At 44.7% G+C, this 71,548-nt stretch overlaps 4 protein-coding genes across 6 annotated transcripts in view; 3 read left to right on the top strand and 1 right to left on the bottom strand.

The window, feature by feature from the left end:
* LOC142582815 (uncharacterized) overlaps nt 1–5,803 on the top strand; it is a 17,155-nt gene extending 11,352 nt beyond the window's left edge. Inside the window, exon 4 of the mRNA XM_075692873.1 lies at nt 3,684–5,803. Within this exon, the coding sequence (XP_075548988.1) occupies nt 3,684–5,270 (1,587 nt within the window). The 3' untranslated portion in view covers nt 5,271–5,803. The remainder of the gene's footprint in view (nt 1–3,683) is intronic.
* Nucleotides 5,804–15,283: 9,480 nt separating this feature from the next.
* LOC142582817 (uncharacterized) lies at nt 15,284–45,073 on the bottom strand. Of its 3 annotated transcripts, XM_075692876.1 has the most exons (8): nt 34,933–35,090; nt 34,417–34,609; nt 31,190–31,303; nt 24,845–24,965; nt 21,443–21,662; nt 19,974–20,241; nt 17,955–18,307; nt 15,284–16,669 (listed from the first exon to the last, which is right to left on the bottom strand). In XM_075692876.1, exons 1-8 carry the CDS (start codon nt 35,001–35,003, stop codon nt 16,327–16,329), a joined length of 1,683 nt encoding a protein of 560 aa, XP_075548991.1. In that variant the 5' UTR covers nt 35,004–35,090; the 3' UTR covers nt 15,284–16,326. The 3 variants fall into 3 exon arrangements, with proteins under 3 accessions (XP_075548991.1, XP_075548992.1, XP_075548990.1); XM_075692877.1 differs by lacking the exons at nt 31,190–31,303; nt 34,417–34,609; nt 34,933–35,090 and adding exons at nt 40,366–40,624; nt 44,903–45,073; XM_075692875.1 differs by lacking the exons at nt 31,190–31,303; nt 34,417–34,609; nt 34,933–35,090 and adding exons at nt 40,366–40,624; nt 44,463–44,644.
* A 182-nt stretch (nt 45,074–45,255) lies between these two features.
* On the top strand, nt 45,256–58,643 carry Ciao1 (cytosolic iron-sulfur assembly component 1). Its single transcript, XM_075692878.1, has 5 exons — nt 45,256–45,493; nt 51,963–52,229; nt 53,965–54,053; nt 56,564–56,832; nt 58,354–58,643. Exons 1-5 carry the CDS (start codon nt 45,352–45,354, stop codon nt 58,601–58,603), a joined length of 1,017 nt encoding a protein of 338 aa, XP_075548993.1. The 5' UTR covers nt 45,256–45,351; the 3' UTR covers nt 58,604–58,643.
* A 4,803-nt stretch (nt 58,644–63,446) lies between these two features.
* LOC142582820 (calsequestrin-2-like) overlaps nt 63,447–71,548 on the top strand; it is a 21,407-nt gene continuing 13,305 nt past the window's right edge. The window contains exons 1-4 of the mRNA XM_075692879.1: nt 63,447–63,927; nt 68,388–68,475; nt 69,528–69,616; nt 69,702–69,807. Coding sequence (XP_075548994.1) covers nt 63,670–63,927; nt 68,388–68,475; nt 69,528–69,616; nt 69,702–69,807 — 541 coding nt within the window. The 5' untranslated portion in view covers nt 63,447–63,669. The remainder of the gene's footprint in view (nt 63,928–68,387; nt 68,476–69,527; nt 69,617–69,701; nt 69,808–71,548) is intronic.

Consider the following 71,548-nt stretch of genomic DNA (forward strand, 5'->3'; position numbering starts at 1 on the left):
AGCTCAATGCACTCACACTGGCTACATAAATTTGTGTCATGAAAGTTGCAAAGTGCAGCAAAATTTCGTATACTACAGTCCCCATTGTGACAGATGACGGACAGAGAGAAGATACATGTTGTTGGGAGCACGAGCTTTTTGAAGGATTGTATGCAGATGCGTACATCTCAACAGGAACAAATGGAAGAGGTACCGTTCTAGTGGTTCAAACATCCCCACAGCACCAATTTTCCTAACAGCTGCCCCATTTTGGAACAGAAGGCATTAGAGGTTGCAGGTAGTATAATGGACATTAATTAATGATGAATGAGCAATGAGATCTGTATCAGAATACAATAGCATCGGTTTGTTCACCGCAGTAAGATAAAAAAACTCAATGCTTTTCACAAAATGATAGTTCTTGATTTTTGTGTCATTCGTTTAAACGAACCTTGGTATAAATGAAACACTTTCTTCTGTCCCTTCGAGTTCTGTTTAAGCGGCGTCTGCTGTAGTTGCTTTATGCTTATTCCTATTCATCAGCATAGCACTCGAGCAGGTTATAACCATCTGGCAACAGTGCTGCCACATTAGTGATTTTGTAGCTAGATTTGGCGACTTGGTCTGTTAAAAGGACCCTGAAACGATTTTGACGATTTTCTGCAAACGTACTGAGTCGTTAGAGTAGGCCCTTCTGATCATTAATTGACATATCTAAGTGCTCTGCATAAAGCATGTAATCTATTATAAGGTTTTAAAAATGCACATTGCTGCCGATCACAGCACACTGCTCGGCGGAATTTTAAGCCGCCCCTAACCCATATGACGGAAATTACCCATATGACGTCAGTGGGGCGAGCTATCCGATTGGCTGACCAGGGCGTGTTATCAATAATTTTTCCAATTACGGTAAACAAATGATGTTTGTAATAGTTGGAATGTTAACTTGTTTTTATAAAAAGAAAGTAACATAAAGAGAATGCACAAGAACAATTTTTCAGTACACTTAAGCACTTCTAGCACACAGCAAGTGTCGTCTGCCTGTGTTACAACGTGCTCCGTCTTTGACGAGAGCTCCGCCATCAGTGTCGGTTTGTCTTTTCGCGAGCGCTATGATTCGACTTTGTTGTGTTGTGGCGACACTGTGTCCCTCTGCAAGCCACTAGACGAGCAGACTGGCTGCAGCGCATTGGACTGCCGCTATCCGATGGGTGCCAAGATTTGTGCTATTGCGGCCGTCACTTTACACCGGAAGATTACTAACGCAATAGCGTTTCACGAGTCCGGTATTAGGGTAAACGCAAGCGCAAGGGGACAGGGCCTGGCCGTTTCCCCTTGCGTGTCGTTTCAGGGAATTAATGAAGCGCAATTTTGAATGGTCTGCACGGTGCAGCCACCTGGTGGCATAGAGCTCAATTAGACACAGTAGAAGTAGCAAAATGTATTCTTCTTTGCTGCTGGTGTAAATTTTTCGCAGGAGTGTAATCATTAAAACATTGTTTTTGTAAATGTTTAAAATGTTTTACACTTGGTTAGAGCAATACTAGCTCTTTCTTTGGCTGGTTAAGCTCTGCGCCAATGGGTGGCTGGACCGTGGAGACCGATCAGGCAGCTCACGTACATCTACGCTGAAGTTCTTGCATCATCTTGAGTTTATACCTTCACCGTTCCGTCTAAACGTTCTGCTAGTGTGTGATTGCCGGAATACCAGACATGTTTGGCGCTACGACAGAATGCTCGCAACGCACGCTGCTTCGATATCTCTCGCTTGGGGTCGATGGCCAAGCAGTTAGCAGAGAGGTTTCGCATGGGCAGGGGTGGGCTCCAAAACAACCGGAAGTGGACGATGTGGCGTCGCATCGTGACGCAGAACCAATGAAGGCAGAGCTTAGCCCCGATTGCTCGGTGAACGAGGGAAGGAGGAAAAGCATGGCTAGGGAAGAGGGTAACTTGTAATCGCTTGTAGCTCCATTAATACGCAACGCTTCACTTAAATTGTGGTGCGAATGTTCTACTTAAACTGTACCCTACGCGTCTACAAAATTTGTCGGGACCATTTCAGGGGCCCTTTAAGTGACAACTTTTTCCATTTAGCAACCAGCGACAGAAAAATCTGGCACCATATTAGCAACTTGAATGTTAAGAAAGTTGCTTCAAAAACTGTTTTATAGAACGTACTTCGCCTCATAGTGCATTCTAGAAAGGCAGCACATGTACTCTGTGATCCTGATGAAGCAACTGCGCTCTGCACTGATGAAAGCTGTAAATTGTGGTTAGCTGAACCACTTTCACATAGTACTTACAAAATGCTTGTTTCCCTATTCTTTACAAAACCTGTTACAATGGGTGTTGACACTACAGTTGCTGCAGTTTCACTAATTACCTTCGATTGGTAAACATTAGCAGGCACAGCAGTAAATTAAATTACCATTTGTAGTTAACTTTCTGGTCGCATCTAGGACACAGCAGGTGAATAATATGACATGTCAGCTGTAGAAAATAGTACATGTTGTGTAGTGGCTGGGATCATTCATGTAATGTGCACGTAAATATTCATGCACCACTTTTGTTTCTCACGGCTCTCAGATAAATGAATTCTACACACAGCTTTCAATTGAAACAAGAGGTGGCAATGCAGTATTCAACCTGTGTAGGGTCACGTAATTGATATTGCTGTGATAACAACCTGAACAAGCAGGTGCCCCAGAATTCAGTTCTCTCACGGGTGCCTCAAGATATTTAGGCATAACCTCTACAAGACACATTTTCGTGCTGAGAAAATGCAATTACCCATATTCTCTTGAATGGTGCTGGATTTGTAACCATAGAGTCTGAAGCTAAACGCAAAATTTTCTTTATCATCCCTAGTTTTGTATATTAGTAAAGCTAGAGCTTTGCGCAGCATGCTGGTAAATTGACTGTTCATGCATCACATGCATGAACATTGGAAGAACGTAAAATGTTTCAGTAGATGTGCTACATCATGTTAGTGTCTTTTATATTGTTCAACAGGCTACATTATTTAACCTCTTCAGTGTTACTGACATGCTGGTACATTTTCGCATTTCTCTCCCACCATGTTACTGACCTGATAGAATTGCGAGGACCATACCAAAAGAGCCGTCTGTGTAATTCTTTCTCATCTGCATAACGAAAAATAAATTATTTTGTTTGTTTTATAATATGTGAGAGAAAATGCCCGACACTGGAGGTGCGTCACCTTTCAAAAAACCGTATCACTGAAAGGGTTAAAGTCACTCAACAATTTTAGTGACATTGCAGTAGAATTCAGTGATAATTTGGGGACTCCTTCGCATTGGTTTAGCAACAGGCTAAAAAAAAAAGTTGGCAACACTCTTGGAAAAGCAGGCATAGAAACAGTCTGTTCAGATGTTTCTGGAAAATAAAAGTTGATTGATTGATTGATTGATTGATTGATTGATTGATATTATATTTTTATGTGGTGTGGAAGCCCATAACTTTGTGTCAGTATATCCAGAGTGCTTCATATGGAGAACAAAAACCATGCACATCAGCCAGCACTCGTTAGCTCTTTTCAAGCAGGAATTTCTTATCAGAAAGATGTGTTGTTAATGCTACTGATGATTTGTTATGGTTGATTGTGTACATGTTCACATGTGTTTGTGTGAGGAATGTCTTTCTTTTCCCTTCTGAAACCAGAACTGTCTCTTTTTTTAATGTAGGAAGGAGTGGCCAGTGGTGATGCACGCTGCCTTTTCCTAGAGGAGCAGCTCCGTTGTCTGGGCCAGACCAAGCACCGGTGGCGAGAGGAGACACTGCAGTGCTGCCTCCTGTGGCACACGCTGTCCCCACGCGGCTACCGCCTCATATCTCAATCTGGGCTGCTCTTGCTGCCGAGTTGTTCCACTTTGAAGCGCCACGTTGATGCGATTGGTGATGGTGTTGCTTCGTTAAGGGAACCACCTTCTCCCACCGGAGACACGTTGCCCAGCGTCGAGGACATAGACGACATTCGCCAGCTCCCAGACATTGTAGACTTCCATTTAACGGAGCCAGGAACGGATGCAGTATCAGATAGTGCAGGGGAGGTAGGTCCGTGTATCGATGCTGATAACACTGCTAAAGTGAATTTGTCTGCTGAGACTGCAGCGCAGGATAGTAGTGTCAGTTGTGCGAGTCCTGACCTGCAAGCAGAAGGAACAGTATCTTCCACGGAAGATGCATCCTTGGTTGCGTGCTCAGGAAGTGCCCAGGCTTCTCCAAGTGGGAAAGACTCCTTGGCTCACCATGGCATCATGAACAGATTCAAGCTGCTTGGAGAAAATCCTTCAGCACAGGAGGGTGAGCAGGTGGTACAGGTGATTTACTCGAAACCATCAGACATCTTGGATGATGTTCACGTAGTTGACAGCGTTACACAAGGTGCTAGAGATACCGCAGCTCCCACCGAATCACACCTACTTTCCTTGGCAAACAGGCTTGCTGTTCCAGAGTCTGCAGATGAACTTGTGGAAAAAAACAGTTGCGGAGACTCTAATAATGCTGAGCAAATAGATGGCTTTGAACCCACCACAGTGTTTACTGTGCCATCAAAATGGCTGACCTTTGCAGCAGACAAGCCTTCTGATTGTGCACAAATTGTGACAATGCAAACAAAGAAAAAGGAAGCCGTGTTATCAACTAGCATAAAAAACAAATGTCGGCAACCAGTGGCAAAGCCAAATGTACTGTGCCGCAGGCCTTCTAGGATGAAGCTAGTTTCCTCCAAGGTTAGGAAAAACGTTTCAGTAGCTGAATGTTCTGCTAACTTACACCAGTCATCAAAATCTTCTTCTTGTACAGAGTCTGCAAGTGTAGCAGAGGAAACAGCAGACTTTCTGTCAGAGGACAATCGGCTGGAAGAGCTGGCTTCCCCTCCCAAAGATCTAGCTGAGCTTTTGAACATTGTGGGTGCTGACACTAATTCTGAAAGGATGGCATCTGCAATTAATGCATGGAGTTCTGCTCAAGGCATTGTTATGAACAGTGGAGCACAGCAACTTCCATCACTGGACACAAACTCTCAAGATCAAGCGGTGGAGCTGCCTGCACAGAGCTCGCCCATTATCAGCATCGAGGGAGTAATTCCTGGCAATGACGCACAAGTTCTGAAAATGATCTACGTAGAGCCATCTGCTCTCGACGGTGGTCTCTACGAAACTTTACATGAGGTGGTGCCAAAAGCCACGGCAGAGTCTTCGGGTGAGGGAAATCAGGTTTTTCAAATACTCTATGTTTGCACTCCAGCAAGTGCGGAAGCAGGTCAGTGATGCATGTTCAGCAACTTAACATATGTTGCAGACGTTGTGTGCAAGCACTATGTACATAACTCTCTCTTATGTACATAAGAGAGAGAGAGAGATTAGAGCAAGGAAAGGCAAGAAAGTCAACTAGATGCACATTCAGCTTGCTACCCTGTAGAAGGGGGAGGGAAGAAAGAAAGGAGAGAAAACACTCAGGGTATGCTATGTAAGCTAGTCAGTCAGTCGCTGAGGTCTGTTGACTTCAGGAACTGCTGCACTGCACAAGTCGCTTTCTGAGCTTGCTATGCATCTGGCCAGGGTCTAAGGACCTCTGTCACCAAGAATGATCGTGAGTCCAAGTGATATAACGCGGCATAGAGATGAAGCCGCTAGTCATCATAGCGGGGACAGTTACAGACAAGATTTTTTATAGACTTGTCACACTTGCTATCATCGCATGAAGGTGTTCCACCCATCCCAACCTTTCAAGGTTGTCTTAGCCTTTCCGGAACAGCGGCACGCGGTTGTTTTCTATTGTCATTAAACAAGTGCTGACGTGATCTTTTGACTTGTCATATTTTCACGTTCAGTGAATTTCAGAACACTCAACTCTATAAAGGAATACTCCCAAGCATTAGAGCAGCCTAAAGAATTTGCTATAATACTTGTTTCTCAGAACCAGTTTTGGTATCGGTGCCCAGGTGGTGGATGGGTCTTGGTCATGATGTCATGACAGACTGTCTTGTCCCATTCCTGCATTCGCGGTGGCTGCTGCACATCAGCGCCGCTAGAAAAAGCATGTGGAGCACTTTTGTTTATTTTCTTTTGTGAGCAACCTTGCACAACGAGCAAATTGCACAACATGTCAGCAAATTTTTCTCTGCATCGTGATAGCATCGATGATGCCAGGTCCACCATTTTGAGAGCAACTTTGGTATCAAATTAGAATGTCTAATTGTTTCACAACCTTCGAAGTTGCGAAGTGTAAGTGCAAGGAGCATGTAGAAGGGTCTGTAAAATTTTGAAAATATGTGTCCGTAATCTTTCAACATGGGCGCAAACATACAGTGAAGCCAAGTATAGCAAGCCTGATAATGATAACAGGATTTGTTTATAGTGGTTCAGTGTCTGCAGCAAGCAAACTTCTCAAAAAAGGGTGGAAGTGGAATCTTTGCTTGCATCGATACCCTGGCTTAGGAATGACAGAAATGCCTAGGATTATACAGTCGAACCTGGATATATTGCACCCACATGTAATGAATTATTGTATATATTGAGCAGCTGTAAAATCCCTTTAAAAATCATTGTATAAAATTTTTATCTTATCCATCGAATTACAGTTAAACCTCGATATAACAAAGTTAGTAAAATCGGCAACTTGCTTCGTTATATCGAGATTTCGTTCTATTGAAATTCTACCCTTTATGCAAATAAGTACAGTCGCCATTCGATTTTTCTTATGCAGAAAGGGGCCGCAAAATTTTCCAAATTATTGGGTGATAGAAAAAATCTAATTTTAAGAAGGAAAAAGTTCATTTTGATAAATTTGGGAGTCGGCGACAAATGATACGATTTTGTGCGACATACGTCGACAATATTTTCTCGGCGCTATGAATTAAGCGAAGCCAGCCACGCTTTCATGTGCACTCCGCTCCCACGGCTGATAGCATCGGCCGCACTGGGACGCACCGTCATAGAGGAGCGAATGCTTCATCTGCTTCTCGCTCTAACGGGTCACCGAAACTCGAGATTATGTAACCTCCAACGCACGGTAAGACAGCTTACATGGTGCAACGTCGTCTCGGCACACCCACTCTTTGCATATGCGGCAGATTACCTCTAAAGCAAGATGCACGGCTGCGAATGCTTACAGCCATGCTTACAGCCATGCCTAGCCAGGGAGAGGTGCACCAACATACCCCCCGACCCCTGACGCACGCCTGATCACATTACCAGGAGCTCGCTCTCCTCCCCCTCTTTCCGTTTGCTCACGTGGGAAGGTGGCACTCGTGACGCCACTATCTTGTCTTACCCTTGCACACTTTCGCTCGCATTTAAAGCCCACGGTGTGGGGGGGTGCGATAGGATCTTTTCGCACTTGGACTTTATACAGCACACAATGCAGCTCCATTTGGGCCGCCGCTCTTGTAGCGCAGCCCGCAATTTTAGAGGTGCGTTTGCAAGCAGCGGTTTGTAATTCAATTATCTGATAATCTGCATTGGCGTAAGTTTCCACTTATTAGAGAATTTTAGAATAGGGGCCCCAATGAGCTTTGCAGGTGTTAGCTTTGGGGCACGCAGGACTGAAGAATTTTAGAATGGGGCTTTACATTTTCGCATAGCGTCTTGCGCTTGCAGCGCCACTATGGCGTCAAAGAATAGCTGTTATAAATATAAAACTAAAATATACCATTTTTTAATAAGGCTAAATTCAACTTTTATGTTCTCACGTTTCATTACAATTTAGAGGTTATTCTATTAGCCACAATAAATTTGTTGCATTTAGTTTTTAAGTAACCAACTTTACGTGCCTTCACCATCCAAGTTTAGCCGTGTTAGGCCTGCGAGTCATGAAATTGACAATCGAATTCGGTATTAACGGCGTCTAATGAATCAGTCTTCATTACACAGGTTATTCGAGAGAAAGCGATAACCGCGATCACTTCTCCTAGCTTACAAACTTCATGTGTTACCTTAATCGAGCCCTGTTAGGTGCTAGCTTAGAGCTGTCGCTTTGATGGGTGCCGCCATGTTTGGCGACGCAAAGCTTTTGGTGCAGCTTTAGGGGCTCCCGCTAATCAGTGAAACAGCGTGCTGGACCCAAAACCCAAACACAGCTTGTATATCTCGCACACGCAGTGGCTTCAACCCAATTTCACTGGGGCCCCTATCCTAAAACTTTATTGTCTTGGCTTTCCTTTGCGGCAGCAGTGAAATTTTGTTATACTGAAATTACATACAAACATACTTCGCTATATTGAGGTTCTTCATACATGGTGCTATATGGACAAGAGGTTATGAAAAGTTAAATACTTTGTAATATTAAGAATTTTGTTGTTTGAATTAAGTTCGTTATGTTGAGGTGTAACTCTACCTATATATTGAACTCTATTGTGATACCCTTCAGGCTCGATGTATTCGGGTTCGACTGTACAAGTCTGAGCTAGAAGAGGCAGCTTCAGCTTGGGAGCGGCCACCTAGATAAGTGGAAATGAAGAAATCATTTTGCTTGGCATCTACTGTGCTGAATTTGATGGTCTGTTGCATATAAAAGGAAAAGGTATAATCTAGGTATTGACTGTAGCAGTAGGTTTTCGAATAAGGCCATAGATTCATTTTTAAAGAAAATTGTTTAAAATTGCATAATGAAGAAAAATTGAAGCATCAAGTTTACAGCTCTGTAACTCGGCAACAAGAAATGATATCACAAATCTGTAAAGTACACCTACTGAGACATCTAAAGGGAATAAAAATGATGTATCAAGTCACACTGCTCTGAAATGTGCAACTGATTTGTGAGTAAAGCTTTACAAAAGTTTTTTTAAATGTAACAATTTCACGTAGGCTGTAAACTCGTATAGCAAATTTGTCCACATTAGATCTCTAACTGATGCAGTTTACATAACTGTGATATCTGTTTCTGGTGCAGAGTTATGGATTTGCAACCTTTGCACTTACGTTTTTTTTAAGCTTACCAATTTATGCGATTTGTGCATAAACTTATGAACCTCTAAATTAAAGTTCTTTTTCATACATTTTGTAGAATTTAGCTTTCTCCCTTAAATATGAGAACGTCAAAAATTAATGGATTGCCGTTCGGCAGTGACAGACCACAACATAGAATGACTGGAGTGTTCATGAACCAATGTACATATTCTGAACATGTCAACTATGTATCATGACAGGGTGCATTGCTCCAGATTCCGGGAACACCAACTTCCATCATTTTGTCCAACTTCTTAGTTACGGATTCAAGCGAGTCTGTCGATGATACGCTCAAAATCATGCATACCTGGTGAGGCAGAAGAACTTTGGCCTAGTTGGTATTTACTGCATATCATATTGACCGCAAATAAAGACGGGGACAGAGGGAGAGAACACATAAACAGCACGGGCGGTAACTTTCAACTGTTTTATTCACAGCAGCCCGTGGGCATATATAGGCAAATAGAATTGGTTGCCACGCTAAGCTGATGTGTATTCTTGTTTGCTGGGATCTGCACATGTTCTATTTGCCTATATATGCCCACGGGCTGCTGTGAATAAAACAGTTGAAAGTTACCGCCCGTGCTGTTTATGTGTTCTCTCCCTTTGTCCCCGTCTTTATTTGCAGTCAATATGATATCCTGGTGAGGCAGCTGCTGAAGAAAGAGCACTTGGGAAATACTCTATGACATAGCTGACTCTGTTGTCGGCTGATGCTGAGTCATTGCCAAGGAGGTGCAGCTGAGTTGGTTTTTGATCACAAAGTTCTGTGGTCAGCAGAAGCTGTATCCGCGACTGCTCAGATTTCGTTTTGTGGCAAATAAGTGCTGTCTTTAGGACATCATATGGATCGTCAGGCAGAAGCAGAAGGAGGTCGCAAATGATTAAAAGGTGCTCGAAGGGGTTAGGACACTGATAATGCCGTCGAACTCCTGGGAGGCGACACAATTGGCCTAAAAAAAATCACTTGATAGCGGTAAACCAAAGAGCAGGGTTCGCTGGCCAGATATCCGTGAGCTTTACAGTGGCGACATCTCGAGGTGGTGGTGGTATCATGCGGTTGTGACGTGACTTGGCTGTAGCAATGGGCAATTGCAGTTGAATCAAGGTGGGCATAATAGAGGTGTGGAATGTTGCAGTTTCGGAAGAGTTCGTGGCCGCCACTTGTAGGAAGTGGAGTGGTGTGCTCAGTCACGATGCGTAGTTTATTTATTTACTTACTTACTTACTGTTACCCGCTGCACCATTCTTGGCATTAATGCGGGGGGTCACTAAGCATCATAACATGAATCAACAGTTTTGCGGCCCACCACATTTGCTGGCAACTTATTCCACTAGTATATGGCTCTCGGAAAAAGTGAATACGTAAGATGTGTCTTGGAGGCACGAGGCCGGAGGTTAAGTTTGTGGTCTATATGTGAAGACGGGTAATGCACAGGCTGGAGATAATTGGAATCATTAATTCTGGTTTATTTGTTGTTCTAAATTGAATAAAACAGCTCAAGTTGAAGTTATTGCCTTCTTTCACTCAGCGAGTGCCATTTAAGGACTCGTTTCACCTCACTGGTACTTGCAAATCACACGTGTTCCCAGAACAAATTTTGCTGTAAGAGACTGAATACGCTCAAGGGCATCAATATGTACCATGTGATGCCCTTCACCATATATTCAGAATATGTACATTGGTTCACGAAAACTCAGGTCGTAAATCGTGGACTGCCACTGCCAAACATGCTGGTCGAGAGAACAACACACACGGAGCTGCCCACTGTCTCTGTCACTAAAGCCAACATGCCTAAAGATAGAAGCCCACTACACTGCTCTTGAAAGCACCTTTCTTGATGAATGCTGACAGGAAGCTCCAACAAAGCAAGCTTTTCTGTGTCTTTTTTCAAAGTGGAGGTACCGGAAAGACTGTGATTGGGGCATAGAATTGATCAAAATTTTTAACCTGATAAGTCAAAGTGATTGAACATATTTGGATGTAGTAATTTGCACACACAAATAAATAAAAATATACTGCCCCTTTTACTCGAGATAGTTGCTACCGTGAGGTCATCAAATTCACAGGAGAAGCAGTGAAACCTCGTTAAACCGTAGTTAGTCGGCGCTTGGAAAAAGTATGTATAAACGGTAGTATTGCTTAACCGAAATAGCATGAGATCACTCACCTACTTGTCAAATACGGAAATCAAAGAGAGTGCGATGAGAGGGCAAAAACCTGCAGTATTTATTCACTTTGCGCAACAAAAGTGTGCTATTGTCATTTTCATTTGATGACCCGCCGTGGTTGCTCGGTGGCTATGGTGTTTGGCTGCTGAGCACGAGGTCGCGGGATCGAATCCCGGCCACGGCGGCCGCATTTCGATGGGGGCGAAATGCGAAAACACCCGTGTGCTTAGATTTAGGTGCACGTTAAAGAACCCCAGGTGGTCAAAATTTCCGGAGTCCTCCACTACGGCGTGCCTCATAATCAGAAAGTGGTTTTGGCACGTAAAACCCCAAATATTGTTATTTTCATTTGATGCCGTGGCGGCCTAGCAGCGACGACAGTGGCCTCCAACTTGTTGAAGCTGCGAGCAACCTTTTCAGCCAGCCCCTCTTCTCGGCAAACACTCGCATGGCAGATTCCGTGTTGGCATTGCATACTCTCCATGCACGGGCACGGCAGCACTGCAGAAGTCGCGGGATGCCTTTTTCCTCAGCTGCAGGAGGTGCAGCTGAGTTGGTTTTTGATCACAAAGTTCTGTGGTCAGCAGAAGCTGCATCCGCGACTGCTCAGATTTCGTTTTGTGGCAAATAAGTGCTGTCTTTAGGACATCATATGGATCGTCAGGCAGAAGCAGAAGGAGGTCGCAAATGATTAAAAGGTGCTCGAAGGGGTTAGGACACTGATAATGCCGTCGAACTCCTGGGAGGCGACACAATTGGCCTAAAAAAAATCACTTGATAGCGGTAAACCAAAGAGCAGGGTTCGCTGGCCAGATATCCGGGAGCTTTACAGTGGCGACATCTCGAGGTGGTGGTGGTATCATGCGGTTGTGACATGACTTGGCTGTAGCAATGGGCAATTGCAGTTGAATCAAGGTGGGCATAATAGAGGTGTGGAATGTTGCAGTTTCGGAAGAGTTCGTGGCCGCCACTTGTCGGAAGTGGACTGGTATGCTCAGTCACGATGCGTAGCTTATTTATTTACTTACTTACTGTTGCCCGCTGCACCATTCTTGGCATTATTGCGGGGGGTCACTAAGCATCATAACATGAATCAACAGTTTTGCGGCCCACCACATTTGCTGGCAACTTATTCCACTAGTATATGGCTCTCGGAAAAAGTGAATACCTAAGATGTGTCTTGGAGGCACGAGGCCGGACGTTAAGTTCGTGGTCTATATGTGAAGATGGGTAGTGCGCAGGCTGGAGATAATTGGAATCATTAATTCTGGTTCCTTTGTTCTAAATTGAATAAAACAGCTCAAGTTGAAGTTATTGCCTTCTTTCACTCAGCGAGTTCCATTTAAGGACTCGCTTCATCTCTCTGGTACTTCAGCTCTCACTGCAGAAGTCGCGGGATGCCTTTTTCATTGCAGGGTGCTGTTCTCATTGAGACGATTGCATTCATGACACTGACGTAATGTGCAGCTTCGGCTACTGTCGGGCTTGCATCGCTTGTGCTGTCGCTTTCCGTGCCGTTGCCATCACTGTCGTTAGGCGACACTTTGGCAACAATGGCAAAAAGCCGAACCTTGTAGCCGACATCTTTTCGCGGTCGCAGCAGCGCTGCCGAGCAACATCTTCGCATTCCAAATGCCACACACCGTAGTCATCAGTAGGTGCCCGTCATGTGCCAGCGCCGACTTCTTTCTGCCACATTCGATAGCACGAACCACGATAGCACGATAGCATGTCCAATTTTTCTTCTATGCTAAGCACCTGGTGCCTCTTTTCCGAGTTTCGGCATGACGCGAGTCCTTGCTTACATGATGCCGAAATGATGTTGCTGTGGCTTCATGCACAAACAGGGTGCTTGGAGGCCGTTCTGATTTCCGAGGCTTGTTGTTCTGACGGGCCGCCCGATGGGCACACCGCGCCACCGTGATTGCGCGATGAAAAGTGGAAGCACTAAGCATTAACCGATACGTACGCAATAAGCTGGTATGGTTTACGCGGATACAAGACGCATTATGTCCAATGGCTGCTGAGTCAGGGATTTCACCTTACTACTTTTAAAATGAAACTACTGTGTAAGCGGGTACGGTTTAACGAGGTTTTACTGTACTAAACAACCATCTTCATATCTTTAAGAGCACTTGTGATTTTTTCTTAGCATGATGTTGTTGAATGAGTAATTGATATCTCATTCCAGTAGAAGACTTGTTACCTGGTTGTGGAAACTATCTCTAGAAAAGCACATGCAGTATATTAAAGGGGCCCTGAACCACCCCTCGGGCTTGGTGAAATAACATAGTCCGCGGGTAGCATACACTGTTGTGAACATCTCAGCCAAGTTCTGCTGTCGTACGCAGTCTGTGGAGCTCGCAAGCGGAGCGCAAAGTCACCTTTTTCTCAAACGCTCCCGTTTCGAAAACTCCATGATCCTCGCTCTCTTCTGTGTGCTTTATTTTGTCATAAAGCACACTTCAATATGCGGCTGCTATTGGTCGCTGCGCTCGGCTACCCCGTGGCCGCCGCAAAGTGCCGCCCTGAGTCCAGTGGCTAAGTGCACTGCGGCTCTCTGAGGGCAGCCACGTTTGGCTTACGTTTAGCACGGCATAGGCACCAAATTGGAAATTTGAACTGCGCGCCACGGTGACATCTCCGCCGTAGCCTTCGCAGTGCAAGGCATTGGAGGAGGAAGGGGAGCACAGCTGAGGCCGTGTTTGATTGCCAATAACTGTGCTTCTGCTGAACGCATTGAAGTACTTTTTGCGGCAAAGTGGTTCCGAAATAGCCTATCTTCACTTCAAATGTCTTTCTTCACTTCGATAAAAAGTGATTCAGGGCTCGTTTAAATGGGTAAACTGAGCTTAGCTCCATCCCAATTCGCTCCAACAATAGGCCACTTCTAAATGACATTGCTATCAAAGAATGAAATGACAGGTTAAGTAATTAATGGTCAAGCCAGTGTGATCATTATTTTCCCACTTCTGTCTAGCGGTCCATCGCGTCGCAGTCCTACACTGTGCTCAATGGTTGCCCTTGACTGTATCGTGTACATAGCAGTTTGTCCCGACTTTTGAGTATTGCATGGATGTTAAGCATGCAGTGCATTACCTCTATGCTTTTGAAAGCTAACCTGCCAGGCCAGCCATAGAAGGGTAGCAGATGGTTCATCTAGTCTGGGAGTTTAAACATTGTAGTCGTGGAGGATTCTTCAGAGTACCAGGTAACTGCTAACCGTTCTAGGGCAAGTGAATAGGATGATTTGGCAGCTCCTTGAAAGCCTGTTGTGTCCATAGTGATGGCTGTTATGGCTTAAATGATGGTTGGATGATTGCACAATAACCTTCCTGGCCATTTGAACAACACAATAGAATCATGCAAGCCTTGCAGAACATGGTAAAAAAAAGTGTTACATCACTCCACTAACCGTTAAAACTAACCTGCTGATGATGACAAGGCCGCCTTTGACGAAGATAGGTCCTCCTATCGAAACGTTGGCTAGTCTTTCTGAGGCACTTTATCCCTGTTTATAGCCTTTATACATACCACATGTTTGGACTAGTGTTTGTTGGCCAGTAAATAGAACAGTTCACAGTTCAAGATGGCCTGGAGCGGTAACTTAAGTGAAACTATGAAGTGCAGCACTAAGGAATGTATGATGGCAATTATGCTCTCAGGATGGTAGAATGTGAGAGACTGCACCACCTGTGCAATAGTTGATGATGCATGATAGACCGAAACAAAATCAAGGGATGACACAAGTGCTATCAAATGCGGCAGAAAGCAGTTATGTGATGATAATGCAGCTCTGTCATGCTGAAGGAGTCCCCACGAATAATGTTTGCAGATAGAGTGCGGGAAGGTGTTCGGGCTATCAGTGACTGTGCTTGAGGGAACAGGTAGCAGTTGTGGGGAAAAAAAAATACTAAGGTTAATTCGTTTGTCAAAAGCATCAGCCGCAACACAAACATGAAACATGCATATTGTGAAACAGTGACCCACTAGCTGCTCATTCAAAAATGTTAATCTATGGCTGCAGCTTTGCGTAGCTTTGTAAATGCCAACTTGCGCAACCTCCCACTTCCGCCCCTTTCCTCAGAGGCTTTTGTCAAACTATTTCTTCAGGAATTGGCAAAGGACCAAAGCATTTGCAGCAGTTACACAGTACTACACTCTGTTAGCATATTTCTTTTAGCCCACACACATAAATACAAAGCATCAAGAGCAACTAAATGTTTCTGTACAGATGTTTACAGTGTACTTTTCTGACAATTCCTTGTCTTACTTTCCTATCCCGTACTCTACCAACCCTCACCGGAGAATTTAGGCTGAAGAACCATATTCTTCAATATAAAAAATTTATCTTGCTGGCACAGCTTAATAGAGGCGCAACACAGTAGAAACAATAGTAAAGGTAACGCGCGAAGCAAAAATGCATATTCTGACTGGAATGTACTACCACAGAAGACTGATGACTTTACATAGTGGTGCCAATAGTTGATGCCTTCAGCTTTACCTTCATGTGATGAAAGGGAAAATTTTCATCCACCCAGCTGGAGTGCAAAGGTACAAAGGAAACCTAAAATGCATTTCTCAAAAAAAGAAAGCTGAGTGAACTAATTCGCAGCTTAGCTAAGCTAATCAACTACACAAAGTTCAGGGACACTAAGAATGTCAAATAAGTTCTGCAGAAGCCTGCAAGGGCTGCAAGAAGGGCATCCGCAGAACTGATTTGCCATATTCAGTGTCCGTGTGCTTTGAGTTGATTATTAATGTGGTCTCGCTCAGAAATCTGCTAACCTTCTGGTTAGCTCAGATGTTAGAGCAACCGAATCAGAACACCATTGGTCCTGGGTTCGATCCTCGGATCAGGACGAATATACCTTCAGCTGCAAACCTTTCTTTTCTGAGAAACTCTTATTGTTTCCTATGTAGCATTGTGCTACAGTCGAGTGGATGAAAATTTTCCCTTCCATGAACCTTCCTCCACCCTTGTGGGCTTGTGCAAAACTGATTTGCCCCCTTTGTGTGTCGCAGGTGTAAGCCATTCAAAGTCACACTTTAATTCGTGTGTATATTGAAGCTGTCAGTTCTACAATGCAAGTGCTGTGGGAAGAAATAAGGCAGTCAGTGTCCATGTTGTGGGAAGATCGGTGGTTGTTTCTATCATGCTGGCACATGTTTCTGATTGTGGTTCTATTTATAGCTGGGTCTCCATTTATTGCGTCTCCATTTCTTGCTGCATCTCCATATGTAGCCCTGTCTCCATGCCAACCTGTGTCTCTGTTTCCGGCAGTGTAGTCCTTTCTGATTTTGCAGCTTCCTTTGCAGATGTTGCGATTTCAGGTAGTACAGCTGCTTCATGGGGCGTCGCCATTACTGGTGGTGTTGCATTGTTTATGACAAAGACAGCAGGTGCACTGTGGCTGGCCTGCATCACTGGAGCGCTTTCTAATTTCACTGTAGATTGCACTGGAGGGAACGTTGAAGCACTTGGCTTTGTGACTGCTGAAGGAAACCCAGCTGTCAGCTTTCGGATGCGAGGCACAGAGCTCGCAAACCTGCAACCAGTAGAGAGCAAACTGTGGTTTAAATGCACGAGCATGAAAGCGACACTAAAGGCAGACACTAAATAAATATAGACTAGCAAGTTAACCTTTTAGAAACCAAATACCTCCACAACCGTCCTTTTTTGTCGGCAACTGAAAATTTTTTTAACTAAGAAAAAGTTCTCAATTTTTTAGCTAGTGTAAGCTTCCTACATTCAGTTTCATATTTCCATTTATCTCAGCCTTGTCTCGTTCCCAAGGAAATGGCTGAGCTTTCATGTCAGGTGCTCCGCACTCCTTGCCCCGACGAGGACTGCTGCTGAGGCTGCATGACTTTGTAAAAGCCATACACTTTGCCCACAACCATTACATATAATTATTGCTCTTAATTAATTTTGGGCCCTCTACAGCACTGTTGTTTCTTTCACCTTGAGTAATGCTTACTAACCCGAGTCAACCACCAACCCTGTGTTTGGCACTCTTTGGCCCCAGTTTCCCTTCCGCCAAAAAATTTGCTACTAACTAATTTAACCTTTTAGAAACATTGTAACATGTTTTATGTGGTGAGATGACTTTGTTGCAGAGGAAATCATTGACTGACTGGACTGCATTCTTTATAAACTGAGATCGCCCATGACAAGTGGAGTGTTATATGTACATAGCGCATGATCCGTTATACACTATTGTTGGTGAATCAATGGTGCCAAGAAACACAGCATAACGACAATTAGAAAAAAAGGCAGCTAAGCCTCTAAAACTGCATACATGTCGGAGAACATTTATCTTTAAGACGAATCCTACACTATGCTAGTGATCTTGGAGGTCATGCTTTGCTCTATGCTACCACCTGTTTCAATTGAATGGACCTGGGGTTTTACTGTAATGTACCAATGTGGCTCAAGTTGATGCGTTTCTTGAGTCCACATTTAATATTGCTTATCTCAGCTGCGCTATAAGGCAAGGTGCAAACATGCTGCTTCAATATACACAGCAAGTTGGAATGTCTTTCTTTTATGATGTGCCATGGTGAAGTGAAGGTCCAAGCCAGAGGACAAAAGCTTTGGTTCGATAATGCCCACATTTTATGCATATGTACTGTCCTAATACTTGGTGGTGTCAAAAGTACACAATGCTAAGTCAGTCGGTAATGCACAGACTACATACACCCTTGCTACTCCCATCTCCTCATCGCCTGTGTGAATGAAGGTGCTGTGAAGGGAGATTTCAGAGTGTTTGTTGCTGCTGATGTCACATTTCTATGCGGAGGCATACCCCTTGCAAACACTGCTTTAATTACCTGCTTGCTGGCACAGTGGTGGTTTGAGGCCCTACTGGAGTTGTCTCGCCTTTCTTGTGGGGTGTTGTGGTTGCATTGCCAACGCCACTTTCCTGGCTGCTGTCGGCAGAAGAAGACATGGCGGCGTGGCGGCGCACCAGGTACAGCGTGGGCATGGGCAGCCAGCAGGCCACATGTTCATAGGCCGTGCGTGAGCAGGCATGCAGGTCGGCAGCGAAGCGCAGCGTTGTGGGGCTGTAGCGTCGTGCATGAGGCACGCGTCCGGCATTTTCGTGCCAATCGCGTAGCAGCTCCTGGGGCAGCCGCTCACTCACTGAAAACTGCTGCTGCGTTGACCGCTGGGCCAGCGACAGCTGCATGCAGAATGACATGATTCAGTCAGGGTACAAGATTGCACGGCACTCATTACATTTTATTTGTTTATCTCACTATACAATCTAATTATAGTCGTCATTATAGTCATTATTTCAGCATAGGCTAGCTCGTGCGGTTTCAAGACAACACAATGTCGGACTGAACAGAGGAAGTCGCTTGATACATATAATAAATGCTGAATCAAGTTAAGGGGACACTAAAGCAAAACACTAAATCAGTTTAGATGGATAAAGCATCTGTTGTTAATTTCTGAATGATAGCTTGATTATTCAAAGAGAAAATAACGGTCAAAGTTTCAGTTTTTGAATTTCGTGCCGAAACCCCAATGCCAGTACGTCGCTGTGACATCACGGATTCCAAAGTAGTATTTTTTCATATTTAGGGTGCATTGGCTCTGCAAAAGTTCCTGAAACTCATGCTCAATCTTTGGCTCCTTTAGAATACAATGTAGCTTATCTTCACGGCTAAAGAGTTAACCAGGCCTAGAAGATGCTGTCAAAATCCAAGAAGTCACAGCAAGATTGTGCGGGAACTTCAAGGAGGCCTCTTCACCCATCTTTTGTTATTGCACTTTTCTGGCTTACCAAACATCTTATCGTGGTAAGAATGGTGTTTTTGATTTTGTAGAAGGGTAATTTACTGATGCAGAAGAAATCATCTTTCTCTTTAGTGTCCCTTTTAATGGTCAATGTTTGTGAATGTTTTCCTGTCAGAGCAACTTTGTGATTCTCAATATATTACTTTTACGAGGCTTGCAAATGTCTTACATTATGTTAGTTTTATGCAAGAAGGTTTCAAATGGTCTGAAGGTAAGGTATGTATACTAATGATGTAAAAATGCCAGTAGCCAGGTACTTTTATGTGATGCTATTACATTCGTATATGCTAAAGCTGGAAGCACCAGATTAGCGTGGGACGTCTTAGAAAATGTTTTTTAATGTTCTCTTCTTAAGCTGTTACTAAGATGGTTTACCAACTAGCCCAGACACCTCAGGCATGCCTCTCTGCGGTCAACACATTTCCATCTGTTGTCTTGGGCAACCTGCCAAATGCCATTTTCTGGGTGGCTAAGCCAGATCTTGGCAAAGAACGAGTGCCAAGAGTTTTCTCTCTTTCTAGAGCTTTATTAACTATGTTGAGAAAAAACTGAAGTAGGGCTTCAGTGCCCTTTCAGGGCTAACTGCAATGAAATGTCACTTTGGCTAAGCTTGTTACAAATTAGTGTATATATACTATTGCACCAGTCATGACATAGCTGCAGGACCGGTGCAATTATTATTATGAACATTTATCACTTAAGCTGACAACGTCAGCACATGGTACACATCAGATATGGCACAGTTCACAGAACATGGCCTCGAAGATAGAGTTGCAGCATGCCCTGGTCATCGGCAGGTATCAGGTCATGCCTATATGCTGTGTTGGTTCTTAAAAGTTAGGAGTTCTGCATTATTTCCAGCAAGCAGTAATGGTGGATTTCTTTTTTTCTTTTTACTTCCTCTTTGGTGCTTTCTATCAGTTGCTACCTGAAGCTAGGTGTTTTATATGGTTCAAAATTTTGTTGTAGTTGGCCTATAACTTTAAAGTCTCTAGCATTCAACTGCCAGATGCAAGCAAATGGCATGCAATGGCAGGAATACAAACCTGGAATTTGAGCTCCTTGTTGGCAGCCAGTAGTTCATTGAATGCCTTCAACTTGCGGTTCATCTTCTGGTCGGCCAGAGCGAGGCGTCGCTTAGCAATCTGAAGCAACTTCTTGAGCTGCACCACCTCATCTGGCTCGGCTCTCTCACCGCAGTATGTGTGCAGAAATAATGCTCCCGTGGCCGTTGTTTCAGGTCCTGGCTCGCCAGACTCGAGGTCCCGATTCACAATTCGGTCAGTGGCATGATGTTCCTCTGGCTCACCGGAGCTGTTATTTCAGAAAGATAGTTAAAACTGTGAACCAGAGAGGGTTTTTATAATGACAATACATTCAAATGTCAATACGCATTAATGAATCTCCGGTTGACAAACTCTACCACACCTTCCTACTATGACTTCCCCACTGCCCTGTTCTAGCATAGCAAAATTTTATTGCATGCAAGAAGTCTATAATATGTTTATAATAATATATAAATATAATATATAATATATAAATATAAGAACATAGCACAATATCTACATTTCTGTGTAGTTAGGAGGCACCAACGAGTCTTCCACTTTCAACGACACCTTCATTTTTCATGCAACGTCATGCCCAGCACAATGACTCAGTGTGAGGACAGAATGCTTTGCAACATCCTGCCGGATACCTTATGAAAACTTTCAAGGAGTAGGTGACACAGAAATAGCACTGTTTGTAACTGCCAATAATTATATTCACCAGAAACATCACATATCGCATCTCATTCTGCCAGTTCAGCCAAAGCAATATTGCTTACTATGATAACTCGAGGAAACCGCTGACTGTTTTCTGAGATTAAGTTCTGAGTAACCTGAGCAGCTTGGAGCAAGTGAGGTGGTGATCGTAAATGAGCTGTTAAAGACATTTGATACTGTCCTGCTGGAACTGTTAATTGAGTCAATTGCAAGAATTCTGGGAAAGAAAAAAAAAGGTGAAACAGCTGAACTCTTGTGCAATTTATAAAGTTACAGTAACTGTTGAACGACCTCACATGGAGAAGGTGCATGCTACACCCTGTATAGCATGCCACTGGTTACTTGGTAGACTTGTGGTATAAATATTAGTGATGCAAAATTCCTGATAGTACTATAGACAGTTGAATCACTTTTGAGCTACTGATGATACAAACACTACCGACAGTAGAATCGATAGTATAAAGTCATCAGACATCCATAACTGCAAGCTGTAATGTGGAGCTAATGGTTTGCAAGTACCTCAGGCTGCAACCACAGGCGAAACACTGTGACCACTTAAATTTAGGGACATCAAGCCACAGCTGCATTTAAATGGGGGCAGTATGCAAAAATGCATGTATTGAGAAACTGTGAAGTCCGCGAGATGCATTGCAGAGCCCCTTTAAGCAGTGTAAGGCAGTAAACTGCCCAACAATTGTTTTGTACTTTGGAATCCTTGTTACCTTTATCTCAAAGCCTGCGAGCCCACTCACCAGTTCGACATGTTGTCCGACTCTAGGTCCTTGCTTTTAGAACCGTTGACAACGACCGGTTTCTCAACATTTACTGGTGCTGGCTGATTGGTGCCAGCATCTTCACTGCCCTTGGCTTGACCTTTAGATTGACCTTTGGCGTCGTGTTGCAACTGGAACAACCGTTTTTTAGGCAGTGGTTGGCCCTTCGAGGTTGAAGCTCTAGCCGCAGTTGGCATGTCTGTTGTGGGAACAGGGACAATTTTTTTTTATAAGCCATACCATCCAATCGAATCTTAACTAGCAGTTGCAAGCAGCATTGAGAAAGTGCCTGCTTGTGGTATTTATCCAATGCAGTGAAATGTTGACAGCAACATAAGTACTTGATGACGAAAATTAGCGCATCAAAAAGACAATGCACACAGGAAGAAAAGACAGACAAGTGCTTTTTTCCTGTGCGCATTGTCTTTTTGTTGTGATAGTTTCATCGGCAATGCAAAACCAACTAGCTCAACTAATTATTTTAACAATAGTACTTGACACAACAAAGCTCTGCTGCATGGCTACAAATGTACCCTATTATTGCTCAGCCTGGGTGCATTGCATGCCTAGCCTCAACAGATATTTGCAAAGTGGTATCCTTCAAGATCTACGATAGGACGGTGCTCTTTGCTTTGACAGTGCCAGCTTTTAATGGCTCATTCCAGGTCTCAAAGGACTGTGTTGCATGTATCCAGCATGGCCAAAGTCTCCAACAGCTTCAAGGAGTCCAAGGACCTATTAGCATAAGCCATTGCAAGATACCAAGGTGGAAAACTCAGTAGTTTAATGTGTGTGAGAGAGAGGCTGTTCAATGAAAAGTGGAGAGACTTGTCTGGCAGCTATCTATGCTAGGACAGTGCTCTTTGCTTTTACAGTGCCAGCTTTTAATGGCTCATTCCAGGTCTCAAATGACTGCGTTGCATGTATCCAGCATGGCCAAAGTCTCCAACAACAGGAAAATTCAGAAGTTTAATGTGAGAGAGAGAGAGGCTGTTCAATGAAAAGTGGAGAGACTTGCCTGGCGGCTCACCTAGTGTGCTAATCCAGGTGAGTGTGACAATAAATGAAAGGATACACACAGGATATACGGCATTTAACACTTGCATAACCTACTCATAACACGACAGAAGGGGAACCAGGGGGCCTGATTTTCGTTAGTCACAACCATATGAAGCAAAGGAAAGTATAGGGGAAGGTATTTGTAGTTTTTAGTTGAAGTGTAGAAATTATAAGCTAGAGGGAAATGAAAGTGGACACGGAAGGAAACTTCCCGCCAGTGGGAGTGGAGCCCACAACCTCCACATAGCACGAAATACATTGAGATCAGTGTATTCCAGAAATTCTAAAAGTGCATTCATCGCATGGGAAACACAGATGGCATTAATATATGGTCCAAGTACATGTATGTAGGTCAAGGTGTGAACCCTGAGGTACATTTACTGCTGTCGATGGAATTATCCTTTGGAGCGCTAAGAGGTTGCAATTACAGATTAAGTGTGGTATGTCCTCTCGTACATTGCTCACAGGGCACGCTGGAAATCCTACCTGCTCAAAGGGAAACTAAAGGCAAGTATCAAGTCAAGCTAAAGTGATAGATTAGTGCTCGGGAATGTCTAAGGCGTCAATATTATTATGAACAGAGTTTTAGTAGTAGAGAAATTGACGTAAATGCAGGACACAATTAGAGACCCCAAGGACATCCAAGTACCAGCCCGATGACGAAGACACTCATTATAATTTTGTCACTAGTACTCAACCAGTCTTAATAAAAAGATAATTGTATGCATTATAAGACAAAAACGCTGTGCTACTTGTCCAGTTCCATTTGATTTTTAGAAAAAACTCATAGACGTTACCCTTGACAGTGACATGGGCGGTTGAAAGGTTTCATTTTCTCTTACTCTGCATTACCTGCGCTTTCGTGTTTCAGTAGCTTCGTTATCGCATACTGCTGCGCTGGTTTTGCAGGGTCGTGAAACTCGCACAAACTACAAGTAGCAGAGTATGCCACGTCCATTTGATGTCAGGGGATTCCCGAACGGTCCACGCCGCTTGACTAAGAGCAGCTACAACAATGAATCCAACGCTCCGTCATGGCTAGGTTTCTTCATGGCCATGCGTTTGCGTTTTGTGGAAAAAAATGTAGCGCTGCCTGTCAGAAGCCGATTTACTCTCCGACGGCAGTAAAGGGCGATGCGGTGCATGTCGACATCACCACTCCACGCTTGGGAGTGGGTGATTTGAAGTGCGTTGAATGTATGCGGGCCCTTCAGACACAGTTTTCTCATAAACTAAGTCTTTTCTTGGCACGAAACATGCGCTGCGAGGTTTCTGGAATGGTATTTTAACAGTCCATGTCAACTTAGCGTTGACCTTTAATGTCCCTTTAATTTTACTGAAAAAGTCTTTTGTACAGGCAACATTCAGACAAATACGGTGTACACATGCACGATCACACCTGCCAAATCGACACGGCATGCGCATTTTTATAAGTTTGTGGAAAGCACTCATAGAACATCATGAAAAAAATCGTAAATGTTTTCTGGGTGAATTTTAAAAGTTGTTAGAAGCTCTTAAATATGCCAAAACTGCTGCACTCTGCCATCCAGGGAAAATTCCAAGGTTTCTTAATGACCACAATGAGAAAACTAAGCACTTGAAAACATGGAACCTATGAGAACCTTTCCACGTGGGTCATGGTGATTTAAGATGGTCATGGTGGCCAACAGAAGAACTTTCGCAAAGGTTTAGCTGACTGAAGTAGCACACAAATTGCCATCCTGGAGCCTTTGCGAGTGTGTTGGAAAACTTCACAAGATTTCTAAATGACTTCTGTAGAGAAACTACGCAGCCCTAATGCATGAAACTTTGGAGAGAGGAATCTAGTGCTCATCGTGCTTTCAGAATGCCACTATGGCCAATGGGAAAACTTATACAATGGTTTCTGTAGACTTAGCTGGTGAAAGATGACTTTGGGTGAGAAGAATGCATTGTACTCACCACACATTGATGTATGCAGAGAGACCTAGTCACTTAAGTGTGCATTGGCAGTAGTGGTGTGAAGAGTGGAATGGGGGGAGCAGTGGTATGATGCGTGATGTGTTGTGCGTACATAAAACAATGTGAGCTTTACAACAGCTTTTCTTGCTCATGATGGCACTGAGGAAGACCATTGTGCCAGAAGAAAGCATGAAACCTACTGCTGCTGAGAGAGCTTGACCTGCTACTCATGCACTCAAGGAACGCCACTGGCAAGCAAAGGTCAACGAGACTAATTACCATCAAGCACAGTCTAGGAACGTGCCATGACTGGCCTTTTGGCTGCTCCTTCGAACTCTCGTAAGCAAGCGATCAAATGATGTTGTCCAGTAATTGACTGACCGTTCTCAAGAGATAATGTCGTGTTGGTGCCGGCATCTCTTGTTTTCGACTGCTTTGCTGCATGGTCGCAAGCTTTCTTCTCCTGGACTTTGGTGGCTGCCCGAGTTGTTCTGCCATGTCCCTGTAATGCCAAGAGCCAGAAAATATCATACTCATTTGCAGTGACCCAAAAGGGGATGTGCTAGCAGAAGAACAAAGAGCACTATGTTGCCTCATCTATTATCATTGTGTCCTATCTTTTTTAAAGAGACAGGAAAGGAAAGCATTAAGTCAGGCTCTAGTGATATGATAAATGTGTGCTCTGAAATGTCAGAAGTATAATTCTTTTGAGAACAGACTTGGTAAAAAAGAAAAAAGATGCTAACATGGAACAGCTGCAATGACAGTGAAGATATGGAGCCATGTCCTGATGACCTCTCATGACATGCACTGGTAAATAGTGTTAAACCAGCAAAAATTAAAAAAGATAATTACGTACCTACATTGCAACTGAGCATAAATGTAATGCAGTTTGTACAATATATCTTTTACCTTCAACACCTGCCGCACTGGTTTAGTGGCTGTGGTGTTGCACTGTTAAGCACAAGCTCGCGGGATGAAATCCCAGCCGCCGCGGCCACATTTCGATGGGGGCGAAATGCAAGAACACATGTGGTCCCGTGCATTGGGGGCACGTTAAAGATCCCCTGGTGGTCAACATTATTCCGGAGTCCCCACTGCAGCGTGCCTCATAATCAAATTGTGGTTTTGGCATGTAAAACCTCAGAATTCAATTGAATTCAATTTTACTTCTGATGAAGCCTCTACACACACCTCCAATGGCAACATTTGTAGGAGTGTAGCGGCCTCTGACCCACTGAAAGCAACACTTGACACGGCCACTGCATCGCAGGATTCCCGTGCTGCAATGACATGTCTGTGACATCCTTCTACCTGAACTCTCGGGTGATCTGCTTTCTAAAAGAGGTGATGTCATAAAGCTAACGTTTAGAAGCTATAAAAAATGCCAAAATTTTCAGGACCATAACATACTGCTTTTAGTATTGAAATGAAAAGCTTGACTAAAACTCATCTGGTTGGGATCACTCATAGTCAAAGGTAAGATGGACGCCAACCAAGAACATAAAAAAGAAAAGAAGAAAACAAAAGAAAACAAGGCTCCCAGGAGCCTTGTTCAAAACATTGTGGACAATGCCTCTTTATGGGAGCCGAAATCTCTTGCTTTATTATCTTTTTGGTTGGTGTCTATTTTACCTTTGACTATGCTTTTAGTATTACCAACTTGAACACACATGAGCCAGCAGTTTAGTTAAAGAAGTCATATACAATTCGTGGCACTTACTTTTTTTTTACACAATATTCGGCATACCCATCTAAGGAAGTTTGCTGCACCTGGCACGATGGCTGGTGGCATGATGGTGGCAGAAGTGATGCATGTGAAAGTGGTTTTTTAGCCCTCGTCGCTGACACATGCATTCAAAGCAAATAAATCTACTTCAGTAACTTTATGCCAGACTGCCATTATGATTTCTCCCAAAACCGACAGGTGATATAGCACCTGCAACCCTTTGTGGTATAATGTGTCAGGCTCTTACGCTTAAAAACATTGGTTACAGTCTGATGCCAGGAAGCAACTGAAATGTGTTTGCTTGTGGGCACTATATTTCTTTTACAGTGAAGCTGTTAGCCTCTAGTTGGTCAGGATTTTTCGTGTCCGCGTGCAAGACCTTTGCTTTCACAAAAATGTGGGCCGATCTCGGGGATAGCGCAATGAAGCAGGCAGCGCACAGCAGGCAGCGTACAGTGTGCTGCTTCTCCAAGAGGCATCACATGACGTCATCTGGTGACATCATCGTTTGATGGTGTCGTCATCGTGTGACGTCACATTCGACATAAGGATGTCATCAGCTTACGTCATCAGGCCATATTGTCGTGTGACGGTGCCGTTAAAACATAACATAATGTTCGACGTGATGATGTCATCACACAACCATTTGTGTGATCATGTCATTATGCGACGGTTGATGTGATTACGCTACCACATCACATTATTATGGGCCAATCTCAGAGACAGTGCCAAGAAGTGGGAGGTGCACAGTGTGCTACTTCTCCAAAGTGCATCACATGACGTCATCAGGTGACATCATCACTTGACAATGACATTGTGTGATGTCACGTGTGACGTGATGACATCATCAAGTGGTATATATAGTCACATGACAATCTGTCACACAGCATGTGCAGCGACCATAATTGACAGTATGGCAAACACTGTTCAAAAGGTTGGTGATGTTTCACTTCATGAAAGCGGGTTCCACACAAGCATAAGGACACAGTGAACATGCACAGCAACCACCACGGCGTCAAAGCACGAATAGAACGGGTGCGAACGTGGTTGCTACATTGATCTTGACAGTGCGACGCCTGGTGTGCCACAGGGAAAGTGCATATTGCTACACTTGCAAGGAAGAGACACTGCAATCATGCACAGCGAGCACTGCGGTGTCGAAGAACAAACAGAAAGGGCGTGAACAGGGCAGTTCTCTTTCAAGGAGAAATATGAGCAGTTTGTGGTTGTCTAACATTGCTTGTGGTGGTGGTGCTTGTCTGTCAGTTGGGGTAGTGGTACTTGTCTAACGTTGGCAACAGCGTAAATGTACAGTCAGGTGCAATATGACCTGCAACATCGGTGCCCATAGTCGAAGGGGCTCCAAAACTGCACGGTTGTGCAGACACAGGGTAAGTTACAGACCTAAACACAGCTTCAATTAGTGGTATGTATTAAACCGCTATTTCACGTGTCCAAGCCACAGCGCAGCCTTGAGCCCCTTCGACCATGAACAAGGGTGTTGCAAGTCATATTGCACGCAACTGTACATCCGCTTTCACGGGGTGGAATGGAGGCAGACTGTTTTTTTTGTGTGTGTGTGTGTGTGTGTGTGAGTGTTTGCTGCAGAACCTTTCAGGAAATTTTTTAGGTTTTGATAATTGCAATTTGCAGTGCCCCTGTAAGAGGGCAGCACTTTCTAGTTGAGCTTGAAGGAATCTATGTGCTCTTCTTGTGATTCAACACAGTGAGAAGATGGCGACTTTTTCTTCACATGCATTTTACTGAAAGAACTCATGTGGGTTTAGTGTTATCTGAAGATTATTTTAGTGCTGAGAAGGAATATGTTACGCCTTCAGATGAGAGCACTGAAGAAGAAAGCAATGATCAGGATGCTAGAGTAAATAGTTCCTGTGGTTATGGCCCATGATGTGATGCTGTCTCCGTGTAAGAGCCTCAGGAATAAGAAAACTTTATGAAATAAATCGCTTAATTGACAGTTATTTACATGAGTGCTCTTTTTGTATGGCGCCCAAAACTTGTGATATAGTTCCTGACTGGAATTACTACAAAGTCCGCAAATGATCGCAAGGGTAAAAAAACTTTGTTTAAACTAATGTATACAGGGTGAAGATTTTTAAGTTCTATGAAATTTTTTAAAATCGCCTGTTGCAGATAACATAATTCCAGTCCTTGAGCTGGATTGTTCAGAGACGTGAATATTACTTGCATGAAAAATTGACTAATTCTTAATTAATTTATGTTACAGCACACACTGCAATTTGTGAATTGTAGGTGGTGAATTTGCAAGACGCACTTGAATTTTCAGGATGACACCAGTTTTGAGATATTATTCCCAAAAGTGTCAAATGAAATAAATGGTTGTTCCAGTTACTTTTATGCTTTAATGCATAAAAGTGTGTTTCGCTAAAAAGTAAGTGGACCAACTGTGCATTCTTACGGCGAGTTTGATGGTGCATATCTCCAAACTGGTGTTATTGTGGAAATGCATTCAGAGTATGCCTGCATATGCCCGACAAACTTGTATGCTACAATTTGTAAATTGCAATATGTGCCATAAGGTAATTAAGACATTACATACAATTTTTGTTAATTAGTTGAACATGTGTTTCAATTTTTCTGCAATGTACGCCTCTCCTAACAATCCAGCTCAAGTACTGGGATTACGTTATCTGTAACAGGCAATTTTCAAAAATTCCATAGAACTTAAAAATCATCACCCTGTGTATCCAAACGACACGCCAATGTATGTGGCACATATCTACGCATGCATGAGTGCAAGTTTTTGCAGAATTGTAAGCAAGGAACTGAGACCGACAACAGATATGAATGTCTTTGTTTTATTGCATGCCATCACAACTGTACAACAAGACTAACTTACAGGGCTTCCTCTCACACTGATATTAGAGAATGGGCTTTTTTCAAAACAAGGTTTGTTTATGCCCTCTCCTCTTGTAGTGTGCACAAATTTAATTCTTTCCAGTCGATGCACTATGTTCTGATAGGAGCTCAAAGGTCGTCTTTGTGGCCTTTTACACATGGTCGTCCGCCAGATCGCAACCCAGAAGCTATGACACCAGAAAGCAGCCCCCTTTTGATAACACGTTCACAGCATTAGGGGTGCACGAATATTTGAAACTTCCAAATAAGAAGTGGAATAATGTCTTATTTGATTTGGTCTTAAAATTGAATTGTCAATATTCGTAATTCAAATCTTTTTCTATTAGTTTTTGAATATTTAAATGTGAGTGCAATGTGTGTGTCAAGTGTGCACAATCTAACAATATTGTAACAAGAGCACAACATATTTTATCCCTACGGGCATAGTAGGCATAAAACCTGAAAGCTTTCGTAGTAGAGCAGGCTATGTTGCTCAGGGAAACGGACTTTACTGGCTGTGCTGGTATTTTGTAGCAATGCCTTTTTTTAATGCTAACACCTTTTGGCATTTGTGAATGGCTGTGTTCGATGCTTTACTCGGGGCAGAGCGTTGTTTGGCCATTCATGAACACGATGAGCGCCGAAAGGCATTACTATCGTGAAAAGGCATCAAAACAGTAACCTTGAGTAGGGGACCGAACAGCTAATTTGTTCCTAATGCTCCATTTTGTGCTCTTATTAATCAATACTTCATAATGCGCTTAATGACAGACACTTGTTATCTTGATGAATACTAGAGTGTGAACATCATTTAATATTAATTGTGAAAACAGCTGTTCATTATTCAAAGTATTCAATCAGCTTGTCGCATTTGATTCGTATTTGATGTGGTCTCAAAAATTGTTAGTAGTATTCACACAGCCCTACACAGTACATTTAAACCTCAATTAGACTTTATAATTACTTCATTGAATTGGGAACACTTAAGGAAATAATGTGAGTATCATTGTGCTTATTCACAAGCAAAAAATTATATAATTTTTGCATGCCTGCAGACGACGAGCCTTTTGAGCACATCTTGTTTCACTGTCTACAAGAAGTATGTACGCAAAAAAAAAGTTTTACAACTTTTTGCTCTTAGTTAAATACATAATCTTATTTGCATAATATTTTTATGTGTTTCTGGTTTTAAAATATAACTACTGGGTCCTATCTATCTTGTTGGATCGACATTTCACTGTAATATTGCGATAGTGTTAGGACCTGAGGTCAATGATATTTGTCACTTGAACTGAAACCCAGGATACTTTTATTTTAAGTTCCGAAAATTTGTCGATATTCTTCCTGAATTTTGTTGAATCGGACGAGATATTAAGTTTACTTCGTTGCGTGGAGGTTTTGAACTCATTAGGTTCTACAAGTACGCGTCAAGGAATTGAAAACACTTAAATTGAAGATGTTGTAAAATCAAGTTTAATTAAATTGAGGGTTTATGGTATGTGCAACGCTAACAATGCATAGCATTTCGAGGCCTTTCTAATAGTTTTAAGTGTGTTAAGGACGTGTTGTAAATATGGATTAAACAACAAGAGCTGGTGGCTAACTTAACCGTTAAATGCCATGAGAAATTTCAACAAAATTGACGAAAAGTGCAGACTTCTGTTGGACCTGCAATTTCTTGTCATATTTTTCAAAAAGTTATAGCAGGAATGCCTAAAGTGTATTTAGTGCTCTTGTTGAACATAAACTAGCAAACGGCATTGCATATTATTTATTTGTGTGTCAAAATTGCACCAATTAATAATAAGATGGGACAATATTTGTCATGATGAGCTGACTTGCCATCAGCAGTTCAGTAACGGAAAAGAGAAAGGAAAAAAAAAATTCACACATGCACTTTTAAACTCTTTGCATGACTGACCTGCAGTAATCTTCTGTGACGCATGTCGTGATAAAGCCAACAGCAGCCGATACAGCCACGGCTACCGACAGGCTTGACTGAATATTTATGCGATGAACATAGCAATAACCAGGTTGCAAATCCTGACAAATCTTATGACCACAACCTATGACATTGTGCAGCGTTAACTGATGCAGCTGAGCAATGCCACCAATACCTTTGATGTCCTCACTACCTCCTGCTGGTGACTGCTGCTTGAAGTCAGCTTTGTTTTTGCTGGTGCCTGCTGCTGCTGCTGTCTTGTGCTTGGAGTGATTTTCGTTGATTTATTCTGCAGAGAAAGAAGAGGGAAAACAATGAATCTTTTGCACTTCTGAGTGTGTGCACAGCTGAATTGTCTGCCTCTAGTTTACAGCGTAAAGCAAGTAATCTTTGAGAGGCAATTAATATACTTGTCAAGAGATATCAAGATAACCACACAACGCAATAAAAAAGGCACACATGTACACATTTACTTCTTTTGTGTTATGTGGTTATTGTGCTATCTGTTGGCAAGTATGCTATACCAACTCGTCAAATCTTCAACATTAGCAATTGATACACTTATCACTGATAAAATGCAAAACAATGTCATGAAGGCATAGAGCTCACTGATCTCCACTATAATTTGCTAGATGCCACTTCACTGCTCAGTGAGTGAGGCGTGAGTGAAATGATCAACACGTGGCAACATCCAGTGGCTTATCCCTAAAGAAGGTGCTTTGGGGATAAGCTACTCCACAAGGATAAGCCAATATATGTGCTGTGCTTACTACATTGCATGCGGCCGGAGATTAATGTCGATGTAGAAATTTTCACTGATCGGTTTTCTTTGTACTGGGAGTGTTTCAAGTCTGTAATGAGCTTTTGCAATGATCTTGGCCATCTCTGATAAAAATTTTCTTGCCTAAAGTGCTTTCTCATTGGCACGTGCTGTAGCATCATCAACTCATGATAGTGATTGGCACGGTGATGGCCAACCCTGTGCCATTATTTGTGGCAAGTAGTTTCTAGCAGTACTTGCACGTTTTGTAAACCTTGCAAATCAAATCATATCTTTATTTACCTCACAAGAATCCTTGTGTTGGAACATCCTTTGAAGTTCCAGTGCAATGTTTATTTTGCAATCACACAGTGATTAGCTATTTCTACTGATCTATACCACTTGAACATTGTCAACTTTTGTGTTGACTGCATGCAGAAATAAACTGCATCACATTTTGATTATAATAGTATTTGAAGCAACAATCAGGTTTCATTATAAATGCTGTTTTTCAGAAAAAGTTCACATTAAACAAAAAAGCAGAATTATGTTTATTAAAAAAAAATTTTTAAATGGGGTTTTACGTGCCAAAACCACTTTCTGATTATGATGCATGCCGTAGTGGGGGACTCCGGAATAATTTAGGCCACCCGGGGTCCTTTAATGTGCACCTAAATCTAAGTACATGGGTGTTTTCGCATTTCGCCCCCATCGAAATGTGGCCACCATGGCCAGAATTCGATCCCGCGACCTTGTGCTTAATAATAATAATATTTGGGGTTTTACGTGCCAAAACCACTTTCTGATTATGAGGCACGCCGTAGTGGAGGACTCCGGAAATTTTGACCACCTGGGGTTCTTTAACGTGCACCTAAATCTAAGCACACGGGTGTTTTCGCATTTCGCCCCCATCAAAATGCGGCCGCCGTGGCCGGGATTCGATCCCGCGACCTCGTGCTCAGCAGCCCAACACCATAGGCACTGAGCAACCACGGTGGGTAAACCTTGTGCTTAGCAGCCCAACACCATAGCCACTAAGCAACCACGGCGGCTCAGAGAATTGTTTATGCTGATGCAAATGGTTGCATTAACATGTTCTGTAATTTGGTATTCGATTTTATGCAGTCTTAAGGACTGTGATGAACATAAAGGAAGCACCTAGATGCTACAAAGCATAACTACACAACTTCATTTAGTCATTTAAGAACAACAACTGAGACTTACTGTTTTGTAATCTGTGACTTCTTTGACGTTGGGCAATACATTTACACAGAGAGGCAGTGGGTGGTCTTAAGTGGTGCACTTTTGGATACCACCCCTGGCCAGCATTGTGAAAGAAAAGTGCTGCCTTTTAAGTGCGCAACTGTACTTACAAGGCACAGTTTTGGTGCCTTGTATGTGAATAATTGTTACAAGTGAAGTGTACCGTGCAGGAAAATGCACAAAGGCACATTCCAGTCTTGTTTTTTTTTTATACATACTGCAGCCTGTTGGCTATGGCAGGAGTGGTGTACATGCGAGTAAAACTAATTATGATATGCAACAAGTTCATGGGTGTGAGAGAATGTCCAATTAAAACATACATGAAAGAAATGTGTATTGAACAACAGCAGTTGCAGAATGGACTACTACAAAATACAGCTGACGAAAGCAAAACTGTATAGGCAAGAAATGCATGGTTTAAGTATTTTGATGCCAGTATATATTACAAATGTCATACATTGAAACTGATTTGAAAATTACTCCATTAGAACAATACTACTTTATATACAAAATGGTAATACCCATAACATATTGCTATTTTATAGTGAACTGCATTATTATTTGAACAGCAATGAAAGCAGAATGTGTGCTTATGGCTGCTGTGTGCTCTAATTTTGTTGCAAGGCCACAGTCATTGATCTGCATTGTTCTATATAACAATTGGCGTCCTGGTCTGCCTGGTTCAACAGAAAGAAAATCAAGAACTGCTGTTGCATCAGCATTTGCATAAATTTGGACTGCTTGTACTACCAGTGCGAATAATGAATGCAGCAAAGCTGCTTCATGGAATCCGTCAATGCAAGAATGGTGTTTCATCTTCTCGCCGTTAATTCAGGCCACAAAACATTTTCACATTATTGAAATATGAGCCACAAAGTAGCCGAGTCCGCTAAGTCACCTTGTTGGGCATGAATGTTTTCGTTAATTGTCAACAGGTGGCGAAACCAGTTTATGCACATTAGAAGCACATGCAGTTCTTATATGTTAATGAAAGTTTTTTTTTTATTATTTCTCTGGATGGAGAAAGCAACTTACGTGTTCCACTGAATGACGCAGACCAGAAAATGCGACTTTGCTGCGAAAGTTTTGTGTGTGTGTTTATTTAGGCAGGCTGATCATGCATACTGTACACAGATGCGTTCAATATGAGCTGCAACACGGTACATGCCCACAATCGCAGAGGCCCCAAATCTGCACGGCGGCGCCGACGCATAAAAAATTAGAAAACTAAACACCGCGTCCAATTACTGGCACTTATTAAACCGACTTTTCGTATATCGCTGTGCAGTATTGAGTTTCCTATCGACCACGCTCGAGCGCAGTGTTGCAGTTAATTGAACGCTACTGTACATACACCACATCCAGCACTAGAAACTCACAATGGTCAACAGCTGCGCTGCTGGGAACGACGTTGGTATGCTCCCAGCTCGTAATCTAACCGTCTGGCCAGTTCTGTCGAAGCAGTCGGCCTTGAAATGTACGGAACACAGACGGTCACTGTCTTTTGGAGCCCAACCGTCCCGCCGAATTGCGCGTGCCCACGCTTCGCGCAAATCGGCACCCTTCGGAAACCTGTCAATAGATAAGAATCTTTTCAAACACTCAAAGAAATGAGAAAATGCTAAATATGCAGCATTTAACACGCACGGCGTTGCGAATATAACCAACGCACACACTGCGCAATGTGATGAACGCGAAAACTTCGACATTTCCATTATAGCAGTGTTTATACTTCAAACATTATTTCAGCAATAACGCTTCGTACCGCAGACATGTAAGGCATAGAACAACCAAGTTTAAGGCGTTTAATAACATAGAAACGCGCTTACAAAGACAGAGCTTCGAAACGCGATAAACATGCAAAGTGCTTCAAATATCAGAGAGAGCATACTTACATGTGAAATGTAATCCCAGATTTCTGTTTCACGCGGTTCTTGCAACCAGGCGCCGCACATGTGCCAACCATCGCTCGTGATAATTCGAGTAGCAGCAGCCGAAATGCAGACGTCTGCTTTCAGCCCCTGCCAATATGGCGCTGTGGCCACTGGTGTGGCGTCCACACAGTTTCGTATGGCGCCGTTCGTCCGACCGCCCTCCAATCAATAATGCGGCCAAGCCTGCTCGGCTTCTGTCCGAAATTGTTAACAAATACTCGAAACAGTGCCAAATGCAAAGCATACGTACAAATATTAAAGTTATGGAATGCGTCAGTTACTATAAATAAAGTGGCCCCTGAGATATGCTGTGTCGTAGCAGACAGCATAGTCGTAGATCTCGGACACCACAACAGTCGGCCGTTTACTTGTTTCGTCCTTCATTATTTGCCTATTAACGCGATAGCCCTAAGAACTCTGTGTCCTCATAATATCCTTGTTGGCGGCTTGCGTCAGACGTCCTTTAGCGAAAAATCATTCCGAGCGAACCATGCAGGCCCTCCGCGTGGCAGAGAGGCGTTAATGAACTGAATTCCACAACGTAAGATGAGTAAGAAAAATCGTAAAGTACAACCTAAACACAACCTACAGACCCGATAGCGTCGGGTGGTAATTTGGATATGCCAGAAAACATAATTATGTTACGCGGAAACGCAATATCATAAGCCCCTTTTCCAGCGATTCTACCATTCATAGAGCGGCGCGCTGCGCTCGGTTCCTTGCAACACCACCATCCAGATGGCGCTTAACTCCGTGGTCCACGCAAGAGGCCGCGTTTCTACCAGAAAGCTTGCCCGCTCGCCTTCGTGCATAACGTTCACCGCCGGCGCTTTCCGGTAAACATTAGGGTTACATAAGCTGCAGTTGCTGGGAAGCGTGAAAAGCAGTCAAGGATCATTGAATGCTATCGCGTTCCATTTCTAAAGGCGAAGCTTAAGCGTCCACTACATTTTTGTTTTCAGGCCACAATTAGCTTCAAGCAGCTTTAGAGTGTACCAGAATATAGTACACTCTAGCAGTTTGCAGCAAGCATTTTCTGCCAGCATCAGTCGAAGGAGGGTTCTTAATCTTTACAGCTTGCTACATGTGTGTACGATGGTACGTAGAACCAATTTTTGTAGAAAACTATACCTAGAATGCCCAGGCCTTGATGTCAACAAGTTTTGAGCAGAACATGCTCAGTGCCAGATCTCGTCTTGGTGCACGTACGCTGAGTGGGCCCATCTGGAACTTACTGTAAATTGCATTTCTCTGTCCTCAATGGTGCACGGGAAAGGAGGGGACAATTAAATAAAACAATTATATATACACGCAGCATCAAATATATGGTATGTACTACATGCGTTACAGCAACATGAAAGGGACCTGTGTTCAGGCAGATTCTGGCAAACACGCCAACCCCAGATCCTCAATAACAACTATTTGTTACATAATTCTCAAGTTCAAAAATCCTGCTCATGGAATTAATTTTTATTTCCCTCAGGGACAAGCAAGATCACCTGCTTTAAACACAGTTATATGGTGTTCTCTTTCATATTGGCCCATTGTTCACACAAAATGCACTCGCAGAAACTTACTTTACAGAACCACACATCTACATCACATTATGTCATACATGTGCTAAAGACAAATGTCCAAGCCAGTCTCACACAAAAACCCTAACAATGATATTGGTGACATCATTCTCTGTACTACAAGAAAAACTTGCAATCTTTTGGACTTATCTTGTCCCCAAATAATAATTGTCATCAATCTTGTGTGTACTTTCTTTAATGCTATGCTCTCGATACCTTTTGAGCATGAATGGACATAACGTTTCTGACAAGATATCGGGTGCACAGCACTAGCTAATGAGGATGTGCATAAAAGATAGATGAAAATTATTGTTCGATAACAATTATTATTTGGGGCTGAGATAAGTCCAAAATGGAGTGAAATTTGTTTTACTAGTTGGCTTGGGCAGGCTCAGTGTCCGCTCTGCAGCCAAAGCCTTCTCCAAAAAGTGTTAAAAGTTCGAGCGGTCAACTGCAGCTGCATACTGAGGGCACACGCTAATTATGCGAAACGTAATTCAGGAAAATTCCATAGTGGGCTAGTTGGTTCGACATAATCAACACTGTTGCACACAGGACTTAAGCAAGAAAACAACACATTTTTGCACTCGGGCATCGTGTGTGTTTTCTCACTTAAAGGGACACTAAAGAGAAAAATGATTTCTTCTGCATCATTAAATTATCCTTCTACAACACCAAATACACCAATCTTACCACGATAAGATGCTGAGTAAGCAAGAAAAAGCGCAAAAGTGAAATACAGCTGGCGACACCTCCTTGAAGTTCCCGCACCAGGTCGCTGTGACGTCATGGATTTTGATAGCATCTTCTAGGGCCTATTTAATTACTTAGGGGTAGATTGACTGCGTTGTGTTCTAAAGGAACCAAATATTCAACATGGAAAGTTCAGGGAACCTTTGCTGAGCCAACGCAGCCCAAATACGAAAACATACTTTGGAATCCCTGACGTCACACTGATATACCGGCGTCAAGGTTGCGGCGCGAAATTCAAACGCTGCTACTTTAACCTTCATTTTCTCATCTAATATTCAAGCCATTATCTTGAAATGACTGCCTGCAGAGTTTTGAAACAATGCTTTAACAGTCTAAACTGATTTATTGTTTCGCTTTAGTGTCCCTTTAAGTCCTGTCCCTTCGTTGCTCTGCACAACAGTGTTAATTATGTCGAACCAACTAGCCCACTGTGGAAATTGCGTTCAGGTGTTGTGTGTTGATTTCTTGCTTAAGTCCTGTCCCTTCATTGCTCTGCACAACAGTGTTAATTATGCGAAATATTTCTATGAAAAATTGTGCAGCAATTGGGGTTTTGTTCATGTCTCATCTTGTGAAGATATCGGTGAGCGCACGCACCACCAAGCCATAATCAATGAAGTAGTGTTTCCTGATGTTTCTAAAGCTGACAGTCACAGTTTCTTATAGTACTACACAGAGGAAAATCAAGTGTCACCATCACAGTGACTTTCTTAAAGGGTTTTCAAAAGATGAAGTGCCAACAGAGACAGCGCACTAAGAAAGAACAATGACAGGACAAGGTGCTGTGAACTATCCTAGCCCCACAACGTGTTCTACTGCAATACCTTTCTTAAAGGGTGCCTTTAATGCAGGGAAATGCTGGGATGTAGAAGGTTCAGTTTGTCTTGAATGTGGCCTGGCTTAAAACATGGCCATGGCCGTGAAAACAAATCTTTCTGGCAATTACACCTTCATAACACTTCTTGATTCTCCCATAGATGCATTATGTCTAATTTTTATTTATGAATACTGTGGTCTTGCACAGTATCATACCAGGGTGGGCACAAGAGTGTTGGAAGAAAACAAAATAAAGCAGGTATTACATTTTACATCAATACAAAACACAAGATTAAGTGAGGTGGCTCACAAACATTGAGAGTGTCTTTCACTACATCATTAGAAATTAATTATGCTTTTGCTTCACTGTGTCACTTCCAAGTGGCATAATCCAAGGAATACACAAGCATGTCAGAGGCATTGATATTGTAGTGAGCATTAGTAGCTCACTAACTTGCAACCATACAAGTTCTAAATAAATTTTGAGGGCTTTTTTTGTATCTTTTTCTACTTGGTTGGTGTTACACTTAGTGAAAGGATCCACTACGACCACTGCATATTCCAACATTGGGTGAATAATGGTTTTATATGGTAGCAGGCAAACAGCCGGAGTAGTGCGCTTTAACAAGTGCTTGAAAAGAACAGTTTACAAAGGCAGTTAGCAGCAATACTTGCAACATGGTTGTTCCAAGTTAGATTATTAGTGATCCACAATAGGTATGTGAATAAGAAAATAGAAATGGGGCCCAGTAAATGCATACCTTTCTGTCCTTCCTCCAAACCTACAACAGCAACGTGCCGGTGGTACTGTTTACATTTGATATAACTGTGGACCTTAGTGCAATCACAATTTCCTACACCGAATATTGTGCATCTAGGACTACCAGGTATGCATGACACTTCCAAATGAACCACTCGCTCATTCAAATACAAATTTTGCACAAGTGTGGCATATTGTGGCACATGCAGTTTGGTATTACCATATCTGAGGTACTACGCTCGAACTTTGATGTAATAACTATGTGTATAATGAATTACCAGATAGGACAAAGTAAACTGGGAATCGCGCCTAGCCAATATCAGTGTACAGTGAACATATGCCTTTAAAAAATATTGAGTGTAACAAACTTATTTTTACATTGGTCGCGACTTTTCTATAAAAAGATTCATCTGAACAAAATCAAACATAAACAAGTTGAAAACAACTAGAGTGTACTGTTGCATTTCCTGGTTCACCTGCATTTAAAACCATCGTCTGATATACTTTCCAAAGCACATGTATGTGCTTATACCATGATTAGAAAGCATCTACAGAGCGATTGCACATCTCACTCCCACATGATTGCATATAACGAGTGTTCGGATCAGGTCTTCCAGTCATTTTTGTGCAAATAGTACATCATTTGCTTGCTTCAAATCAGAAATATGCATGTCTGCGGCAACAACGACAAACAGCATACAATTTGTGACAATGGAATGATGATGCGATCAGTCACAAGGCAAGACAAGGCACATGATGTGAATGACGCCAAAAGCGGCACCCTTCTGTTCTCACAGATTCAACATTGTTTTGTCGCTTGTTTACAGCAACAATAAATACGTCTGATTTATTCTGTACAATGCAGGCAAGTGATGCATTCAAGTGTGGTATTAAAATGAATCCACTGTGAAATGCGACCTCCATACAATTTACAAGTGCCAATAAGCCAGCAATTTTGATGGAACTGTCTCATACACCTCACACTCCTATTTCTGGAACATTTAATGTAGTAATGCAGCAATAACTACATGTTATTACAGTACACATGTACTAAACCGTGGTCTCACCAGCCACCAGAGGCATTTTGAAACCATTCTGGCTCGCCAAGGAAAGATGTAAATCCAAAGTTTCTGCTACCCAGCATTCTCATGCATGCAATGTCATTGTGATCACGGCGACACTTTTCTGTTGAGGTGATTCTGAGAAACTCTATGTCTGCAGCAACAACAAACCATTCCACTACCATTGCATTCTGGGCATCTGACAAATGTGAAATGTAAACGCTTCAACCCTGATACATGCACACTTGACATTGCAAATTTTTTGCATGGAGAGTACAAAAGGGTGCCACCACTTTTAAGTACAAGCAAGTCTCAGTAATAGCTTCTCCAGAAAAAATTTTTACCTATATACTAATGAGACATGTGTAGGTAGAACTCATATATTAATAGAACAAGGAACATAACATGTTTCTCAAGTGTACAGACTCACCGGGCTCATGGCTAACTTTACAACTGCTGATGCAGCAGCGCTGCGCTGCTTAGTGTCATTGTTGCGACCCTCTCTGCGGCAGCCAGAAAACTCAGTTGGCACTGCATCTGGCCGCAGGCATGGCCGATCGAGGCCCGCATAGAAGCAGCTTGGTGTGAAGTGTTGGGAGCAGATGCGGTGGTGATTCTTTGGCTGCATGTCTTCACGGCCAAGGGCATAAAGCCAGCGCCACATGAGCTCTGGGTCACGGTGAGGAAAGCTGCAAACATAGGAACAGGACGAAACTACGACCAAAGCTTAAACACCGACTTTTAACCATGTCAGCAAACTCCCTATGTGTTTATGTACCAGAGTGAATGGCAATAAAGTAAACAATTCATGGCTGTGTATGATTTTAATTTAATGGCAAATCTTCTAGCCAGACAGAAATCATCTAGCTCATTAGTGTACATTGCAAGAGCTGAAAGTAAAAAAAAACTATAATGCTCCATGGGTGTTAGCTTATATTTGGTCCTGGATTTTGAAAGATCACTGACGTCTGTTTAAGCAGAGGTTGAATGTTGGTATAGGAACTGACACATTCCTGCAGCAAAAAACTGACCATTGCAGGTGAGGAGCTGTATGGGGTTCTTCATAGCAAGCACTGACACAATGGCACAACACACCTTAAAAGGCATGTACACAGGATTTTTTTGTGAGGGGGGGGGGGGGGGAGGGCGGCCCAACCCAAGGTAACTTTTCCATGCAAATGAAAGGGAGAAGGTACTTTTACTAGTACAAATGTGAATAATGCCCACCATTCGCCATAAAGATGCGTAAACCCACATAAGAGAATTGAAATAACATGTATCTCAGAGGTACGCCTGTGAGATACACCTCTCCATTACTTGGCAAACAAAGGACCACATCAAATGGACTTGCGCATGAAAGATGTGCAGGAAGGACCTTGTCAAACACAAGTTAACATGCGAAAGTGCAAAATTAAGATTTCTGGTAGCAGTTTTTGGAATTAGCTCTGGAAGAATTATAGAGAATTATATATTTGTGGAACAATCACAGTTATTTTGGATCCCTTGTTTACTGCTCTACCAAGTGCCAAAACCAACTCGTGTTGTTATTTGGGAAGTTGCGTAATGATGCGTGGTCACCAGTCCCATACACCGCATAGAGTGCAGGACACTGCACTTCTAGACATACTGCGCAAAGCGCGGAAGGTTAAAAAAACACCCACATTAGCACAGCATAGAAGTGGCTACGTCAGGCGGCTCGATTGATAACTGTAAACGCATTATTCAGAACACACGGAATTATTCTCCACTTTCGGCGGCGTTTTCTCTACTTCCTTTTTAAATAAATATATACTGATCCATAAATATTTTCACAAAGAATTTTCACTTTTCCTCCATGTTTGGTTGTTGCCTTGGCTCTCTCCCGTTAACCAATTAAGCGATCTACTAAGATTGCTTAATTTCTCAACACCTTGTGACTCTTGTTTCCAGTTGCCAAATTTGCACGAAAAGTGCTGTACAATTAGGGAAAAGCCAGACAAGGTAACGGGTGACAGTCATATTGCTTATGGGTTTAACGGTTATTGCACGGTCTGATGATGGACGCTGTTTCGCATTATTTTATTTTCCACTTTATGTAACCCATATCGTGGGAATATGGTTCCGAGGATCTGCCAGCATCGCGGCGAGCCGTAACTTGAGGAAATAATGAAGCAAAAGGAAAAGTTTAACGCGACTGGCGTTTTCTCCGGCCACAACTCGTTCCATGATCATACAGACCAGCTGACTATGAACCAAATTCCTTTCCTGGCCCCTAGATCCGTCTAAACAAAGAAGGCTGAACCAACAAAGCAACGGCGATGCGTGTGATCATTGCATTGATGGTGACGTAAAAATTGTGTTGGGTATTACAAATAAAATAAAATATTTTTATTAAAACAATAAGCTACACCCTGCCTGCTGCAATAGATGGTGACAAAGTGAGGGAGGCATAAAGGAGAAATGCCTTGACCTGCACCAAATAGATGGCGACAACTGAACTCATCTTAAGTTAATTGCACGGGCACTGAATCGATGAGAAAACTGACCTCCACACCCCAAGAGATGCCAACAACTACCACCATCCAAAAAGAGTGAAAAAATGGACAACCATTGTATTCTGTGAAGATAGAATGGCAGCAAAATCTGACGACAGTCAAAGCTCTCAAACAAAAAGCAAAGTGTTTCACCTCCACCACGGGTCGGCCTGAAGATAGTGCAATATTGGGCCGACCTGCTGCGGAGGTAGAGCTGGCGTTAGGCACCCCCATACGTGGGCCGATCCCAAAGGTTGTGCAACGACGGGCCGACTTGCGGCAAATGTGAAGCAGGCGGTAGGCACTCCCCATATGTGGGCTGCTCCCGAAGATAGTGCAATACCGGGCCCATCCGCGGTGGAGGTGAAGCAGGCGTTAAGCACTCCCCATACGTGGGTCCACCCCGAAGGTAGCGCAATGTTGGGCCGACTCGCGGTGGAGGTGAAGGAGGCGTCAAGCACTCCCCATACGTGGGCTCATCCTGAAGATCTCGAAGGGCGTGTTATGGGTTCCCGAGGCCACAGGTGTATGAGCCATTGATCTTGGACTCTTTTTGCACTATCACCAGGATCGGCCGACATGATGATTTTTTCTGTTGATGGACGCCGGAAAAACTACAGAAGTTAGTCATGTACTGCTTGTGCTATAAAAGGCAGCAAACTGTTGACTGCCGAGTAGATTGATTTGTCGGAACTTTAGGAATGTGCGTGAGGAGTGGTGGCGTGGGCGGATAGGGGGGAGGGGTGCCGCTTAATTTCAGGGGGGCCCGCCCCCCGCCCCCCCTGGGTACGTGCCTGCACCTTAACTGAGCACTCAGGACAACCTCTTATAACCCAAGCAACAACTAATGGATAAAAAAAAATTTCTTCACAAGAGAGCTATGACATGAAGAGGTGGCCATTCTACCGATTACACACAGGATAGGCTCCAGCATGGATTTTTAAGACAGACCGTGCCTGTTGCATTGTGTGCTCTTGCCTTGTGTAGGACATGCACTATGCTTGAATCTACTCGGTGACTCCTGAAGCACATATCAATCTTCTAGAATTTTTAAAGAGCTGCCATATTATATGTAATGACTAAGCCTGCTATTTCCTCTAGAACCTAATCGTGTGTGGCAAGAGATGTTTCATAGACTGCTTCATTTCCTTCAGGACTATGACATGGTGAAATTGTAAATGGCTTATTCATCTTTGAATTTATTGGTCGTACGTGGCAGAGCGATTACTTGCACTCCCACAAGAGTAGCCCCACTTGCTATAAAATGTTCATCTGCCTTGCAAGTGCTGAAGTAGGTTTGTCCAATGAAACAAGGCTGATTGTTGCCTAGGCAACTAACATCCTGCAGAAACTATAAATACCAACTGTTCAGGGCAAGAAGCCTGTAACGGTCATGCTTCAGTACTTTTGAGCACTGATGGGTGTTGATGCGATTGCGTATTGCTGATGCTGCGCACAAGATGCCCTAAGAGAGCCATGCACAGTCAGTCATCACACAAACCAACCGCAATTTATGTAGAATGCATATAAGCAGTTAATCATATACCACTTGCCTTACATTTTCTTGGGCCTATATGCAGATTTATTGAAAATTACCTGTAGCATATATTGCTATTCTGCCACTTCACCTGGATTACACAAAAAAGGGTGATTAATTGCATGACAAATAGCAATGTTAATTTATCTAAATAACAGACTTTCACTCTGTTTGATTAATTGCGCCTGTGCATATGGCATGCGCATTCTACCATAATGCATATGCTCTTTCGTATTTGCAAGTTTCGGCACTTGGCTGAGCTCGCACGCCAAGGAAGGCGGTACACAAGGAGCAATTGCGAAAATGTAGGTTTGAAGGCGCCGCCAGGGTGCCTCGCCGTTCGATCAGCTGAGCGACTCTTCCTCCTCTCCCGCTCCATTTTTTTTTCCTTCGCTCCTCCCCTGTCCACAGACGTATGCCTCAGTTGGCCGTACTTGTATACAAGGTCACAGCCAGTCTGAAAGAAGCGCCACGTACTATTTCACAGACAGTGATAACCGAAGATCGATCAAGATCTGTGCGGGAGAGAGACTCGACGCTGTTGCTTTCACCCTTTCAGCAGAACCACAATATTTCACTACTTTAGCGGAGGTGTAGTTGTTAAATACAGCTCCCCAGAATGTGCGAAGAGGAAGGAAGTACATCGAGATCAGATGGCGCAATGGGACGAGCGCAATTGAGCAGGAGGCGGGCGCACGCGGTAAAGAATGCTTGGAATCACTTGATATCGTATGGCATATTCACGCGGTTTCTCGCCGGCTCTGTTCAAAGCTGATAGTTCACGCTACTTTTATCACGCGTTAAGACAATAAGACATGCAACGCGCCAGTTTCAGTACATGAAATTCGAGAGTCGAGCAGACCGGGAGGTATACCCTCAGAACACAAGCGCCGATCGTAGCAAACGTCAATGCTCACGAGTGGAAGGATATGTTGTCGCCTTTCCGGTGCCTTGCTCCGCAACCTTTTACAGCGCAAAACGCAGGCATTTTTTTATGTTACCCGCGATTCTTTCGTCGTCGCAAAAGACAAATCCACAGTGGGACTGCACGCGCCAGAAAAAATGGCGCCTTCGTAGTGCGCGATGCTAACGTCACCTTTTCGAGTTGCACAACAAAAGTATATGAGAGTACTAAAATATTTATTTTAGGTTTATTACAGTGTAGCCACAATCTAAGCAGGCACATTGTTACATTTTTGTTTGTGTTTGTAAACAACAAGCGAACGAAGGGTTTGAAAACAACTGTAAGTAGCCATTTAAAGCCAAATCTAGTCATCTTCTGTGCCGTCTGCTAAGGTCTGTTGATGAACGTGAGCATGTGGTAACGGGATGCGGCGTTCTTGAAGATTCTCTTTGTTGTATCGGTATGGTGGACAAGATGAAAATGACACTTGTGTCCGAACTTGAAGGCCATAAAGATCGTGTATGGTGTGTCGCGTGGAATCCTGCGGGAACCGTGTTGGCAAGCTGCGGCGGCGACAAAAGCACTCGTCTGTGGGCGCTCGAAGGTAGGGCACCTTGCTCCGCGGTTTAACTTTTATGGTGAATTCCACTGGTCTACTGCTTCATGCGGTTCCAGAGAGATCACGGGCATCCAGCATGTTATAGTGTTGTTCATGATGGGAGTTTTGTGAAAAAAAGAAAAAAAAAACTGTTCCAGGTACGCGCACTCTATAACGTCGTCCGTTGCAGGCGAAAAACCTGCATGTGAACCCTGGCTTTTTCAGTCGAGGTGCTCGCATACATTTAAAGCTGAAGAAGTGTAATGCCATCTAAGTGAGCGCCCTGTCCTCACAGCGCAAGTGAGCTACTCCGGAGCTTTTTGTATCGGGGTGGTTGTCACATGCAGTGTACTTATGCTAGAAATGTTCACTTGTTGCTAAGCGATAGTGCGTGAGTTATACCGTGACAACCAGCGTTGGAGGCCCCAAAGAACGTAGTACTGCGTCAGGTTGACAAAACAAGCCTAGAAAGCAGTATCAAACGTTGCGACTATATTTGTACCGTTTTGCTATTTGCTAGGTTATCGGCTTGGAAATCAACGTAACGGATAGTCTACCTGAAGGTGGCGATTACAAATATGGTTAAAGAGCTTAATCGACGCCTAGCATTAGAACTGTTAAGAAGGGATAAGTGTCGGTCTCTGTGGTTTAAAGTGACAGACAAAAGGGGGAAGCTTGGATGCCTAAAACGACGCAAAAGATTTTGACAGCGCCTGTGCTCGGTGCGAATTGTCTACCAATATAGATTACACTGCGTTCGAAACTACGAATAACCTATCTGCTCTTGTGAAAATTTCTTGCACGAAAAGCAGCCCAACGCTACACTAAAGTCGAATCTGCGACGTGAACTTGACGTCATCGGTGTTTCTGTTTGGATTAAAAAAAAAAAAATTTGAACGCCGGCATCCGACTCTGGTTGTGTTGGTGGCTGTTGATACCGACTACGTCGCCGCAGGCCTTCGACCGGTCTACACCGCTCCACGAAAACCGTTGTGACTTGCACTGACAGCTTTGCTGTAAGAGGAAGTACATTGAATCGTTCGTTGAACTTGGAAGTGCGAATGAGATGATGTCCTCAATCGGCTGTTCGTAGTTCCCGACTGCTACCATCTGAACTTCTGGGAATAGAAAGCTGCGGTGAAGCAATGCTTTGGAACTCGGGAAACAGCGCATCCCTTTTACATGATACATTCGACTGGAACGTGTAACTTTAATACAATTTGCTCAGACAAGAGGAGCATTCGGTGAACCCACACGTTTCCTGAACTATCGGGGAACTGGCTGCGCCTCGCTGATCGTTCCGTCGCTGCAAAATCGCGCAATTTGTTCGTCGCGCACTCGTTTCGGAAAAGGCAATAGTGCAGGCTTCTCGCGTGAGCTTTCCGGGTTCGTTCTGCGTGAACACGGAGGGTCGCAGTGAACGCGCGAGAACAAATTCGTTGAGTGCAGTTTGCCGTGCTGCAGTAGCATGTATGACAGTTACTTGCATATACATGTCTGCACATTCCGTCTAAAAGCGCACTAATGGGAGAAGTGCTAAATTAGTTTTAGCCAAGGGTTCTTGTTTGCTTTAGTGTGACCAAGGAACCCGTATCGGCTCCGAAGCGTCTCTGTGTTTTTTCACCTTGACTTGGTCAGCAACCGCAACTTCTCCACCACTAAATCAGTTTGGACCGATAGATCATTTTTTAAAAGAACTGTAGCTTCGTCAATTTCGCGGTAAGAGGTCGCACCAGAAGGTAAAATGAAGGCCTGTGTTAAATTTTTAACATTTCGCGCTGATACCGTATTGCCGGCATGTTCCAGCACATATTTCATAGTGTATTCACCTATTTGGATCGTTAACGCGTGCTTGATATTCTCAAAACTCGATAATATTTTTTTTGACCCACCATAGTTAACATATATAAACGAAAAATTAGCTAGGTCCAGCAGACGTCGTCAAAATCTATGACCTCACGCCGTGCTGGCGTGCGAACTTCGAGTAGGTGTGGCCACCCGCCCTCAGTCTCTCTTTTTTTTTTTCTCGTCTTTTGTGGCCTTACCCAGTCTCCTGTCATGCTTAGGTTGGCCTTTTAAAGTGAAGGTGTTAGTGCACCCAGAAGCTTTTGGAAACGTTATATTCGTGTTTTTGCGGCGTTTTGTCTGAGCTAGAGATAACTGACGGGGTTTATGTACCTATAGAGGGAATGCGGGCCATGTTAGGGTTGATGTGCAGGAAAATTTCGAAGTGTGTTGGTTAATTGGGGGTTAAATGAAAATTGCCAGACCTTTGTTTTTAGCTTGTTTAGAGTCGTTATATGAGACGTTTATGATGTTTACTAGTTTCCATATAAAAGGACCATGCAAAGGCGCTAGAAATTCAATATTTTCAGAAAACGGGAGCCATGATACGAGTGACGTGTAACAATTAAGCTTTCCAGAGCTTTACGAGCGTTTCTTGTGAACCGCACATGAAATTTGCCCAGTGTCATGAGAGAACTCAGCGTGCCACAAAATTGACATGTTGAGGGTATAGGGGCACTTCGAGGGGCAATGTATGCGCGATATATGCGCGGGCAAGTTTTCAAGATCGTAAGTTAATTACAGTCTAAAATGCTTACGGCTGTTATCAACTACGTTACCCATTGTCCCGTGAGAAATATGCATACGTAACGAGTTAACATTTGGTGGAAATGGGCGGCATGTTAAATGTATTGTATGGCGAAACTAACGTTTCTGGCTTGGGTTAGATCATTGAAGATAATTATGGAATACTCGTTTTCGGCCTATAAGTTTGTGAATTCCACGAGGTGTGTAGAACGTTTTCCCGGCTTCCTCGGTGAACTTAACGAGGCATATTGCTTGTCTTTGGTGAAAACAAAGCGCAGGATATATGAACGATGAGTAGGCGAATTTAAAGTCTGTGGGTCAAATGCGGTGTATTATGTATACAAGTGTTCCGAAGAATTAAAAATGTGTTTTACGGACGACGAAAAGCTTAGTGTGCTGTCCTGAGAGAACTGTAGTCGCCGCCAAAATCAAAGTTAGAGAAAGTGAGTGGAAAATTATGGCCGGTTAGCATGCCAAGGTAAATGTGTGTGGATAAATTACTGGCATTCGGCAAGTGTTTGAAAGCATGAGCCAACCGTTATCCGATATGTTTCCTAGCGTCCTCTAGGACACCAGGAAACATCGGATAATGGTCCAACCACGCCTTCAAACACTTGCCGAATGCTGTAATGGTGGTGTGCGGGGAATGTTTAACGTTTGTGGTTTAAATATGATCTTTACACATTATATTACTCAATACTCATTTTATGCTTATCTTTATGCGTTCCCCGAGGCACATAGCATATTTTCCCGATGTCCTTGGTCAACTAAACGAGGCACTTGGGTTGTATTTGGTGAAAAATGAGGCGCAGGCTATGGGAAATTTCTAGGCCAAGTTCAGAGTGTGGGCAAATTGTGGCATTTGCTGTAAATTACGTGGGCAATTAAGCGCTCCGGATCGCTATGACTACGTTTTACGAACGGCGCATAATTTAGCTCACCGTCCTGCGAGAACTAACTAGAACGGCCACCGATATCAAATTTATTGAAAATGTATCGAACATTATAGCCAGTGCGCATGCGAATCCTAATGCGTGTGGACAAATTACAGCCTTCGGGGGAATTCTTTTTGAAGAATTCTTCGAAAGCGTTGTATACGGCCGTTATCTTTACTGTTTCCCAGGGGACCGTACGTAACACCGAACTCACATTCGGTGGAAATGGGACCAATGTTAAGGTTGGTTAAGGTGCCTCGGGGAGCGCAAAAAGTTGGTTGTTAAGGTTGATTTAGGTTAAGGCTGTTAAGGCTTAATTATGATCGTTGCAAATAATTACTGAACCCTCGATTTTTCCCATATCCATGGACTTCCGCGGTGCCCTTGGTGAACTAAACAAATCGCCTTGTTTATATTTCGTGCAAACAGGGGACAAATTATTGATCAAAGTGTGTGGGTTAACTACGGTTTTTGCAGTAAGTTATACTCATGCAAGCGCTCCAGTACGTTATAATTGTGTTTTAAAAATGGCGTATAATTTGTCTACCTGTACTGAAACAATACATCCTATAACGTAACATAAACTATAAAAATTCTTCTGGAACCAAATTTGGTGAAAATGGGGGGAGAGGGTGGGATTATGGCTAATGCGAAATTAAATGAGCGCGGATGACGTAAGACGTTTTTTAAAGATTCGCCAATTGAGTTCTTGAAAACGTTAGATGCTGGCAGTGTTTCGAATTGTGGGGTTTACACTGCAGGCAACCGAAATATTTAAAACTACTACCCGAAAAGAAAGGGCTTCGCTGGAAATTGCGCTGGGATTCTGCGAGGGCGCACAAGTCTTCTGACTTTTTGTATTGTTGAAGCGTAATTTACTAACAGACACACGCACGCACGCATTGTGAATGCTTCGAAATGGCCTCGTTTTCACAGAATACATCGTGTGCAACCACTGCTTGTAAAGTAACACACAACATTCATCAGCGTGCATCAAGTTATTCTCGCGAGGCTTTGTGTTCTTTTCTTTATTTCTTTGTTTACGGCATTCTCGATTTCCGAGACTGCCGAAAACGGTGCGGCTATATACATGCAGCATGTCGTTCTTAATGGATACATAAATGCTGTCGTTGGTGCACGAGTATAGGGCGCTCCACTCGTTAATTCTTCGATTTCTCAATTTGTCAAGTATAACATCTCCCAATTCTTTGGCTCTACCAAACATTTCTGCATAATATACCGACTCGATATATATAGTACGTGTATGGGTTTATTCCCCGAAATTATATTAAAAAAGAAGATTGCTGTATCTCACGAAATTAAATTGCAAGACTTATGAAATCTTTAGCTTTAATTGTCCAACTGCATGGTTGTGACAGAAATCGAATGCAGCTCGCCCTTCGTATATAACTGACGATTGCTGCGTAACTCACCAGTCCTGCTTCAGACCACTCTTGCACGTAATATATGTGCTTGTGACGCAGGGTTGGGTGCAAGGCCGCCATTACCCTATAGCTGCTCAACACACAGCGTGGCAATGCTTGGAAAGAAGAAACTACTGCGCGTGTTCTTAAGTCCCGTACTAGGGACGATTAGCCAGAGGCGGTAGCCAGAATGTTTTTTTTCTGAGGGGGGGGGGGGTGGAGGAGAGGCACTCACTTGGCTGCAGACGGGAAGGGGGAGGAAGGAGGGCTTGGAAAGCCGCAAACGAACACAAAAATTTGGGGTAGGGGGGGGGGGGGGGAGGGGGAGTGTCTACGGCACTGCAGTCTGCAATGATATTTCTCTCATTTGTAGCTAGACAAGAAAAAAAAAATTTTTTTGAGGATCGCTCAAAGTATGAAGCTTTCAAAGCCACTCAAAGCAGTGGGAACTGGCTTGGCGCGAACAAAGACGACGAAGACGGCGCGACGAGGACGACCCAGCTAATGCTGCCACACACCGTGGACTCTCGATCGAACTCTGGGTGGGGCCGAATACAGTTGTCTTATCTGGCGAATAGTTATGCTAATGGAACGTAATCGATCTGATGACGAAACCTGTTAGAGTCGGCTTAAAAGTTGGCGAAGTGCTCTTCAGAGTAAATGAAAGCGGATATACTTAAAGATGCCAGAACCTCTCGGAAATGCCACTTGCTCATGATGCGCGCAATGCGCTGACAGTGGTGTTAGGCTGCTGAGCACAAGGTCGCGGGATCGCATCCCGGCCACGGCGGCCGCATTTCGATGGGGGCAAAATGCGAAAACACCCGTGTACTTAGATTTAGGTGTACGTTAAAGAACCCCAGGTGGTCCAAATTTCCGGAGTCCTCCACTACGGCGTGCCTCATAATCAGAAAGTGGGTTTGGCACGTAAAACCCCATAATTTTTTTTTTAATGCGCTGACAGATAGGTGGACGAAAGGACTGGTCTGGAAGGATTCACGCAGAAAGGTGTGTTATGCTTCACCTGTTGAACTCCCCAAGGCAACAAGCAGCTATGAGCGACGTATAATTGAGGTGTCGGGATTAGGATAACATTTAGGATAACTTGGGGTTCTTAAATGTGCACCGAAATTTCGGTACATTACCGCTTTTGTATTGCCCTCGCCAGTAGCAGAACGCCACAGCGTTCGCCATTGAACCGCATAGTCAATGCACGCAATTGGACCACATCTTGGAATAGTCTCGAACATCTTTGTGCCCACCGTCAAAAGTCAAAAGGTGAATAACTTTGCCGGGCCGTCCGCGGTTCCCCTTTAAACTTTGCCTCATCGACGGCCTCCGATACTAAGAGGCCCGACGGGAGTTATGGAGAAAACTCGACGACGCCACCTGCCTTTGCATGAAATGTACAACTGCCGTCTCTCACATTCGCACGGCGGGATGCGGATAATCTTGAAATGGGCGCCGAAGCAGCTCGCAGTGCCCTCTGGACCGGTATTATAGTTGCTCACTGCCTCCATGCAGGTGGTTCGTGGACGTGCAAGGCTATGCTGCTGGATGGCCACCGGCGGACCGTGCGCAGTGTCTCGTGGTCTCCGTGCGGCAGTCGCCTCGCCTCGGCCAGCTTCGATGGCACCGTGTGCATATGGAGGATCGACGGGGAATCGCGCACTTGGGAGAGCGTGGCGACTCTGGAGGGACACGAGAGTGAGGTGAAGGCCGTCGCCTGGTCTCCCTCGGGACGCCATCTGGCCACCTGCGGCCGGGATAAGACCGTCTGGATATGGGACGGTGAGGGATCACATATGTGACTGCTTTCGCAGAGGGTGTGAATGGTAATCAAAGCCGTATGTGTCTCGCGCTTTGTTGCTTATGCCTGCTTTAGAATAGTGATGTCGCTTCTCGTTACCGCTCTCCTGCGATATATTATTGGAGCAGGGGAGGGGGGCGGGGGCCCAGCGTTTAGCCTCACCGACATCTGTCTCTTGTTACCTTTGCGGGTGACCCCGGTTAGCTTGTTAGCTTTGCGCGTGCTAGTTGACCATGAACCTGCCACCCACGCAGTGCCCACGAATTAGAGACCGCGGAAAGCGCCGTCACTTAACTACGTGATACAGCTTTTTTATATGTATTTCGTAAAATCGCAGCGGCGTCACCATACGTACCATCGTCCCAGCATGTGGCCCTTAACGATTAATGCATGATGATCAACGAGGATTAACGATGTATGGTAGGGCCACTTTGACCTGAATTCGTTACGCAGCGAGTTCTTTAGGCAGAGAGGCCTGAAGGCAACCGGCTTCTGCTAATGTGCAAATTGTGAAAATGCTTACGGCGACCCTCTTGTTTTCAGGCGGTCGTTATCCCCGCATGCATGGTGAATCCTTGTGTCAAGCGATAATAGTGTTCTAGCATAGCACTGCAACTACTGAATAGGCCGCCTGCCACTGACAACCTACCAACTTTGTGCTTAGTGGCTGCTTCAGCTTTGTACTCATCTCGGATCAGCTGTAGCAGGCGCAAAGCTCGCAGGTGGCCCAATCCGTAGTTGTAAAGGTAAAGGGGGGGGGGGGGGGGGCGGGGTGCGCGCTATGCTAGAAGCGAGCAGTTACGGCATGTCCATTGTATTCAGGGATTACTGATGGCCATTGTTTGCTTGTAGATGCAATACACATATCACTTTGGTGTGTGGTAGCCGAGTACCGTAACGTGTCAGCTTATACTTCAGCGGGCACTGTCCGCTTAAACGCAGCGAGCGGGCAGGGCCGATTACCAACCGGCGTATTTCATTGGGACGACTCTTCCTATATAGCTATTTTTATGCTCTGCCTTATCCTATGTAGCTATTTTATGTTCCACCTCATACAGCGTGGATTCGGTGAAAATGGTGATTATGTTCCTGCGCTCTCCGGTTCCTGCGCTCCGGATTGGCGACAGACCAGAGGCATGAGGTGGAAGATGACAAAAAAATCACTTAGGTTTAATTCAAAGGAGCCTACGCGACATACATTACGAACAAAGTACGCACAACTGCGAAAAGCTTCGCTAAAGGCGAGATATTAACAAACAACAACCAAGGGCCCTCCCGCGAAGCGCACAACAAACGCAAGCGGGGATCAAACGCGTGCGTGCGTGCGCGCACGCACGCACGCACGCACGCACGCACACGCACGCACGCACGCACGCACGCACGCACGCACGCACGCACGCACGCACGCACGCACGCACGCATACGAACCAGCAGCTACGCGAGATATGTCCAAGATTGACGTTCCTAGAACAGGCCATTTCGATGCCGGATTGTTGTCTACTGAGTTGGCAGAACGTCTATGTCGTTCTGCCGAGGCGTCGTGCTGGGCTTCGCGTCAGTGATAATATATCCGCGGAAGTGATCGATCGAAACGGACCTTGTTCGTGGCGGATGGTTTGGTTTGCAACATGCTATTATGATATAAGGAAGAGAGGGGGTTGCATTTGTTTTGTTGCCTGCTTGCAGAGATCAATTAGATGTGATGCGTTTCTGCAGTGGAAGATTCCGATGAGTTCGAGTGCGCGTCCGTTCAGACGTGCCACACCCAAGACGTCAAAACAGTGACATGGCATCCAACGGAAGAGGTGAGCGAGAATAATTGCACTGAATTAGGCCGCTTAAAGGTGTCACATCGACGAAAGTGTCCGTTATCTGTGTCGAAATGAACTTAGAAGAGTGTATGTGTGTAGGCAAGTTGGGGAATCGTGACTTGGGAAGTTACCACAAAGAACACACGGGACGAAAAAAGAGACAACACGAAGCGGTTTTTTGATTTAATGAAACGGACGCCGCGCTTATATATATGAGACACATGTGTGCAACCGGAAAGCAACGAGGAAACCAATAAAAACACGGAGCGACCTTCGACAGGGGTGTGGTACAAATGCTAAGATAGACGCTGATATACTACTTCGTGTTGTTCCTTTCTTCGTCCCATGTGCTCCTCGCGGTAACTTCCCAAATCGAAATGAACAGCGCAGCTGCAGCACTTGTCATTAAAGGAGCGGTAAACAGTGAACGTCATCGTTCCCTATGATGGGAATGTGAAGTCGTCATGTATTCTTATCAGGCGTTTCTGTGCAGCCTCAGAGTAATAAGCCGAAGACCGTGTTCCGAAAACTGAGCGGCGCGTCTGCCGTCTGCATGACTGCCGCAGATAGTCAGTATCGTTGCGGACTCCTCCACTGCGACATATAAGAGTGTTTCTCTGGAACGTAAAACTTCATAGTAAAAAAAAAAAAAGCCCTTAGGGATGTAAATTATTTTTATAGTGTATGTGGCCTGCAAACGTTTGCCATAGGTGAGCGTGCGTACTACAATACTGAATTACAACGTTAAATGAACAAATACAGTATGAATAATCTCAGAACACAACAGCATGCGTTCTCACATAGAGACCCCACAAGTTTAACGCGCATACGAACTAGAAACATTAGCATTGAACAAAGAAATCGTTTCGTTCTGTGTAATCATCCTTATATATACACTTATTTCCCTTTATTCCTTTCGTTTTTATCCCGTCAAGCTAAACGGCATGCATAATCAGTTTCCCAACCTGGTGGCGAACGCTGTGTGAACCCATGTCAGCGACAATGAAAAGCGCATACTTCACGTGTTTCATTTCCGAAGCGCACTCCATTTCGTTGCGCGCAGTCAGCGATGTCACAGTGGCAAAATAGAAAAAAAAAATCCATAAACGATTACGATACTTTCTAATGCGGAATTTGAGCGCAGCTCTATACGTGTTTTCATTTCGCGATATATTGAGGCAAAGAATTTGAGACAGACATGTAGCAGGGTTGGCAATCGTCGAAGATCTGATCTGTAGGTCAAGCGCGTCCTCTTTTATACATGACTCGTCGAAGGTTCCAAAGTAATCGCTGGTGCCGCATGGCTTCCAGAAAGTACTACAAAATTCGCGTCGTGCACACAGTCAGATTACAAAACGATCGCAAACAATGACAGTGAAAGCAAGCGCGAACGAGACCAAACCAAGCAAACCAAACAAGCGCGAGCTAGAGCTGACGCGAACAAATGATATTACGAAACGAGCTGTCCGGCTGAGACCAGATGCGAGTACGCATCGAGCGGGTCCGCGTGACACGTTTCCTGCTCTGACGTCATTTGAAGGGCCGCTCTCATTGGTCTCCGCCGTTCACGGCTCGCGTCGTTCATATCGCGCTCCGCGTTCGCTCTTTCATCTTTCGCTGTTCTCGTTCGCTCGGTTACGCGGCCGACGCCGACGCTCGCCGCAGGAACGGGAGCTGATACTAGGTGCGCTCTAGGAAGCATCCTATGAAGCACACTTCTTCGCCCCTTGCAGATAATTTTTGTTTTATTTCGGGTTTTACGTGCCAAAACCACTTTCTGATTATGAGGCACGCCGTAGTGGAAGACTCCGGAAATTTTGACCACCTGGGGTTCTTTAACGTGCGCCTAAATCTAAGCACACGGGTGTTTTCGCATTTCGCCTCCATCGAAATGCGGCCGCCGTGGCCGGGATTCGATCCCGCGACCTCGTGCTCAGCAGCCCAACACCATAGCCACTGAGCAACCACGGCGGGTAGATAATTTTTAGAGAGTGATTCAGTGCCGCCAGCACAGACTGTTAATACGCTTGCTTTCTTACTTTAGTGACCGTAGGGGTGCGACTAATTTAGGAGTGTGCTGATAGGTTGGGTGTGAGGATTCACCTCTAGCCTGGCAGTCAGCGCTGAGGGAATCAGAGAAAAGTCAGTTTATGAGGCCTATCAGTGCGGACAACCGGCAGGGAATAAATAAAGGCACATAACTGACGAGGCGCGAGCTAGTACCTTCTCCTCTCTCTAGTATTAAGCACGCGCGATTGCGTTAATATTTTTCGAGTTAAGTTGTGCGTGCACTGATGTACACGCTTTCGGCGTTCCACAAACGCGCCAACGACGCGCAGAATTAAGCCCAGTTGACGTCTACTCAATGCAAAGCATCCTTGGTTTGGTAGATAATGGTTGTTATGAGTGATCACGCGCAAAAGGGGGGGAGCTTTCTTGTTATGCGGCCCAAGACGGCGGCACCCGTGGAAAGAAAGTAAAGGTTTATTGCACCGCGATCGCAGGAGCTGGTGTCCGCCAGCTACGACAACAGCGTGCGGGTGTACGCCGAGCAGCTTGACGACTGGGAGTGCGCGCACACACTGACCGAGCATCAGAGCACCGTGTGGTCGGCGTGCTTCGACGGCCGGGGCCGTCGCCTCGCCGCGGCCAGCGCCGACGGCAGCGTCCGCATCTGGAGCCGTCTCCAGGGGGCGCCGTCGGGAGAGGCCCGCTGGAAGTGCGAAGGCACGATCGGCACGCTGCACCCACGGCCTGTCTACAGCGTCTCTTGGTGAGCGGACTGTAAGCTTGAGTGGTCCTGTGCGACGTGTCCCGTTGCGAAGTCTCTGTGGCCGAGCGTGCGCCTAGGAAACTGCACTGTAGCCTCTGGTCACCTTATAATCGTACGCGCGCTTTCGCTGCCTCTGCAACCAATCGTGGCGGCGAGCGCAACGCATGTCGTCACGTTGGAGTGGTGGTGAAGAAGCGAACATTGTCAAGAGTGTTAGTTAAGGATCGAACTATTTATTGGGCGCACTTGTGTCCAGAAAGACAAGCAACGTTGAAATGACGAAGGTAGCGGCTAACACAGTCGTCGGTCGTTGGATGTGATCTCGCCGGGTCAAGTGCGTCATCAACCAATACATGTATTGCCGTGTATTACAAAGCTTTTGCTGGTGCTCGCGTACATCCGTGAATGTGCTACAACAGTATTCGCGCGCGCAATCTGATTAAACGAGACTCGTCGACAACATTAAGGAAATTTACGACACGGAAGGCGCGTCTTACGCCGACCGACAACTCGATGGCACGCAGTGGTAACACGGTGAAAAACGGCCACCGGCAAAAAGTAAAACAGTTTATTACTTACATATAACGAAATAACGAGGCATTACTACATGAACAGAAGGGAATTCCCAGTGCCACACGCTAAGCTCAATTGAGCTCAAGCGGAGACAAGAGATTGTTGCAAACAAGAACTTATCCAACTCAAACTTTATAAACAAGATATACCTTGAAAGAGAGATACCAATCAATTGCGAGAAGTGTAATGGCATCATTATTCTGGATCACATGCTTTGGCAGTGCCACATGCTTTGGCATGTGGCACTTTCACAGACTGTGACAAGGAGAGAGACTGGTGGCGGCGAGTCCTGCACAATGGAGTTCTTTTCGATCAAGTACCGGCCGTCCAGAAGGCCCATGATACGGCGGTAAAGTTAAACCTTACTGTCCCGACGTGGGAGCCGCCTGCGTCAACCTAAGGGTTGATCTTCAGGACATTAAATAAAGTTCATCATACTGTACCATATAGTTGACAGTATACTATCGCCATAAGATGGTTCTTATCAGTGACATGCACACTTAGCGAAACGGCTTTATAAATTATTGTGTGCTTGCTTTTTTTTGTTAGAACACAAATTTCGCCCCAATATATCTCATCTTCAACCTTCACGAACGTAGATGAAAACACATGGCATCGAGACATGCCTGGCTGATTTGAAGAAAGAAAGAAAGGCTCGCCGTGGTTCATTTATCTCGCCATGAGAGAAATTACTTGCTGCAAACAAGTGGACTGATGCTGCCACTTCGCTTTGGCTAAAATTAATTAAAGAATAAGCACAGCATATCATGGCGCCTTCTACAGGGATAGCATCAGCGCTTGATTGCGCCGGCAATCCAATGTACAAGAGCGATGGATTGGCGCTATGCATTGCTACTGATCGATCAGCCTGTTCATAAGACGATCAGTCAAATCAACCGTCGCCCTTTCAGAGCCGTTCGCCTTATCTTCCCGCTCTGTCGTTCGCAGGTGCCCTCTTACCGGCTTACTGGCCACGGGATGTGGCGACAACGGAGTTCGCGTGTTCGCCGAAGAGCAGTCCGGCTCGGGAGAGCCTCCCTGGCGGCTAGCGTGCCACGAATCGCACGAACAGGACGTCAACTGTGTCGCCTGGAACCCGTCCACGCCGGGTCTCCTCGCTTCGGCAGGCGACGAGGGCCGGGTGCGCATCTGGCAAATCGAGCCGCCGCCGCCGACGACGACAACGGCTGCGCAGTAGTAGAAAGTTCTCTTAATAAATGTATGTTGTAGTGATTTTTTTGTGTGTGCGCGACTCTTACGTGTTTTTTGCCAGCTTCCCTCGGTGAACTCCGCAAGAATTTGCCGCACTTGCACTCCACGGTGTGCATGCGTGCGATATGTTATAAACCCGTGAAGGCGCTTCTCCCGACACCTCGCGTCACCTACCAAGTTGGCTGGCCTCGCGCTAGAATCGTAATCAGGGTTTCAACAAGCGGACTGATGACGTAATTCCTATCGACTTCCATTCCCTGTACCGCCCATACTTTCAAAACGTCCGTAACGGCTTGAGTGGTAGGTCATGGCAGATTGGATGTTTGGGAAAGGCTGCCTACGGAATATTGCATCATAGTTCATTCCAAGTGTGCCGCCGCGGTTCGTGACGCGATTGGCATTAGAATGATTTAGCATATTGTCACGCGTGAAGTACACGAAGACCGCACGGAACCAAGGTTTCTACTAACATCAGCTCAAAAGTCTCGGCTTCTTTTATGACAAGCGCGTGCTCACAAATGATATGTGACAACATAGTGCTACCGTTTACCATTACCCTCTCTCTAATCGTACGGCAACTGACAGGCAGGTGGCCCGGACCATGTACCGCCAATGCGTGCATGCTGATCCGCGCCGCACCTGCCAGGCACGTGCGCCAAGCCACTGTAGCACGTACCCGTCCTGGCAGGTAGCCAGAGTGGTTGCAATCATAGATCCTCGTACTAAGAATCTTACTATGAAGCTAAAATGACGGTGATGGTACAGTAGCATGAAACTTTGTGATGGTACATCATACCTCTATGGCAGGACATTATTTTGCTGCTTGACATCGCCGAAGTGGAACGGGTTTCGACCCGCAGTTTCACTTTGTATTTTTATGCACTAGGTCTGCAGTGTTGCTAACGTAAGGCTTGTATGACAAAGCGCCTTTCAATATGCGATTAATTTCCTCGCCGCTGCATCACAAATCAACATATTCGTTTCCTCAGCGCACTCTGCTCTTTTGTTTCTGTTAAATATCTTTGCTATTGCAGTTTTTGTTAAAACAGCGTCCGTAAGTTGGGAAAGGGAACCTTTCAGCAAATTCGAGACGTGTCCTTGTCATAGCAGTAGCAGAAGCCTTGCATAAACGGTTCTCGTCGGGTGGAATTGTTTCGAGGGTTACCAGGTAAAGTGCTGTATACGCGCGATCTGTGTTACTGTTAAAAGCCCCCGTTAAGACACAGCAAAACGATGGTGTAGATTAGTTTCGGTAACACCACTTTAACCAGAGGGTATGCGACACCCGCATGTACGTTTCTCCACATACCTATATATAATAGTTTGACGAAACAGATGGCGGACCTCGGGCTAGATGTGTAATTGAGGATTCAACGTGCAGGCCGGTGACATAATTTTTGCCGCCGTCCGTTCCCCGTACTGTCCAAGTTTTGAAAACGTGTGTCTCAGCTGTAACAGTGCTGCAGCTAGCGGGAACGCGGCCATGTTGGTTAGGACAAGTGAGATGTGTGACAAAGCCTGCTTACGGAATTTTGCGTATCCTTCAGTAAGCTAAGCATGACGAAAATGGATTATTATTATTATTATTATTATTATTATTATTATTATTATTATTATTATTATTATTATTATTATTGTTATTATTATTATTAAGAAATCACCCTCACCAAAAGAGAAGTGCCTAGAGATTGACATATGCTGAAGGGGACACCACGGCCATTCGCTTAATGAGGGAGGAAGCAAGGGAAAAAGAAGACAAGGCACAGAACACATCCCACACAAGGTGCGAGCGTTACACTGACAAGAGTTGGGTTCCGTAGCTGAAAATGATTTTAGAACAACTTTGTGTGCTTTCCGGATAAAGAAGGAATGACAACGAAGAGTCACAAGTACGGCTGGCGGCTGCTGCAGTAAAATCGTCTGCCAAAGAGCGCTTTCTACAGTACATATAAACTATAGATTACCGACATAAACTCGTAAATATGTCGTAACGTACCCTTGTAGAAAGCACAAGTTCTTTTTCTCTTTCGAAATTTGGTTCTCCTCGGAGAACCACCTTGTGCACTTGTCTCGTCATGAAAGCACACTCTTTACTCAAATCGTGTCTATTCGGATAACAGAAACGCTGCGCATTTGCCATGATTGTTTTCCATTTACAGCTCCGACGCGTGAGTGTCGGTCGGCTCTTACGTCTGCGATAACCGACAGCTCTTATCGTATGCCGCGTGCGTCAATGAAGAACACCTATTGTTCTGTCCTGGAATAGTTCACCGACACGTCCTGATTTTTCCACGTGCAGTTCGGGCTGTGGTACGCCTTTCAGGTTTCAACTCGTGAAGCTTGGGACACCGAATTGCAAAAACCTGGGCGATTGTATAACGGTCCCATTGCCACTGTAGTTAGCGGAACACGGGAATATTGTTTTTTTTTATTGTTTAGCTTTGACGACCTCCAGAAACACCTCATTGAGAGGTGCACAGGAGCGCGCGTGTTGGTGCCAAGCAAGTGACCAGTGCGCAATTCCCGCAGTAATACTGGCATGTCTCGCGAACAAAAACGAACGAGAACGTGCTTAAGAAGCACACTCCAGTGGTAAGGCGACGCGCTGAGACTAAACGTTTGCACCTACCGATGAAGGACGAGTTTTTCCAAGGTATGGAGAATGATACGTGGAATGCGCAATGCATTTCAGCGCGAATTCGGGGCCAGATGTTTAAAAAATAAAGCCATTTGCAGTATTCCAAGTACATGGACGTGCCCGGAACACAACGTTCAGATTCACTTTTGCATCTGTTTTAACGCGCTAGGAGGGAAAGGTGCGAGTACGCAATGTGCACAACAGTGTACATAGTGCCTGAAAGGGTTAAATAATTTTAACTAGCTGTATAGCTACACAGTGATTTATAGAGCGACTAACGCCTGCCTCCTTGAGAAAGCAATTTACTTATCCATATAGAACAATTCGGCTCCGATCTAGAAAGAAGATAACATGTTTTATTCTTAATTTGTGCGCGGAACATGTCACAGTGTCAGTGATTTCCGAATGATTGGCCTTGCACGAGGAGCGGGAACAACTGCGAATACAATGGAATGTGTCGTGTACCACTTAAAGTGATCACTGCCTTTTTTTTTTTTGTCTCTAAATCGAGTGCATGCGTTTTGTTGTTGTTGTTGTCCACAAATTCACAATCCCTGATCGTACCGGAAGGCCATACAGACACTCCTGTGGACGTGATTTTAGCACCAACTATCGAGCAAGGTGAATCGCTAGAGAGGCTTTGTAATATGTGTAATATGTGTATTAAGTGTTGCGCGTTAGGAATATCAGTTACATTACTCGACCGTTGGTTAATCTCACAGGACGTGCAGTCGTCAGACTTTCGTTACTGCTGTGAGGCTGCCAGTGACTTATTACTCGGCCTCTTCGTCGCCGTGCCCGCCTGCAACTAAAAGCGGTCGCCGCGTTGGCGGTCACTTATAGCCCATCGCGTTACAGCAGTAACCAACATCAAGGAATGCTACGGTTCCTTGTTGAGCGCATGCAATGATGCACACATTTTTGCTAGGCAATAAATATAAATTTGTTAAATTGCACTGTCACTTAATAAAAGCAAAACTTTGCGGCAAATGCACCTAGCCTGAATGCACCCGGCACAAGGCGTATGGTTTGTGTGTGTACTCGATATGTATGCTCGTGGCACTGACATTTCCTATGCGCGGGATCGGAACACTCGAGCCACTTTTCGAAACAACTATCCCGAGTTCTCTGGCAAGACAGACGACTTGCGCGAGAAGCGATGAAATCCGCTGAAGGAGCAGCAGCCTAGGCGAGAAGCTGTAAGTATAGATCCTGGTGTTGACAGAGCAAGTCGTAGAAGGGTCACGAGGCGACAAGACGACACCACAAGCGCGTCGCACGCTCTAACGCACGCACCCTCCATAGCGCTTGTGGTATCGTCTTCTCGCCTCGTGTCCTTTCTACGTTTTGCGCTGTTAACACCAAGATGGAAAACCAACAAGCCGAAGCTACTATTCCAGCGTAAGTATAGAGTATTCACTGTGTATACCTGAACTGCCTCATCGTCGTAATCGTCATCATCAGTGTTCTGATCCTGTCTTCTGCCCAATGCGTCATCTTAGTGCAGAGTAATTGACCTGGTGGGGTTTTAAATCATACCTGTGAGTTCTCAATGACAAATGCTTTGTGTCAATATCTTGAGTTTATACCGAGTGTCGTTTTTCTAGACTACACCCAGTTTTAAATTTTGCCTGTGGAACACGGCACAATTCAAATCTTTGAGCTGGATTAATAGAAGAGGCATACATGCACGAAAAATCAGTTTCGTTATTTGTAATTTGCGCCGTAAGTAATTGGTAACAAACTTATAGTGAAACTTTGTTAACCAGTCGATTGCTCATTTTGATTTCTCGCGGAAGTAACCTCCACCTCTTCGTGTAATCCAGTTGACGCTATCTGCCACAGGGGATTTTTAAAAATTCCGTATTTGCAAAAAAAGGAAGAAAAAAGGAACACGCTACATTGTGCCGATACCGTGTGCTTGTGCGCCGAACACGATTATGTCAACAGTCAAGTGCCATTCAGCTGCGCCTCCACCTTGCATGCCGCAAGCCTTAGTTCAGCGAATACAAATAAAAGGGCAAGAAGGGCATATTCGCAACTCAAGTGACACAAAAGCGTAGCGCAACAGCGTGAAGCAGTTTAGATCGCGCGAGTTTGGCATTTCTACGCAAGCGGTTGCGGGCGCCTTCCGCCGACGCGCGCTTTGTTGTCGGTCGCGGGGCGGTCGTTGTTATCGCTGTCGAACAGACAAGTGCGTCAGGCAGAGTTGAGAGGACGCCAGTGCAGAGAGGAGGGCGTTGTTCGGTGACACCTTCCGCCGCCAGTCGGTCACTCTGCGCAAAGTCGCAGCTCGCAAGCCACCAGTGCTGCGCACATCTCCAACGGAGCAAGCATATTGAAAGCCTTGTGCAGCTGCGGCAACTAGCCCTCCACAGCGTTCGCAAACCGCAAGCGCCAGGGAGGGGGCAGCGATGCGTGCAGCAGCTACTCCGTGCTTGCTTGCGGCCTTGGTCGCCGCGCTCTGCTCGCCGGCCTGCGGCACGGCAGCCGGCTTACTGGGTCTGTTGGACGTGCCAACGCACGACGGCGTGATTCGCGTGTGCCGACTGGAGACCAGCCAGGCCCTGGTGCAGGCCGCGGCCGAGACCAGCGGTGCCGTGCTGGTGGTTCGCGTGTCCAGCGACGCCGGGGCGAGGAAACAGCCCTGCGGAGCCGAGGACGCCTTCGAGGTGAGACTGCCGGAGAAGCGTTTTCCAGGGAAAAAGTAGCCACCAGTTGCTCTCGCTTGAGCGGGGCATGCTGAGCGAACGAATAGCGTATCCCGTTCGTCAAACACGCCTTAAGTTCGCATTGCGAGTAATCGTGAACGCGACCTGTCGCGGTGATTAAGGGACTATATATAATGCCGTTATGCTGGCAGACCATAAGGTCTCGGATGATTTTCTACCTCAGTAGCTGCGTGTCGATAGGGCGGGATATTCAAAATGTCTGCGTACGTTAAGTGAAACACCTGAGGTGGTTGGAACTACTATGGGTTCCCTCACTAGGCCGTCGTTCATTGAAACAAATGTAGGCTTGGACAGTAAACCCTAATTTACCGTTACACAAATCACGTCAGATTCTCGCCGTGTGCTCCTGTGTGCAGAGGATATAGGGCAGCGACGAGGTACGAACAGGGATCTGACTTGCTTTAGTTGATGTTCCACTTTAGCGGGCACAGGCGCTATTCACAGCTAATCACTTCGAGAGTCCGCGGCTCATAGCGGGTATTTATTTTGCCGAGAGGTATTATGCATCCGGCAGCAAAGTTGGTGCTTCCTTCGTATGTTTTGCGGAGCTGCAAACAGCGCGAAGCTTGTTACAGGGAGCGCCTGTCCAAGTGCGCTGCCGGATATGCCTATTTGCGTGACGTGTTCTGTGGCCCTATAAATTCGCAGTGGTCGCAGTGGCCCTCTAAACTTCCCACGCGCAGGTTTGTGAATGTGTGTGCAGTCAGTAGTCCTTCTAGCTGCACATTGTAAGGGACACCAGAGTCCTATAGATAAAATCCCTCACCTTTTCTTATATTTTTTTCAGTTTCATTCGCCCAAGAATGTGACACTTAGCTTTTGAGCCGACTGCAGCGAAAGCCAACCGCATGTCAATGACAAGTTGCATTCAGAAAATCAGTACAACGGGAATGCTTGCACGTGCGCTCCCAAAAGAGTATTCTACGGTTTCTCACAATTACTTGCTCCTGATTCACACTGAGATGTTTTCATCCTGGTAAACCCGACATGCCTCGATGCTGCTTTAGTCCTTCCCACATACTATAGGACAGCCATTTTACAATGAGTTGGCACCATTTCACTCACGCGTTTACAAGAAACAACATTCGCTCACGTCGCCCAATCGTTCTCTCCGTGCTACCTTTGAAGCTCCGCGTTTGTTGGAATGCGAGTTTCACTCGCAGCTGCCAGCTTTTGACGAGATTCGCTGACACTGCTTGCCGTTTCCCTTGTACGTTTGACCTCGCACTGCTGTTGTGTGTCTGTATCCTTTCAAAGTTTGACTGCTGCGCACTTCGCGCGTGCCGTCGCTTGTTTGTCGCTCTGCTGTGCTCCTCACTGTAGCTCGACCTCGGAATTCATTCGCGTTTAAACCAATGCCCTACCGAAGTGCGTATACACTTCGCTGAGGCTATAACCTATTTACTACCCAGCCCGGATTTAGTCTAGCCTCCACGTCCCTCCATTACTTATACGTTCTCGGTAAGCCCAAGTGACCCCCATTGTAACGAGCTTTTAAGTGCCTCAGCAGCCTCGTGAGCACGCAAAACCACCAACAGGAACTCCGATGACTCGCTTGTGGCACATTAGGCTGCTGGACTTTTCTGAGCGCTGTCGAAGCGTTCTGATGGTCGTGTAAAATGACAAAGCTCTATTGCAGCGAAAAATCACTTTAGTATCATTATTCCGGTTTTGTTAACGCCACAGGAGCGTGCTTATTGTTACGATAAAGATTAGTCGCACTGTTAAACGACCTTAAAAGCTTCGCAGGAGTGCGAGGAAATGGATTATTGAATTAGCCATTTTCTTTGAACCTGCTGGGCCCTAGACAATTTTCGTTCGTTTCTGTGCTGCACATGCTGCGCGGTAACAGTACTAAGTAGTAAAGTGCTCTCCACGTTCGAGAAGGCGAGCACTGGTGAGAAATAAAACCGCAGAAGCACCGATGAAGCCACGTGAAATTCGCGTTGAACAACGTTGCACTAAACAACAATGAATGGAAGCAGTAGTCTTCACTCAAGGCACCGTATACACTCATGGCACAGAAAGCAGCAAAACATATTTGTTGAAGCGATCCGATGATGCGTAAGGAAGGAAAAAGTGGAGAAGGAAGGCAGGGAGGTTAACCAGTTTTGCCTAACCGGTTTGCTACCCTACACATGGGAGCGGGATGGGGGGATGAAAGATGGGGAGAAGAGATAGAGGGCACATAACACGGCACACACATCGTTGGTTACAGTCTGTCACTCTTGTGCGGTACGTGACATCACTGTCACAGCCGCTTGTCCAAGCCCGTATCCTTCATAAACCGAAGTAGTCCCTTCGTCGCCTTCAGCTGCGATGATTTCAGTCGGCGATATGTGAAAATGGTGGCAAATGACAATGGTCTATTGTCAAAGTGCGCTAGAACGGACGCCATGGACTGTCTCTGAACATTATATTCAGGACAGTCGCACAGAATGTGTTCCAGCGTCTCCTCGCAAAGACAGGCATTGCAGAGAGCGTTGTCGGCCATTCCAATGCGAAACGAGTAAGATTTCGTGAAGGCCACCCCTAGCCATAAGCGATAAAGCAGGGTGGCCTCACTTCGGCGGAGTCCGGTTGGCATACATAGATGCATCAAGGAGGGCAGGTCGTGTTGATGATTGCTGCGGTTGGTCTGGATGCTTGGTGTGCACCATAGAGAGAGCGTGATCTCCCGTGCAAGCACTTGAAGTCTGCTGGCTGCGTCGGACCGTGAAAGTGGTATGGCCTCTTCCTGTGTGTCTTCAAGAGCTGTCCGAGCGGCTTTATCGGCGTCTTCATTTCCGATGACGCCGCAGTGACTTGGCAGCCGCTGAAACGTCACGTGATGTCCTTTCTCATGTGATGTATGGAGTAGGCATCTAATATCGAACACGAGCTGTTCGAATGGCCCGCGACGCAGAGCTGATAGTACAGATTGTAGGGCTGCCTTTGAGTCGCTGAAAATTGACCATTGTCGAGGTGGTTCCCGATTGACAAAACAAAGTGCAGCTCGAAGAGCAGCTAGTTCCGCAGATGTAGATGTCGTTGGGTGGTCAGTTCTAAAGCTGATGGTAATACCTCTTTCTGGGACGACTACAGCACCGGACGAACACTGGATGTTTGTGGAACCGTCAGTATAAATATGTGCACGGTCTGCGTACCGCTCGTGCAGAAGCAGAGAGTTGTTTCAGCACAGGCGACGACAGCTCAGACTTTTTCCCGATTCCTGGCACGTTGAGATGGACTGTGGGGCTGACAAGGCACCAAGGGGGCATCGATGGTTTAGATGCAGCGGTGAAGCCCGAGGGAAGTTTGTCGTTGTACTTGATGATAGCTTTAGAAAATGATGATTGGTGCCTGTCTTAAGGTTGTGCTGCAAGGTGGTGATAGGGGGCCCGTGCCAAATGTCTGATATGCGTTCTCAGGGTTTCCACCGTGATGTGAGTCTGCATTGGATGGTCCCGAGCAATCGCAATAGTTGCCTCAGTTGACGTGCATCTCGGCAAACCAAGACAAACTCTGAGTGCTTGAGCTTGCGCTGCTTGCAGAACACGAATATTTGTCTTGCAGGTGTTAATTGTTCAGTACAGGTAGACTGTATCTTAAAAAACCGAGAAAGAGAGCTCTGTAGAGTCTCAGCATTGCGTCTACTGACATCCCCCACGTCTTTCCTGCCAGGTATTTAAACAACTGGGAGGTTGCTGTTAGGCGTCGTTTCATGTAAGCTACGTGCGGGCTCCAACAGAGGTCTCGGTCGATAATTACGCCAAGAAATCTGTAGGTTCTGACATAGGAAATGGTCCGCCCATTGATTGAGATGACATAAGGCGTCATTGGTTTGCGAGTAAACGCCACTAGGGCGCATTTTTCTGGCGATATGCTGAGACCTTGTTCACACAAGTAGCTCGCTGTCAAAGTAGCCGCTCTCTGAAGCCGTGCACGTATCTGAGGACGTGTGACTGCCGAAGTCCAGAGACAGATGTCGTCTGCGTATATTGAAATTTTGGTGGTAGTTGGCAAGTGTTCAGCAAGCCCAATAAGAGCGAGGTTGAATAGCGTCGGGCTGAGAGCACCGCCTTGAGGAACGCCCTTGCTGGTATAGCGTCGCGTAGTTGGCCCATCGTCAGTTAATACATAGAATGATCTTGCAGAAAGGTAACTTGCAATCCATAAAAATACTCGACCACCTAAGCCAACCGTCACAAGAGCGTCGAGAATAGCCTCATGTAATACGTTATCGTATGCCCCTTTCACATCTAGGAATAAAGCTGCAGATAAACGTTTACGGGACCTTTCGCCGATGATGCGTATAGTGGAGCTTTAGAGCCAACGTTGACTTTCGTGGTGTGGGTTCACTGTCTTAAGTCACTATGGAAGCACACGAATGACGATGCATGTGCTTTTCTGTTTTGCAGACTGCTGCACAGCTGTTGGAAGGAGAGAATTTTAAGTTCTGCGACGTTCCTGAATCCATAGTCAAAGAGACCGTCCCTACCGCGACTGGTACGGCAGATTCATTTAGTCATTTAGTGATTTATTGCTTTGGTTGCATAGTACATGTTGGCTGCTTGCGTCACCGTTTTTCCAGAACTGCCATTGGATGTGCAGATACATTACATATTGCAAAAAAAAAGGACAAGCAATTTCGTGCTAGTTCTCGTATGGTCAGCCGCGAACATGTCGGAATCATTAATGCACCTGCTACTATGTATAAAGGAATGGGCATGCTGTCACACAAAAGCAAAGGTCAGTAGATTAAAAATTAAATTATGGGGTTTGCCAGGTGCCAAAACCACTTTGATTATGAGGCACACCGTAGTGGAGGACTCCGGAAATTTCGACCAGCTGGTGTTCTTTAACGTATACCTAAATCTACGTACACGGGCGTTTTCGCATTTCGCCCCCATCGAAATGTGCCGCCGTGGCCGGAATTAGATCCCGCGACCTCACCATAGCAACCCAACACCATAACCACTGAGCAAACACGGTGGGTAGGCCAGTAGATGTGCTCTGCGACGGTCGTTGGCCTTTCTAGCGATAGGGGTGTTCAGGTAAACTTTCACGGAGTAAAATAATCGTGGCTTTCTTGTGAGTTGCCTTCCAAAATGCACCTCTTGCACATGCTAGCATACGTGCGCATGCTCGGGTGCATAAAACTTAAATTTTGTCATTCGCATCGAATTTTTTGCTTCGAAGCTTTTAGTTTGTGTAGCGCTTGCAAAATCATTGCTGAGAGTTGCACCAGCGTTATTGTTTAATGAATTTCGTGGTGAAACATTTTCACACACTCGAGAAAAGCAGTTTTCCGCGTTAGCGCTGCTATCTTTCTCTACAGTGGCTTTGATAACCAAATATGTCGCCGACATGGTTTACGCACCTCTGCTCTTGGCTCACCTTTTTGTTTTATCTAATCCCAGAACCTTGACTTTGTTAAATGCGTCAATTCTACAGCGCTCTGCGCGACTCCCTTCCCCTAGTAACGTCGAATGCACGCCACTGATAGTAAATCAGTTTGCCTTCACGCAACTGAAGGCTTTGGCTTGCGTCTGTTCCAGTGGGCAGCTGGTTTCTTTTCCGCCAGGGCAGGGCGGTTCCCTACAGCGGCACAAGAACGACATCATCCCTCCTTTCCTGGATCCAAAAGGCAAGTTTTCAAATGTCTCGTTGCAGAGGTGCCTACTGTGTTCGCCATGATACACTCCTTTTACAAAATAAACTTGCAACTCTAGGCATCCCAACCCAGCATATCGGTGATCACAGGCAAAGTGGACAAGGCAGCCTTTGATCACGTACAGGACCTCAAGGTGGTCGGTTTCTTCGTTAATGGCGCCGCAGGTGAGAATTTTGCGAAGCTTATGTAACATGCACAACGAACGCGGAAATATCTAGGAATTGCAGCAGTTATTCTAGCATCAACGCATGTATAGGTTATCACTAATTTTCAACAGAATGGACTTGCCAGCGCTTTTGAGATTGTTCTCAGTTATAAAGTTTTGCAGGTAGCATAAAAACATACAGCTTATAAGTACACCATAGCTTCAGTTCTGCCGCTTGTGTTTGCAATATGACAAGTGCATGTTTTCATCGTCGGACAATAAATACTTGAATGACGTCTTGTATTTCCACTCTCTACAACTACAGAAATAATGTTGCGTTAACTTTCATTTCATATTACCTATATTTTCGAAAGGATTGGAGAAAGTTCTGGCCTGTCGTATAACAGTATTTGCTGAAAGAGACGTTGATTTTTGGTTGCCAGTATGCTTTTCGAAAACATTTGTCCACGGAAGTTGCCCTCCTTGAACGAAAAGAATTCATTCTGAACAACCTGGAAGAATATTTTTCAATCATGGGAGCCTTTGTAGGTTACAATGACATTTCACAGTATAAATCATGTTCTATTGTTTCAAAAATTAACTTATTACGGTATACGGGGCATAGCTCCCGACCTAATCACTTCGTACTTGAAACGCGGAAAGCTGCTAGTGCAACTTGACGCCAGATAACATGTCAGGCCAGTTAAGCTTGATGTTCCGCAAGGAAGCATTCTGGGTTCCCTTCTCTTTAATTTGTACTTAACTGATTTAGTTAATGTTGATCCTAACACAAAATATACAATCTACGCTGACGACACCACTTTGTTATTTAATTAAAACGATGTACATAACCTTTTAACGACAGCCAACTTTGATCTAAGGAAAGTCCACGAATGGTCTCTTGAAAGCGTCCTTAAAGTTACTGCAAACAAAACTAAAGTATTTATTTAAAGCCTGTTTTAATAAAAAAAACTTATTTAAAGTCATTTTCAAGGTAAAAATAAGAAAATTGTGCCAGAAACAAATTCGCTTACAGGAGACTCAAAATTGAAATTGTAAAAACAATAAAAACGCTATCTTTGATAAACATGTCGTGGAATACCCCTTACTACTTCCTCGCTGGAAAACTGTCCCAAGTCGTGGACGCAGTCGTAAACGCTGCCTTAAATATCTTCGACGAAAAATAAAGCAGTATACTAATGTATGTTTTAATCTTAAGTCATTTAAATTACTGCTGTCTAGTATGGAGCGCGGCATCTGAAACTAATATACATTCTCTTTATCTCACAGAAAAAAAGGAACAATACATCTGATATGTAATAAGCCGTATGACACACCGACGCAGCCCCTGTTTACAGCACCTAATATACCTAGATTTAAAAATCTCCTTCAACACCGTGTGGCTCTGGCGTATCGCAGGAAACTCCAGCACGCAGTAAACGGTATTTGAAGTATAGCTTGTCTACATACGCTTGTTGCAGCCTATGACACAAGGACACCTGAACAATGGAACATTCCGCACTCAAAAACGAATTAGGGTCAACAAATCCTTCGGCATACACTTCCGACATTACTCACTAACGTCGCCTTGCGAAAAATAGATCCTCTGTCCTTATGGAGCTTGCAAAACTACTTCCAGTCAAAGTAACTCTTGGTATTTTTTTATTGCCTTGGCACATATGCTACGCTGTATATGACCGCTTTTTTAGTTTGTGCTGCACCGATTATAGTGCCATGTTACATTGTTTTGTCAGTTTACA

The sequence above is a fragment of the Dermacentor variabilis genome, chromosome 5 (genome assembly GCF_050947875.1).
Source record: "Dermacentor variabilis isolate Ectoservices chromosome 5, ASM5094787v1, whole genome shotgun sequence".
Classification (NCBI taxonomy): Eukaryota; Metazoa; Arthropoda; class Arachnida; order Ixodida; family Ixodidae; genus Dermacentor; species Dermacentor variabilis.

Coding starts and splice junctions, on each gene's coding strand:
- LOC142582817 (XM_075692875.1), bottom strand. CDS start 44,629: ATGTACTTCCTTCCTCTTCGCACATTCTGGGGAGCTGTATTTAACAAC. Junction 21,663..24,844: donor GACATTATCTCTTGAGAACG/GTCAGTCAATTA, acceptor TTCCCACAACAG/ACATGCCAACTGCGGCTAGA. Junction 16,670..17,954: donor ACCACTGTGCCAGCAAGCAG/GTAATTAAAGCA, acceptor TACTGGTTGCAG/GTTTGCGAGCTCTGTGCCTC.
- Ciao1 (XM_075692878.1), top strand. CDS start 45,352: ATGGTGGACAAGATGAAAATGACACTTGTGTCCGAACTTGAAGGCCAT. Junction 52,230..53,964: donor GACCGTCTGGATATGGGACG/GTGAGGGATCAC, acceptor GCGTTTCTGCAG/TGGAAGATTCCGATGAGTTC. Junction 56,833..58,353: donor CCTGTCTACAGCGTCTCTTG/GTGAGCGGACTG, acceptor TGTCGTTCGCAG/GTGCCCTCTTACCGGCTTAC.